The sequence below is a fragment of the Maylandia zebra genome, linkage group LG3, assembly GCF_041146795.1.
Source record: "Maylandia zebra isolate NMK-2024a linkage group LG3, Mzebra_GT3a, whole genome shotgun sequence".
NCBI classification, from domain to species: domain Eukaryota; kingdom Metazoa; phylum Chordata; class Actinopteri; order Cichliformes; family Cichlidae; genus Maylandia; species Maylandia zebra.
In genome coordinates, this window is record NC_135169.1 from 2,256,487 (window position 1) to 2,328,575 (window position 72,089).

At 42.3% G+C, this 72,089-nt stretch overlaps 2 protein-coding genes and 2 long non-coding RNA genes across 7 annotated transcripts; 3 read left to right on the forward strand and 1 right to left on the reverse strand.

Moving 5' to 3' along the window:
* The first annotated feature begins 4,792 nt into the window (after nucleotides 1-4,792).
* On the forward strand, nucleotides 4,793-7,328 carry LOC143414327 (uncharacterized). 2 transcript variants are annotated; one of them, XR_013094860.1, is made up of 3 exons: nucleotides 4,793-4,974; nucleotides 5,085-5,197; nucleotides 6,825-7,328. It is a non-coding gene; the product is annotated as an uncharacterized LOC143414327 (long non-coding RNA). The 2 variants fall into 2 exon arrangements; XR_013094861.1 differs by having other exon boundaries at nucleotides 5,140-5,197.
* A 3-nt stretch (nucleotides 7,329-7,331) lies between these two features.
* Nucleotides 7,332-9,395, reverse strand: LOC112432534 (uncharacterized). Of its 3 annotated transcripts, XR_013094856.1 has the most exons (4): nucleotides 9,219-9,348; nucleotides 8,999-9,056; nucleotides 7,807-7,927; nucleotides 7,332-7,641 (listed from the first exon to the last, which is right to left on the reverse strand). It is a non-coding gene; the product is annotated as an uncharacterized LOC112432534 (long non-coding RNA). The 3 variants fall into 3 exon arrangements; XR_003023085.2 differs by having other exon boundaries at nucleotides 7,332-7,927; nucleotides 8,999-9,111; nucleotides 9,219-9,395; XR_003023088.2 differs by having other exon boundaries at nucleotides 7,332-7,927; nucleotides 9,219-9,382.
* Nucleotides 9,396-9,929: 534 nt separating this feature from the next.
* Nucleotides 9,930-29,029, forward strand: LOC112431646 (uncharacterized). The gene is made up of 3 exons (XM_076878465.1): nucleotides 9,930-10,559; nucleotides 23,563-23,672; nucleotides 24,371-29,029. The coding sequence occupies exons 2-3, from the start codon at nucleotides 23,655-23,657 to the stop codon at nucleotides 26,711-26,713; spliced, it is 2,361 nt and encodes a 786-aa protein (XP_076734580.1). The 5' UTR covers nucleotides 9,930-10,559; nucleotides 23,563-23,654; the 3' UTR covers nucleotides 26,714-29,029.
* Nucleotides 29,030-54,746: 25,717 nt separating this feature from the next.
* On the forward strand, nucleotides 54,747-67,594 carry LOC112432531 (uncharacterized). Its single transcript, XM_076878544.1, has 3 exons — nucleotides 54,747-55,007; nucleotides 65,117-65,226; nucleotides 65,925-67,594. Exons 2-3 carry the CDS (start codon nucleotides 65,209-65,211, stop codon nucleotides 66,837-66,839), a joined length of 933 nt encoding a protein of 310 aa, XP_076734659.1. The 5' UTR covers nucleotides 54,747-55,007; nucleotides 65,117-65,208; the 3' UTR covers nucleotides 66,840-67,594.
* Nucleotides 67,595-72,089: the final 4,495 nt, after the last annotated feature.

Consider the following 72,089-nt stretch of genomic DNA (forward strand, 5'->3'; position numbering starts at 1 on the left):
TGATTTAAATGTAGACCTTTGTAAGCAAAGGCCTTGAATTCATTTAGCTTCTACCTGCAGTTGAGCTTGCCTAGTAAAAAGTGACAGAAGAAGAGTGAAGAAAGTGTAAAGTCCCCAGGGGCTATTCGGAGAATGAATTTAATTACCATGTATGGAAGAAAGTACTGGAAAGAGTAACATCTCTGTCTATTTTAGCTATTTTTAAGTGATGTGTGACACACGCTAGGCACAGATACACCCACACACAGGTCGTTATCATCAGATGCATGTTTATTGTGAGTGTCCACAGAATTACAGCAGAACACCGTTTGACAGTGGTCGGTTTCCCCAGCTTCCTTTCCCTCCGCTCCTCTCCGCCTCACTATATAAAGGGAAGGAAAACCACCATCAGTCCAAACCGCCATCAGCTGTTCTTACCAGCACCGCCCCGTTGAGCCCACTGCACCACTCCTCCCCTGCAGCCGCGCGCCGGACCACACCTCCGCCACATGATGATTTACTGTAACTTACCGTATTTTCACGACCATAAGACGCACTGTGCTAAAAGGCGCAGTCTCAGTTATGTGTGCCATTACTGTATTTAACACACACATAAGGCGCACTGGATCATAGGGCGCATACAAGTACCGTATGCGTATTTAAAAAATAAAGCGGGAGCAAACCTGAGTTCGGTACCTCACTCACATTTTTATTACCAGTAATCGTCATCATCAACAACACACAAGCATACAAGTGTGCGTATTTAAAAATAAAGCAGGAGCAAAACAAAGTTTGGTACTCACATTTTTATCATCAATCAAACCCATCGAAGTCCTCATCCTCTGTGTCTGAATTGAACAGCTGCGCTAAATCTCCATCAAACATGCCAGGTTCACTTTCTTCACTGTCAGAGTCACTTTCCGTGCCGTGCGGCTCCTCGGAAATGATGCCGGCTTTTGCGAAAGCTCGAACAACAGTGCCAGCAGCCATGTTAGCACAAGCATCTACAATCCATTGGCAAATTGTGGCGTAACTCGCCCGGCGCTGCCTTCCACTCTTGGTGAAACTGTGGTCTCCATCGGTCATCCATCGCTGGATGTGTTTGTCGCCGATGTGTTTGCTGCAGTAGGAGCGGAAGATGGCCAGCTTTTCCTTATAATCCGGTGGAAGTTGCTGCGCTACCGTAGTCCTGGTCCGGATGGAAAAATGGCACCGTTTCATAAAAAGTGAAAGTGAAACTGCTTTTAGCCAAATGGTGACCGTCGAAACGCTTCTCCCGCTCGTTCTTTGCTCGATGATCGCCTTATGTCAGCTGCGTCTTCTTGACCTGTCGGAGCTTGTTTTCCAGCTTCCTCCACTTGCGAACCATCGATTCATTATTCTTAAATTCTCTCGCCGCTGCTCGATTTCCATGTTCCTCCGCGTAGCTGATGGCCTTCAGTTTAAACTGTGCTTCGTAAGCGTGTCTCTTTGCCATTTTCAGGGTTGTTAAAACAACGATGTCCTGCATAACGCACATACCTGTTCTTTTATACAGGTATGTGCAATAAAGTCAACGCACACACTTCACCCTTTAGCATTCTCATGGTGTTCTCTACTACGTCCTCCTTACAAGACACAGGGCGCACTGCGCTATAGGGCGCGCCGTACTTTTTGAAGAAAATCTAAGACTTTTAAGTGCGCCTTATGGTTGTGAAAATACGGTAAGCATAATTATGTACATTGCAGATGCAGAAGGGGCTGAACCCTGAGATGAATAAAACTATTCTGAATTGAGTTGTTTGGAGAAGATCTATGCTGATGAGTTGCAGTGTACATCTTCCCACACGTGTATTCAATAAATCATCATTTGACTGAACTCTTCTGGGCCAGTGTTGGTTTGTTCCTTGCCTCAATATTTCGAATCGGGACACTACCAATACAGATCATTCACAGCTAGGCTAAAATAGAAGGATCTCAGTGATCGTGAAAACAGAGCTATTTAGGAGCAATAAGGCAGCGCAGCTAAAAGAGCCGAAGATCTCAAACACACTGAACACTCCTCACTCACTTAGAGAACCAACTTTCAGACTGATGACGCTGATGAGCTTCAAAGGTTTTCCAGCTCTCTTGATGACATGACACTCGTATGTTCCAGCATCATCTTGTCTCACATTCTTCAGAATCAAAGACACGTCTCCATCAGCTATCTGTCTGTCCTTCAGATCCACCTGGTTCTCAAAAGATGGATGCTGGTAATCTGGAACAAGTCATCCATGCTGATATAAAAGGACAAGTTCTTCATCTTCCAGTTCTGTTCTTCAGTTCTGCTCCACTCTACAACTATGACGATGTGAGCTTGAGCTTGACATGTCAGAGTGACGTCCTGTCCAGACTCAGCTGTGATGATTTTGTGATCTGAAAAAGAGGAAACAACACAGCGCAGCGAGGTTAAAGGTCAAAGTAACACTGTTCACTTCTACAGCAGTCAATCAGAGTGATGATCAGACAGCACTAAACTGTACTTACACACAGAGAATTTTCAATAATATCACTTATCACAAAATTAATGTGTGCAGGCTCATGTTGCCTGCGCAAAAGAAGACGTCACACACAATCAAGGCTGGACTGGGACAAAAAATTGGCCCGGGCATTTTGACTAGAGACCGGCCCACCAGGATAAAGATTGAAAATTTGACGTCATTCAGTGTTAAACCGCAAAGGATTCTGGGAACTTGTGGCAAGAGGTACTAGCGCACGCAGGCTTTCAATTGAACTCAGTTACACAGCAATAAAAAGAAACACAAAAAATGGCAAGAAGCTGTTGTATTATTAACTTCAATAGTCGGTCGCATGACAGCCACGGGAAGCCGACGGGTAGAGAGATCGTTTTTTTTATCGGATTACATCGTTGAAGAGACATTTTTAAGCCATGTTTCCGAAGTAAGAGCCGACGGATGGTCTGGATATACCAAATATAACGTCCCAGAACACTCCAGCTCACATGTTAGTCTGCTCCAAGCATTCCCACAAAGGTCAGAGTTTTGTTGTAGTTAATGCGTCATTTTTCTTAACATAATTGGTGATATAGGTTACAAGCAAGTCTGGCGCTGAACAGAAATTGTGGCGCTATGCTCCTTTGTTTATTGTGCATAAATAGTGAATTTTCCTGACACAATATTGCGTTTCGCTTCTGTTATTACCATGGTACATTGACAAAAACATATACTTTTATTCACAGGAGAAAACAGTTGTTTTGTATCACTAATTGTCCAGTGCGATTACAACATACAATATTATTGTCACTGCTACATTTCTGTAATGCTACCAGAAATTATTTCCACTACTAATTAATTACCGTTGAGCTCAAAGGTTATATTAATAAACGGTTAACGAATGTGTATTTATGACGACGATTTGTGAGACTGGTAAACTTACCTTTGTTCGTACGATGGTCTTTCGTTCTACACGGTGCATTTCAAGGTCCTGCACCCATCCGTCGGTAAACTGTACCTGGGCTTGTTGCAGTGACCTGAAGTTACTAAACTTCATGAGTGTATGCACTCACTCCAAGAACCGTGTAATTATAAATCTGAGCGTGGTGAAAGTTGGGCAGCACGCTAATGTCTTTTGTCCCTCTGTGTGCTCGTAAGGGTCTGACACTTTCACTCCTTTGATTTTTTCCTCGTATCTTTTCTTTGTCTTTTCGTCGAGTCTGTCTTTGTACGGACCGGCATTGTTCTCCTTTTGTTTTGTACATTCCTTTTTTGTGCGGCAAAGAAAAAACAAGAAGGTATTGGAACCGGAGAATGAACATTTTGCAGCGCTGCAAACGCTTGCATTTGATGCGGTACTTGGATTGTTTTGCCACGAGTTCCTGGCATGCAATGCGCGAAAATCACGTGATTGCTAAACAAGGGGGAGGGTGCATCCGGCCTCCTCGGCTGTAATTGGTCCAGCCAAGAGTCGATCATGACCAATTGACCAATCCAACACCTTTCATTATCTATACCCTTCCTAAAAAAAAATAAAAATCCATCGGCCCATAAAAACAAAATATCGCCAGCGGCCAGCAAATGCCCGGTATGCCCGATGGCCAATCCAGCTATGCACTCAATGCACTCTGTTTAGACCCAGACCAAACAATATTTCGTCTTGATGCATTCTCAATCATCCAGCAAAGTAAATCTCCAAAAGTTGAATCTGTTCATCTGGACGTAGCGTTTTGTGGGTTTTCTATAATGTTACATCATATTCTATAAGGATGTTATGTGTTTGTAGACTTTCTGCCCAGTTTGACCCATTTAGCAGAAGTCAGCATGTTTAAGGCTCTGATATCTATTCTGTATGACTTAAAGCAGTTATGACATGGTCTGATTTCCTCATCCAATAAAGGAATATTTAATATATCAGTCTACTCTTCATTCTATCAGAAACAGTTATCACAGCTCGTACATTTTCATTTTGCACATATATGTAAGCATTGAGCCAAATTTAGTAATGCCAACAAATTAAATGAACATTATTTGTCTCTTACATATAATACATCTATACATATTTATACACTGTAAAAGATTCTTGTCTTTGAGTGAAGATTTATGGTGATGGGAAATATAAATAACTGAAACTTGAATCTTTACTGAAGCTCAGTGTTTGACACAGAGTTCACTCACATGTGCTGTACTATGGAAGAAATATAGTATCATCAGAATTCAAGTATTTTTAGACATTGAATTTATGACACTGAATTTTTATCCTCCAAATTTCCCTGCAAAAATATTCACCTGCAAAAATTCACCTGCAAAAAATTCACCTGCAAAAATTCACCTGAAAAAAATTCACCTGCAAAAATTCGCCTGCAAAAATTCAACTGCAAAAGTGATGAACTTTAATGACCCAAGCCAGAGCAATCAGCACCAGATCGAGTCGAGTGGCTCTCAGCCAATTAAATTACGCTGTTTGATCACATGACACCGTTAGCCAGCAGTGTGTCTCCTAAAAGAGAGCTGTTTAAAGGTGAGTGATTAAGTTTTTCTCCTAAATAGAGATCATTACAGAATGCCTAGTCCTACTTAAAATCCCATTTATTTATTTTTTTTATTTTTTTATCATCTACTCGAACTAAGGAAAACGTTTGACTAACTCAAAGACAATTTCCACGCCTCCCCTGCCTGTCTGCAGAGGCAGTTTTGAATTTAGGAGCAGCAAGATGGAAGCGGCAAACCCTGGCGATTCTCCGGTAAGTATATTGTTATTTATCTTCAAGTTTGTCTTTTGAAACGTTAATGTTATTTAAATCCGTTGCTCACGTATAAAGTACACAGACGGGGTCTTTGCTCAACTCGTCTGAGGCGTGTCTCACTAAGCGCTACATGCTAGCATCCTGCTAACCGAGCTACCATTTACATGCTGTGCTTTAGAAAATAGGATACTCGTTAAAAAAATACTCCGCAGATATTGATAGATAGACGAACACTGCAAATATAATGTTGGAAACGAGAACGGCCTTTGGTGAAGGGGTAAAATACACCATGAATAAAGCCATATAGTGAATTGGCTGCCATGGTTGCAGAACAGCCTGATTTAATGACAAGAATGGGGAAGAGTGAGGTGAAGTGAACCAAAGCCACAAAACACAGTCAGAAGAGGCGGCAAAAGGGCAGTGATCTGTCCGTCAGTATGAAGTTGGTGTGTGCTTTGGTGAACAAAAACTCCAGACCGGTAGCAGGAAGATGGGAGACTCGTGTTTCACTGGAATAGTGGTGAATTAAAACATCCTTTGTTGGGGACATTTCGGTGTAAATGCATCCATACAGGTGAGACAGAGGCAGACCAGACAGTGAAGAAAACAAGGCAAACATTAGAAATATTAAAACGGAAATATAGGATTAATATAACATACAATTTGGGAAAATGTAAGGAACGCAATGTAAATGATATTGTAAAGTCATTAAAACAGCATACTCTGATTAAAAGAAACATGTAATTGGGTAGGATAATAATGTTAAAAAAACATGTACAAGATGGGTATGTATACTTGTAGCCAGAATTTAACAACTATAAAGTTGTAGCATGTCAGTACCTTACCCCATCCATTATATCCACACTTTCAGAAAAGGATATGGTCAATATCTTTACAAATACTATCTAAACTTAAACGGGATATTCCCTCTGCTTCTTCTGCTTCTCGTATACACCCTCAGGGTTTGTGATCAGCCAGCGGCTGATATGATCATTAATCCTGTAAAATAATATTCTTTCGGTTTATGAATCTGTTTGCATGGATTTCTTAATCCGTTTCCACTGTTAGCAGAAGTTGTGCATGCAGTTTTGGTGTGCTGCTCTCCAAGACTACAAGCTGTGTTAAAGTTGGAAGTAACTGGCCGATGTTCCACTGTTGAAGATCAGCTGTGCCCATTTGTTGCACATTGTGGGTATGGAGAAGTTGAGGCCCTTGCAGGCTACCCACAATTTCCCCAAACTGAGCGATTATACATCTTGCTTCCATATTTGTATCTTGTGTCACTAAAAATACATTTTATTTTAGTTTTATACATTGATTAATGACCTGCAGAATCTCCTTATCATATAAGGTGATTCATAATTGTCACTTTATGCTTTCTCCATTTTGAAAGTGATTACATCCTTGCATTACATACTTTAGGTTCATTTTCTGCAGGCAGGTTTCTGACAGAACAGGCAGATTTACACTATAACCTGCAGCAATGGACACATAAAGAAATGAAAAATTACATGTATGTGCTAACTTTCTAAACACTGTTACATTTATGATTAAGTAGATAAAACATTTATGTCAGCCTTGGCTCATAGTTCATTTAAAGACAAGAACTTTGTGTGTGTTTCAGGTCCTGCACTCTCAAAGACTGAATGAACCTGCATTGCAGCCATGGGTCACTGTGAGCATCACAGGGAAGGTTGAAGCCGCCCGCTGCAGCTGTAAGGCCGGAGTCACGGAGACCTGCACCCACGTCACTGCTCTTCTGTTTAATGTAGAAGCAACAGTGTTGATCCGTGGCACAAGGACTGTTACAGATGAACCTGCATACTGGGTTTTGCTGGGTAATATGACCAAGATACAGCCAGAGGTTGGCCATAAGATGGACTTCTCCTCTTCAGCTGCCCAAAAAAAGGCTCTCAATCAAAACATAAACAGACCATCTGTAGTGACAGGTAAAAGGAGCCGTCCTCAAAACAGAAAAATCCCACCTGCTACTGTGGAGGAGTTGTCACTGCTATAATGCCATCATGTTTTATCTAGGGGTCTAGATTTATGCCTATAGTGTACTGCCGTGTAAATAATTTGCATTTACTGAATGAGTATCGCTGTTCAAAAATTGAATAAAGAAACAAACTAATTTTTGCCTTTTTTTTATTAAAACCACTTTATAGAACATCACATCAGTTACAATGTAGAATCCATGTCACTGGAGCATTTTGATTCAATAAACAGTAAAAAGGTGAGCTGTGAAGACCAAGGACAAGTGCAGTTCACAGGTTTTCTATCCAAGGAATCCCAGAAGATTGCATGGTGTCATTGCCCAGCAGTTGTTCGCAGGACATATGGACTCAACCGCAACAATCCCTCACACTGAGCAGCATGAAGTGACAGTGCAGAGGAAAAACTCCAGCAGAACCAGAACCCGGTTCAGTACCAGCAGCCATCTGGGTTTGGAGGAGAGAGACAGAGACACAGAACTACCAAAAGTATAATTTTTTATGTGATTGACTGTTGTTGTAATTCAAGCCCTGAGTGTAGAGCAGGTAAGATATAAAGTTGCATCCTAAATTCCATGCTCATGCAGAGTGTTTAGTTTATGACTTTTTCACCTGGTCATTTCTTGATGAACAGATGGTCTTTTAACAGTGGAACATCGGCCAGTTACTTCCAACTTTAACGCAGCTTGTAGTCTTGGAGAGCAGCACACCAAAACTGCATGCACAACTTCTGCTAACAGTGGAAACGGATTAAGAAATCCATGCAAACAGATTCATAAACCGAAAGAATATTATTTTACAGGATTAATGATCATATCAGCCGCTGGCTGATCACAAACCCTGAGGGTGTATACGAGAAGCAGAAGAAGCAGAGGGAATATCCCGTTTAAGTTTAGATAGTATTTGTAAAGATATTGACCATATCCTTTTCTGAAAGTGTGGATATAATGGATGGGGTAAGGTACTGACATGCTACAACTTTATAGTTGTTAAATTCTGGCTACAAGTATACATACCCATCTTGTACATGTTTTTTTAACATTATTATCCTACCCAATTACATGTTTCTTTTAATCAGAGTATGCTGTTTTAATGACTTTACAATATCATTTACATTGCGTTCCTTACATTTTCCCAAATTGTATGTTATATTAATCCTATATTTCAGTTTTAATATTTCTAATGTTTGCCTTGTTTTCTTCACTGTCTGGTCTGCCTCTGTCTCACCTGTATGGATGCATTTACACCGAAATGTCCCCAACAAAGGATGTTTTAATTCACCACTATTCCAGTGAAACACGAGTCTCCCATCTTCCTGCTACCGGTCTGGAGTTTTTGTTTACCAAAGCACACACCAACTTCATACTGACGGACAGATCACTGCCCTTTTGCCGCCTCTTCTGACTGTGTTTTGTGGCTTTGGTTCACTTCACCTCACTCTTCCCCATTCTTGTCATTAAATCAGGCTGTTCTGCAACCATGGCAGCCAATTCACTATATGGCTTTATTCATGGTGTATTTTACCCCTTCACCAAAGGCCGTTCTCGTTTCCAACATTATATTTGCAGTGTTCGTCTATCTATCAATATCTGCGGAGTATTTTTTTAACGAGTATCCTATTTTCTAAAGCACAGCATGTAAATGGTAGCTCGGTTAGCAGGATGCTAGCATGTAGCGCTTAGTGAGACACGCCTCAGACGAGTTGAGCAAAGACCCCGTCTGTGTACTTTATACGTGAGCAACGGATTTAAATAACATTAACGTTTCAAAAGACAAACTTGAAGATAAATAACAATATACTTACCGGAGAATCGCCAGGGTTTGCCGCTTCCATCTTGCTGCTCCTAAATTCAAAACTGCCTCTGCAGACAGGCAGGGGAGGCGTGGAAATTGTCTTTGAGTTAGTCAAACGTTTTCCTTAGTTCGAGTAGATGATAAAAAAAATAATAAAAATAAATGGGATTTTAAGTAGGACTAGGCGTTCTGTAATGATCTCTATTTAGGAGAAAAACTTAATCACTCACCTTTAAACAGCTCTCTTTTAGGAGACACACTGCTGGCTAACGGTGTCATGTGATCAAACAGCGTAATTTAATTGGCTGAGAGCCACTCGACTCGATCTGGTGCTGATTGCTCTGGCTTGGGTCATTAAAGTTCATCACTTTTGCAGTTGAATTTTTGCAGGCGAATTTTTTCAGGTGAATTTTTTTCAGGTGAATTTTTGCAGATGAATTTTTTGCAGGTGAATTTTTTTCAGGTGAATTTTTGCAGGTGAATTTTTGCAGGTGAATATTTTTGCAGGGAAATTTGGAGGATAAAAAATCAGTGTCATAAATTCAATGTCTAAAAATACTTGAATTCTGATGATACTATATTTCTTCCATACTGTACCAGTGTACCTGCACATGTGATGTGACAATAAAAGTGAATTGTTTACGTGAATTGTTCAAGTTCACTGCTGTAATAACTAATAATGATTAATATAATAACTATAATATTGGCCATATTATATTTACACTGACTTTAGTCTCATGAACAACATAATTGTTATTTACTAGCTAATCTTAAAATGACTGTTCAGTACAGAAATGAAGCCCAACAATCATGTTTTACAGTCATGTGGTCTCAGCCTCAGATACTTATTAAATCACACAAAGTAGAAACAAACGAACAAATGAACAAAATATGTTCTCCTTCATTTCTCTCAAACAAAGCTGTATGAAACGTTTCCAGCGGTTAGTATCATGGTTGCTAGGCAACCTGGGCAGCGCGACGGAGATCGACCGGCATTTCACAAGCCTCGCACTTCCGGCCTTAGCGGTCTTTGAGTACGCGGCCCTTGTGGACCGTTAAGGCTGCGTACTTTAGGGCTGCAGAACCTGAATTGGGATACAGCCTAAGGCTGTTCCAATTCTCAGCACCGGTCCTCTCTTTCCCTGAGTCCTTAGCAAATCTCCTTCCCACGATGACGTTTCCAACGAGGGCAAGAAAAAGAGTTTAGGAAAAGGAGATAGGCGCTACTTTTGAAATAACACCCCACATGGTTACGTTGGTCTGCTTAGTCACGTGACCGCACAGCAACAAATCACAGCAGAGCCGGAAAAGGAGGCGGAGCAAAGTGTGTGTGCAGGAGAGGAGTCGAGCAGAGAGCTGCTTTTTCATGAAACGGGAGTAAAGTAGTAAACTTACAGGAACATATACCACTGCCAACGTTGGGATTAATTTCTGCATCGATCTGCACACCCTTGTGTCCTGGATCGTAGCCGAGATCAGCGTGAACCACGTGGGTCTCTGCTCCCTGATCTGTTTCTTAAGACTTTCAGCTTCATCACGGAGTTTCTCTCGGTTTGTGGGCTCATATAAAGGTAAGCACCGAGCCAACTTTAATGTGGGTTCAGTTTATGTTGTTGCTGTTAAGAATAATAGATTGCTTGGTATACACTGGAGTTAGACAGACTGTAGAGTTTGTGATTGTCTGCAACATTATAATCTGGCGGTTGCTATGGGGTAAGAATACATACAGAAAAATAGTCTTTGAATATGAACAAAGGGTGCAGGGCAGGAGAAGAGCCAACCCCCAGGACATGAAGCCACGGGTACAAGCGTGGGGGAGGGCTGTCACTACCGAGAAGGGTCTGGCTGCAGGCACTGTGGAGCTCCACAGTAACCGGAAACACGTGACCTCCACAGTAACCGGAAACACGTAACTTCGGTTAAATCGACTTTGACATCGAAAACTAAATTGCGTTTTTGTCCCTATTGATGCTGCTGAGAAATAAAAATGGTTTTAAGTGGGGGGTTTTAACACTCTGGGTTTGTTCAAAAAAATTCACCATCCCCTAAATTGTTCGTGGCCAAAAGTGACACTTGCTGTTTCGCTGATTTCTTTATTTTTTTTACAGTACATCGCGTTGTGCGTTCTGATTGCTGTAGACCATTGTCAATCAATCTAGTCCAGTGTCTCCTGTACAGGAGCGGTCCCTAATAGGCCCACGGACCGGTCCCGGTCCGTGAGTCTTTTGGTACCGTTCCGCGAGAGTTGATCCTCCGGTGTGAAATGTATGGTTGTAGTTGTGTGTCTTATTTTGAAAGAACTATTTACGCGTTACCATAGCGACCAGATAGCGTTAAGAAGCAGAGAGGAGGATGTCACTGTCATTGTTATTGGCACACAGCTCAAGTCACGTTTATTATTACATTTACAAAATACCACAGTTTCTTTTTTTTATTCTTTTGTTGTATTTATCCGCGACACCTTAAAGGTCGTTCCCTGAAAATATTGTCTGACATTAAAGTGGTCTGTGGCGCAAAAAGGTTGGGGACTCCTGCTGTACAGTACAGAATGCGTTTAGCTTGTCGAATTTACATAAATCTTCGATCGCTAGCAGTGTAACTCTGAAGTGCTGTACTGTATGTTTGGAAGTTTTCTCCCAAACAAACACAACAATGCCGACGAAACGTTTTGCACCCTCAAATGCACCTTTAGGTTTCATTCCATAATACTGGACTTATGTTTCTACGAAGGTTTGAACTCTAAGAGTGTTTAAACAAAAGAGAAAAGTGTGAAAATGTTCATGCCTGTCTGAGAAAAGTGTATAAAGCATGTAGTGAGGGGTTTTACAGTCTTAACATCTGTAATAATTGTAAAAAATAAAGTTGGCTACTTCATGGATTTCACCTAACGCGGGTTATTTTTAGAACGTAACACCAGCGATAAACGAGGGGCTGCTGTATTATTAATAGTAGAGTCTGGGACATCTAATTGATTAACATCAACATTGATTATTATGCACTATTATTTTTGTTCAAGGAGAGCCAAAAATATAAAACTCTCTCAGCTTGTTTGTTGCCAAAAATGGCCACTTTTTGTGTATGTTCACAAAATGCTATAAAATGTTTCTTAAAACATTTATCCACTTTTACCGACGTGACTCTTTAAAATAGCACCAGTCCTTTTCATCAAAATCAAAATTGTATCTAAATTTTTTACTCTTTATAGCCAATTAGGTTATATATTACCATTAACTTTTCAGATAAAACGGTGATAAAGTCCTAATGTTTTCATGAAACTTCCTTTTATTCCCCATCTGAGCATCGGGGAAAAGGCTGTCTTGCAATTGTTGAGGTCACTAGTGTGTGCCCCAGTTCTTCCAGGATCACTCTCTTTATAGGTTTTAGTGGACTCATAGTACTGCGAAGTGGTTTCATGGTACAAAGGGATTGTATTCCAAGATCTGGGAGACTGTAGAAATGAGCAGTGATGCCTTTCCTACCATCTTTCCAGAAAAATAAGTGATCTGTAAGCTGTTAGGCTTACTTACAGCAGCAGCACTTTCTGCACCTGCATAAACTCCAGGACACATTTACTAACGATGTTTGTTGCTGTATGTGCTGCAGCTTTGAATTTTTTAATAATATATATTTTGTTAATATTTTGGCTATGGTGTCTTGTTATGAAATGTAAAAGAGTAAAAGTGTTGTTAGCAGGTGCGTCAAAGCTAAGTTTGACTGGGAAACTTAAAGCTCAATAGGCTGCATCAACAGAAATTCACTGCAGCCTATGTAATATTTCATGCGTCATAATTTATTCTACTCTATCTTGCAAATACATATTTGTGTGGCAATGTCATGCACAACACACACAACTATTAGATCCTTAAGATCAAACCCGTGTCATTGTTTTGGTCCACTGCAGTGCAGGGCCCTGTTTCAGGAAGCCGGTTTAGTGGAAAAACTGAGTAAGTATACCCTGAGTTAACGAAAACTCTGGGTTTTCGGTTTCACAAAGCGAGTTCAGCTGAAGCCTGAGTGAGTCACTATGACGACACACGCCGTGAAGCTAACCTGCTCCCTAGCAGGTTTACTTCAACTAACCCTGACTGTCTCCGCCCCTTTGTCGGAAACCTGACAGTAGGAAGTGTCAGACATGGCGTGTCCCTTCCTTGAAGAGCCAGTAGATCGTGAAGCCCAAATCCTCTGCAGAGCTCTCCGCCGGGAGAGAGTGATTAGAGCGCGTTTGGACATTTTATCATTTCCTGATGATTTTCTGTGCAAACGTTACCGTTTCTCAGCACAATCTATAAGTTATTTGAATAACATCCTCAGGCCATATATTACGCATGTGACACATCGCGGACATTCTCTCAGTTCTGTACATATTATTTGTATTGCACTTCGGTTTTTTGCAAACGGGAGCTTTCTGTATAATATTGGTGACGCTGAGCACGTTTCCAAGGCTACCGTCTGTCGGGCAGTCAGGAATGTTACAGTTGCACTGAAACGTCTCCTGCACTCATCTGTGGTGTTCCCCGGTCACAGACCCACAAGATTCATCAAAGAGGGATTCCACAAAATTGCAGGTATCAGGATGACCAAAACTTAATTTATGATGTGGTGATATTTGAACTACTACTTAAATTTTACATTTATTTTCACGGTTCCCAGGCGTGATTGGCTGTACAGATGGCACTCACATTCCAATCATTGCTCCTTTAGTAAATGAAGGAGACTATGTGAACAGGAAGTCTTTCCACAGCATTAATGTACAGGTACATAGTTCCCTGTAGCATTTCAAACTAACAAATTATTTCATCATGGTGATGGATGCTAATTTGTGTTCTCTGCACTGTGAAGATCATATGTGATGCTGCCAACATTATCACAAATGTGGAAGCCAAGTGGCCAGGCTCTGTCCATGACTCACAAATATTCCGTGAATGTACACTGAGCACAAAATTTGGACATGGTGAGTTGAGAATACTTTAAAATATATAAAGACCAATTGCTTCAGGGACAGTTGAACTGAAGTGTATCCTTCTGTCTTAGGAGAGTTCACTGGCTACTTGCTTGATGATAGGGGGTATCCATGTTTACCCTATTAGCTTACCCCTTACCCTGACCCTGAACCGGGCCCACAGCAGCGATATAATCTGGCTAATTGCAGGACAAGAGCCAGAATTGAAATGACTATCGGAATGCTTAAGGCCCGGTTCCAGTGCCTGCAAAGACTCAGGGTCACCCCAGAAAGGGCATGTGACATTATTGTTGCATGTGTGATTCTTCACAACATTGCCACAATTAGAGGAGAACACTGTCCTTCTGAACCAAACATCAGCAGTGATCCAAACCATGAACATCCTGACCCTCCCACGAACATACAAGATGGAAGCACAGTCAGAGACACCATATGTCACAATCATTTCTTTTGACCCATCACCTCAACATGTTGAAAGACGGAAAAACAGATTTTTTGTTCAACTGGCTTTATTGGTCGCCTGTGTTTCCTGTACACAAAGTATTAAAAGATGTAAACCTCATAAAGTGTCTCTGTTGCTTCCTCCTCTGTAACAGCTGTCAATGTTTCTTCATTATTTTCCTGTAGTAAGGAAATTAACAACATTGCTGTTCTACTGTAAACTCATATAATCTGTGGAGTATTACTCACAACTGCATGTTGGTCTGGCTCAACAGGAGGCTGCACCAGATGCAGTACACCACCACCATCAACTGATAGAATATGAGGTTTATACAGGTCACTTATAACTTACAAGGGACCAAATGGCAATTAACAAACATACCAATCACCTTACACTTCATTGTCATTATGCTCTCAAAGACAACCAAGACTGAGGGAAGGCAAAATCAGTAGGAAAATAACTTCACTACAAAATAATTCATTATGGTAAAGAGTTTATCAAATGAATGAGCAGCACTGCAAAGGTGACTGTGAAGAAAGGATGTATGCACATCATGTATTATTTTGAATTTACCTCTTATGTAGGCACTTGTGTCTTGCGGGGTTATTGACTCAGAGGATGTCCCCGCAGAGATGCCTTCGGCCACAGGGCGCCCACTGTTTTGGCTGAGGGCCAACTGCTCAGCCTCTGTGAGTGGTGGTGGTGGAGGACCCCCACCTGTTTTTCGGGCCTCCGCTTTTTTTCTGTTGGCTATAACGGGCCACATTTGAGCATACAGAGTAAGCAAATGTGTACTTGTAATGTGCTCAGATAATTTCAAAAAGTGCTTACAGAAAGAAAATTAATGTAGCCTCTAACTGCAATTGATTTATGTGGGACAAACAGACCAAGCACTATGGCTCATAATACAATTACACCTTACCTGTTTGGACTATATTTTTATATTTCATTTTTACTTGCTGCCAGGCACGTTTGGGGCCTGTTGGGTTGCACCTGCGCTCACATCACATCACAAAATAAAATGTATAAAATAACAAATAAAATAACATATGATAAAATAACGTGTTAAATGGGTGGAAATCCCTAGATCAATGTTTATATTAACACTCACGCATTGACTCTGTCGGCTATGTTTTGCCATGCATGCTCCCTTTCTTTTGCAGCTGTGGCTGTGTTACTTTTTTCCGCGGAATTTGCATGTTATCGGCATATGCTGCCATCAGAATTTTGGCCTCAAGCGCTGTGAAATACATTGACCGCGCCTTCTTTCCCTCCGTCTCCATGGTGACTCGCTTAATCTGTGCTCCGCTTATCAGGGCTTTATGTATCCTCGTCCGCGCGCTTCACTTGGGGTTAAAGCAACTCCGCGTTGATTGAACTACTTGTTATCAGCCTTTCTGAAACCGAATATTCCGAGTTGGACAGTTCGGGGTTACTCAACCCTGCGTATCGTTTTTCACTCTGAGTTTTCTAAACCGGCTTCCTGAAATAGGGCCCAGTAGTCAAAAAAAAGAATAAGTGAAGTGTCCACAATTGGCCAGGATAGAGCCCAGTGTTAATGTTTAAAATGTATAAAAATATTATTGATTACAATTCTTTACTGTTAATATCAACAATAAGCTTTTTATTTTGAAATTACAACTTCAAAAAAAAATGCTGTTACATTTAATGCTGTTACACTGTAATCCTTTATTATAAGTATGGACACAGAATAAAGTGAACAACATTTTGAAATAAGTTTAATTTGAATTTTGTACTACGTAAAAAACAAAACAAAAAAACAACAACATATTAAACAAACAAACAAACACAGCCAGTGCCTTCATTTGTCCATTACATGTCATAGCACTGACCCTTAGCCCCTGCTCATCAGCACATGCTTTCAAAAAGAGCTCCATGTCCTCTGCAAACTGAAAAACAACGAGGAACAAGTCCCTTGCTCCAGTGTCTTCTTCCTCTGACATGTCTCTTAAGACCCTCTGCTGGTCCCCTTGATTTAAGGACAGATATTTTGGCATTGTTACATGTCCACGGAAAAGTGCCTTATTTTGGACAACCCACTGCACAGCAGGACACAGATCTTCAACAACTGCTGGCTCCTGTGTCAGGCAAATGGGGATGAAAACAGTTATTTCTCTGTTGCAGAACAGTTTTTTAACAGTTGTAGGAGCCATAATTGAATGTATTGAATTTTGATGATCACTGGGTTTTTATTTGTTTGGTTGTTATGGGAGTCACGTGGGTGCTAGCGGTGACATAAATGGGCGTTGTCAGTCTGTCATTCATGGGTTTTGATTTTGACAGAGAGGAGGGCTCGGTAGCCGTAGTTTTTGTTGACCGCTGCACTACATGTTTCGCTTCGTTTATTAGAGCCTGTGACGTTGTAAGAGTCTGAATCAGGAGCTGATGATATTACTCTGTAAACTCTCAAAGCACTTTAATAAACAAGCAAACAATTCCATCTCTCGCATTATTGCGTAAAGTTGACAGCGCGTCAGGCAAATAGGCAGGCTCCAGCCCCGGCCTGTAGCGACTGTGGAAGTCGCTACAACAGTTATTCAAATGTCACTAACCATGTAATTACACTACTGTTTAAAGTGAATACTGACCTGACTGACTTCCTGGAACTTGCGCTTTTTCAGTCTGAAAATTGGCACGTGTTGTCCTTCAAGCACAGCTTTGGCTTCCTCTCTCCAGTGTGCAAATAGCTTGCCAGAGCTACGAAGAGTAAGGCCACAGTGAGGGCATGTCATTTTCATGGACTTTCCATCAGCTGCAGTTTTATTGAACACAGAGGGTGGAGCATATGAATGTTCTAACAAAGACTCAGAAAATGGTTCAGATACCGAAGACAAAACCTTGGGGGGGGAGATGGGGCTCCTCGAAGAGTACTGCCGGAGGAATATGGGTCTCCTCGGAGAGTTCAGCGGGGAGCAGTCCTGATAATGGTGGCTGACTTGGCATTGAAGAATGCTGACAAGACAATATATGCCTTGCCATATCCCCACGCCGTATGATTGTAATCTTACAGACAGGGCGGTGAAAGTGTCCTGTTGTCCTGCAAGCCAGCCTGCACCGGCATATCATTTTATCTGTAAGAGAAAAAACAAACAAACAAACAAACAGATGTAATTTAAATGTAGTTGTATAGAATGCAATCAATTTGTCTAACAATCAGATTGTACATGTTAACAAAAACATCCAAGCCAACCTCAATAATGAAAGCAAAATGGTATGGATCACAAAAGTTATGTCAAGAAAAGTGGTGAAAAGTAAATAAAAATATATTTTATAAAAACACTATTTTTGTTGCAGATGAATGCACTGAACTGTACAATATCAACAGCAACTTTCATGTCAACAAAGATACTGCAGAAGTGCTTAAAAAAAGTGCATATTTATAACTATAAAGTATATTTAATACAAACATACCTTTGAAAGGCAAAGCATTTTTTTATATGCACACTTAGATGCTCCTCAATCTTTGCCCTGACAGTAGGGCTGAAAGTGGGGCACAGAGGGCAGTGAAAGAGTCCTCTGCAACACGTGTTGCATTCCTGCAATTCTGGCTTTAAGCCCGAATTCCGGATTGATATGTGCATCTAAAACAGAGAGAGAAACAGATAAACACCATATATACATTTAAGTTAAGGTTTTAGCAGAAATAAGAATTTACAGTTGGCATGTAATAGATTTGGGAAGAAAATTCTTGAAAAAAACCCACAAATATTTTACAAGACACTTTAATTTGTGAGACATGTTTCTATTGACATATAACAGTCAATTGAACAGGGGCTAACTAAAATCTGGGCAATAAAAAAGCTGTACAGAAAAGAATGACGAATAGAAGTATTGATAAATATATAAATCTGTTTGTGATGAAATTTACAGTGTTGACGCTAACAGTTTAGATACCTCTGTTTAAAAAGCACTGACTCGACTTTTTAGTCAAGTCGAAGTAAGAAGTACAGGGTCTAAAATATAATTTATGTACAAAATATTGAAGTAATCTTGCGTCCAAAGCACGCGTGCGGGGGGCTGATTTACAAATGTACGCATTACAAAGTACAGATACGCGTGCTAAAATGTGAGAAGTAGAAGTATAAAGAAGTATACAGTAGGCACAAAAAAGTACAGCAGTAAAGTAAAGATACCAGAAAATTCTACTTAAGTACAGTATTGAAGTATTCGTTATTTTGCATCTCTGACGCCAACAATAAATCATACTCTAATGCAAAATGTGTTTTTTGCTTCTTCTCGCCCACAGAAGCCGTTAATCCAGCTCTCTTACTTAAACCAGGCCCAGGAAAAAGCATATCTGTGTGTTTCTCTGCCATGGAGCACGATGAAAAAACATTAAAATAAGGAGGAATGTTTTTGTAACGCAAAAAAAGTAAAAGAAAGACTTAACCAACCTTTGCGATCAACTTGCATGACTTCCACGGTATCCATGCGTGTTTACGGCTAGTGTGGAGGTCACGTGTTTCCGGTTAGTGTGGAGGTCACGTGTATCCGGTTACTGTGGAGCTCCACAGTGGCTGCAGCCAGGTGCTCTTGTCACTACCCGATCCGTACCGGAAACCCGATCGGTACCCCGCATGTGCGAAAGGTGTCTACTTCCGGTCGAAGCATTTTACGATAGTTACAGGTCAGAGTATCTGTTAAGATGTTAAAAATAACAAGTATCTCTTAACATGTTTCCGATAATGAAACATTTACTATAATGTAGACAAAAATAAAAAAATTAAAAGATAGTGACAGATCGGGACTCCCGATCCTTACTGCGTATGTGCAAAGTCAGACCGTACAAATCGGGTCTACCCGATCCATACCGCGCATGTGCAGGGGTTTTCTTCTTCTTCTGTTCGTTTAATGGCAGTGTACTCCCCAGTGTACGAGGACACCGCCACCTGCTGACTGAGCGAATGAACCCTATTGTAAACTGAATTAGCGTCATTACAAACGTGTGTTAAATTTGATTTAGTGATAATCGAGTGTGTTTATGCTTGTCGGTGTGGAGAGGATTGTTGGAAAAGTGATGATAATGTCCGCTATCACTGTCAATTGCCAGTAAACACTTCATCTGGCTTCTGAATCTTCACGTGACATATTATAAAGTCTGTATTATTAACTCTGTCATTAGGCACCATTCTTCTTATTTTACGGCGCTGTTGTTCAATCGGGGAACGCTTTCTGTTGAGGAGAAAAGCAAAAATTTGTTGCGGATACGGATTATTCATTGTTTAAATGTCCTGGTAGTCGAAAAGGAGGCAGAGCTGCTGAGAAATGCTAGGAGCTAACTGGGCGCTAACCATATCATTCAAACATATTGAATGTCGCAATGTTGGCAAAGAGAGGAAGTGACGTAAGATTTGCGCATGCGGGGTACCGATCGGGTTTCCGGTACGGATCGGGTAGTGACAAGGGCAATCAGCCTGTAGAATAGGACTTCATAGGGCTTTGGAGTTGACGTCACGCCACAAAGCATTGTGGGAGCGCAGCGTCGTTTTCGGGGTCTACGAATCAAAACAAACACACTGTGTTGGAACGACGACTACAAGAAAGATGCTTAAAAGCAGCTCAAAAGAGAATGAACTGTATAGAGACCGATTGCGTCCAGAGGCGAAGCGGCGGTACTTGCAGAAAATAGCGTGCATTGGAAATGTGGACCCGTATGAAATACGGCCGTGGAGTAGAAACCCTGAAGACCAACCGCTACTGACGTAGCCTGACATATTTTCAGACCTTGTCTGTGGAATCAGCGCGTACAAGTCGTCATTCAAACACAGGTAAGTCAGCTCGAGTACTGCGAGTGAAACGCGTTTGATTTCCCTGCAAACATTCACATTAGTGCAGCATAAATTCATTCATGAGGGGAAATTACAGTGAGAACATGTGGAGGCTGTTAGATGGATAACATAGTGAGTTCAGTGCATTGATGTGACATTGTCCTGAAGGATTGTTATTCTTTATGGTTAAAGAAATTGCACTATTCATATTTATTATAAATAATCCTAATTATACATCTTGCTTCCATGTTTGTATCCTGTGTCACTAAAAATACATTTTATTTTAGTTTTATACATTGATCAATGACCTGCAGAATCTCCTTATCATATTAAGTGATTCATAATTGTCACTTTATGCTTTCTCCATCTCTAAAGTGATGACATCCTTGCATTACATACTTTAGGTTCATTTTCTGCAGGCAGGTTTCTGACAGAGAACAGGCAGATTTACACTATAACATGCAGCGTTCTATAGATGGACACATAAACAAATGAAAAATTACATGTATGTGCTAACTTTCTAAACACTTTGTTACATTTATGATAAAGTAGATAAAACACATTTGTGACGGCCTTGGCTCATAGTTCTTGTCTTTAAATGAACTTTGTCTGTGTGTGTTTCAGGTCCTGCACTCTCAAAGACTGAATGAACCAGCATCGCAGCCATGGGTCACTGTGAGCATCACAGGGAAGGTTGAAGTTGCCCACTGCAGCTGTATGGCCGGAGTCGCAGAGACCTGCACCCATGTCGCTGCTCTTTTGTTTAATGTAGAAGCAACAATGTTGATCTGTGGCATAAGGACTGTTACAGATGAACCTGCATCTTCAGCTGCCACAAAAAAAAGGCTCTTGTTCAAAACATAAACAGAACATCTGTATTGAAAGGTAAAAGGAGCCGTCCTCAAAAAAGAAAAATCCCACCTGCTACTTTGGAGGAGTTGTCACCGCTATTGGATACTGTGCTGGTACACAGTAAAGCTGTGGGTTGTGGGAATGACCCATAATGTTTTATCTAGGGGTCTAGATTTATGCCTGTAGTGCACTGCCATGTAAATAATTTGCATTTACTGAATATATACTGACTGAGTCCCACTGTTCAAAAGTTGAATAAAGAAACAAACTAATTTTTGCCTCTTTTTTTAATTTTATTGAAACCACCTTATAGAACATCACATCAGTTACAGTGTAGAATCCATGGCATTTATCAGAATCAGAATACTTTATTCATCCTGAGGGAAATTAGGGGTTACAGCAGGCAGCACGCCAATGGCGCATGCGCACTCACAAAGGAACCTTCTGACCAACTTTACACAAGCATCACATTGGGCAGACATGTCAGAAGGTAGGCTGATAGGAAAAAACAACGAAAATACACTATATGAGGTAAGAGGAGGAGAAAAAAAAACTCCACTCAGACTGAGCTCCTAGTGGGAGAACAGTTTGAGAACAGCTTATCAGTGTAAGTGTGTGTGTGTGCGTGTCCATAGTTTAGCTGAGACAGTGTCCTTCGGCCTATCAGGCTAAGTAAACAGTCCTCCAGCCAATCCAGGTGTCCTTGCATGGGACGGGAAGAATAGCCGTAACACAGTCGTTATCAGGGAGTGATTGTTCGGCTCCAGCCTTGGGCCTGCAGCTGGCGCCGTTATGGGGGTCCGCAATCTCAATGTTGATTTTGTAAATTTCCATGCGAGCAGCCCAGGAGAATTTTTGGCTGCCCTAACACTCCGACACTGGCCTCTCGATCTCCCGTTGGAGAGCCACGATCCTCCCCATGATGGTATCAAACTTCTTTTTTTTTTTTTTTGGTATCAAACTTCTGTTCCATGGTGTTGCCATTCTTTTGATTCTGAGACCTCAAAGCTGCAGCGATCCGTTCCGTGATGTCGTCCAGCTGTCGCTCAAGGGTCTCATTTTGAGCAGGCCTCTCTCTGATGTATTCCCCCATACGCTCAATGTTGTTGCTTTGAGCCTTCACAGCAGCTGTAAGCATCTCCAAGGTGTTGACCATATTACGTTCGTTGTGAGAGGTCGCGCCTCGTCTCATCTCTTCATTTCCAGCGGGCAGCCTTGGGGGGGGGGGGTTTGAACAGCCGGTTCCGCTCTCTTATTTCTCCGATAAACCAGGGCCAAGCCAACTCCGATCAGCACGAACCCTGCTATCATGGTTCCGAATAGATAGATATCTTCAGCGTCCTCGATCGACAGTCCCGCCAGACACATGACTCTCCAGTTCTGCCACCCGTCCATCGTGTATCCGGCAGGGAAAGTCCCTCCAGGGCACTCGGGCTCTCCCGAGCCCAGACTTCTCGTTGAGAAAAGGGTGTCAATAGCATTCAGAGACCAGTTAATCAAATCCATAATTCTCTTTTAGGTTTTAGAGAACGACCGTGTGAGTCTATTCCAGGGAAAGTAATGCACACGAAACAGACAAGGACATAGAGGCTAAGCAGGGAAGATAAGGGTGAGGAGGAGAGGAGAAAAGTGCGACCGCCTTAGCTGAGAGCCAAAGAAGAAAAATGATTTTATAGTTTACAAATGACAAAATGTTTACACAAAATCATGAGTGTTTACATGATATCATTCACTACAAACATTACTTTATTTACTGTATCTTTTGAAAAAATACAGCAATTTTAACAGCACAAGACTTAAGAATATTTAACAGGAGCAGGTTTCATTTTTCCCTGGTTTTATTATCACACTGTTCACCAAACGCAGCAAACCTTCACCATCTTATCCTGAAGGGTCACCTCTTCACCCTCACATGGAAGAAGTAATCTGATTGGCATGGTGGTATGTTTGAAGCAGGTCCCTTGTGTAGCACTGGAACCCAGTCACGATGTGATTCATCCATTTAATAGGCTGGTTTGCTGCAATAATGCCAAATAATTAGCAACTCTATAAATAGAAGGTAGTTCTGCAAAATCACTCAGTAGGATGTTTGTTCTAATTTGCTATGAGCTCAGAGCGCATCGAAAATAAAACTAATAGGCTATAAAGATTGATATGAACATATTTAGAACTTACCGGAATGAAAATGTCTGGAGCACCAACAGATATTTGGAGATGGAATAGAACTGCACGTCAGCTCGTCTCACAGCTGCTCTCCAGGCTGGACGCCTTTGTTTGGTAACATCGATACACGAGCTGCCTCGTGTTGCTTCCAGGTTGGGAAAGAATGGCGCTGGCCAGTTGCCGTGTTTTATAACATGATTGACATGGCAGCACTGAATGCACATGTGCCGTATCAAGCATGCACCAGGATAAAGGAAAGACTAAATACTTTTTTGCCCCACTGTATTTGTGTACATGACAGCATTGCTGTCCAGCATTGTGTTTATCAAAACTCTTTTTACAAATCCTGCTGTGTGTGTGTCCCCCAGGTGATTAACAGGAGGAGAAGAGTCTGGTGGTGCAACGGAGGAACAATTTCATCCATTTGGACTCAGCTCAGCCACTACAGAGGAAACAATCAATGACTTCAACACAAAAGGTGAGAAAAATATCACAGTTACAATTAGGGATGCACCGATACCGATACTGGTATCGGGTATCGGGGCCGATACTGTAAAATGTGTGTGTACTCATACTCGTAAAAGTTAAGCGATACCATGAACCGATAATAATGTAGCCCGGATGGGAATTTGGGAGTAGATACTCATAATTCCCATGGACTTAAACGCCACGGTAACATAAGGTGTTCACAGTTGATGTTTTGTGATGTAACTGTACCCAGAATGTAATTTGCCCTGTAATATGTCACAAGGTAAATACAGGTAATTAGAGCAATCAAACTGTTATGTTAATCATAAAGTATTATTTTATGGTATGTAACTCTGAATGGAGTTTAAATATTGTTCAGAGTTCTAATTTCTTGTAACAGAAGTTACAAGAAAATACAAAGATCATATTTTATAAGCACACATTGAAACAACAATATCATCAGTTGAACTTGAAATTTCTTATGCGTAAAAGATTTTCTCTGCTGATCAATATTTCTTCAATAATGTCATTTTCATTACAACTCTCATTGTAGCACATCATTGTAATGTGATACTGCCACCAGAAGGTGGTGGAAACACACCAACAATGTGTTTGTTGACATGTTTGATTCAACCAATGAAGGGAGTTTCGGTTTGTTCCACGACTGCATTTCACTCACTGCCTCTGTTTGTATCTCTGTCACTGCAGGACCAACATGGAGCGAGAAGTCAGCGCTCTCAGGAGGCCGACAAACCTCACAGAAGAAAAGGAAAGAAAACCTACAGCTGTGATGAGTGTGGAAAGTCTTTTATCCAGGCTGGACACCTAAAAACACACCAAGTCATCCACAGTGGAATTAAACCTTACAGCTGTGACTTGTGTGGAAAGTCTTTTACCCTGGCTGGAAGCCTAAAAACACACCAACTCATCCACAGTGGAGTTAAACCTTACAGCTGTGACTTGTGTGGAAAGTCTTTTACCCAGGCTGGAACCTTAAAAAAACACCAACTCATCCACAGTGGAGTTAAACCTTACAGCTGTGACTTGTGTGGAAAGTCTTTTACCCAGGCTGGACACTTGAAAAAACACCAACTCATCCACAGTGGATTTAAACCTTACAGCTGTGACTTGTGTGGAAAGTCTTTTACCCAGGCTGGACGCTTGAAAAAACACCAACTCATCCACAGTGGAGTTAAACCTTACAGCTGTGACTTGTGTGGAAAGTCTTTTACCCAGGCTGGACACCTAAAAACACACCAAGTCATCCACAGTGGAGTTAAACCTTACAGCTGTGACTTGTGTGGAAAGTCTTTTACCGTGGCTGGAAGCCTAAAAACACACCAACTCATCCACAGTGGAGTTAAACCTTACAGCTGTGACTTGTGTGGAAAGTCTTTTACCCAGGCTGGACACTTGAAAAAACACCAACTCATCCACAGTGGATTTAAACCTTACAGCTGTGACTTGTGTGGAAAGTCTTTTACCCAGGCTGGACACCTAAAAACACACCAAGTCATCCACAGTGGAGTTAAACCTTACAACTGTGACTTGTGTGGAAAGTCTTTTACTGTGGCTGGAAGCCTAAAAACACACCAACTCATCCACAGTGGAGTTAAACCTTACAGCTGTGACTTGTGTGGAAAGTCTTTTACCCTGGCTGGAGACTTGAAAAAACACCAACTCATCCACAGTGGAGTTAAACCTTACAGCTGTGACTTGTGTGGAAAGTCTTTTACCCAGGCTGGAGACTTGAAAAAACACCAACTCATCCACAGTGGATTTAAACCTTACAGCTGTGACTTGTGTGGAAAGTCTTTTACCCAGGCTGGAGACTTGAAAAAACACCAACTCATCCACAGTGGATTTAAACCTTACAGCTGTGACTTGTGTGGAAAGTCTTTTACCCAGGCTGGAGACTTGAAAAAACACCAACTCATCCACAGTGGATTTAAACCTTACAGCTGTGACTTGTGTGGAAAGTCTTTTACCGTGGCTGGACACTTGAAAAAACACCAACTCATCCACAGTGGAGTTCAACCTTACAGCTGTAACTTGTGTGGAAAGTCTTTTACCCAGGCTGGAACCTTAAAAAAACACCAACTCATCCACAGTGGATTTAAACCTTACAGCTGTGACTGGTGTGGAAAGTCTTTTACCCAGTCTGGAACCTTAAAAAAACACCAACTCATCCACAGTGGAGTTAAACCTTACAGCTGTAACTTGTGTGGAAAGTCTTTTACCGTGGCTGGACACTTGAAAAAACACCAACTCATCCACAGTGGAGTTCAACCTTACAGCTGTAACTTGTGTGGAAAGTCTTTTACCCAGGCTGGAACCTTAAAAAAACACCAACTCATCCACAGTGGATTTAAACCTTACAGCTGTGACTTGTGTGGAAAGTCTTTTACCCAGTCTGGAGACTTGAAAAAACACCAACTCATCCACAGTGGAGTTAAACCTTACAGCTGTGACTTGTGTGGAAAGTCTTTTACCCAGGCTGGACACTTGAAAAAACACCAACTCATCCACAGTGGAGTTAAACCTTACAGCTGTGACTTGTGTGGAAAGTCTTTTACCCTGGCTGGACACTTGAAAAAACACCAACTCATCCACAGTGGAGTTAAACCTTACAGCTGTGACTTGTGTGGAAAGTCTTTTACCCAGGCTGGAGACTTGAAAAAACACCAACTCATCCACAGTGGATTTAAACCTTACAGCTGTGACTTGTGTGGAAAGTCTTTTACCCAGGCTGGACACTTGAAAAAACACCAACTCATCCACAGTGGATTTAAACCTTACAGCTGTGACTTGTGTGGAAAGTCTTTTACCCAGGCTGGACACTTGAAAAAACACCAACTCATCCACAGTGGAGTTAAACCTTACAGCTGTGACTTGTGTGGAAAGTCTTTTACCCGGGCTGGAACCTTAAAAAAACACCAACTCATCCACAGTGGACTTAAAGCACACAACTGTGAGTTGTGTGGTAAGGCTTTTGCTCTAAATAGCGACTTACACAGGCATGTAGTTACCCACTCTGGAATTAAGGCGTAGAGCTGCGACTTTTGTGGAAAAAGTTTCAGTGACAAACGGTACCGAAATATTCACCTACGGATTCACACTGGAAATGATGTTTCCTGCTGTGATCAGTGTGGGAAACTGTTTGCAACAGATGCACAGTTACAACAACACACTGAGGAGAGACCTTATAAATGTGACCTGTGTGAGAAGACTTTTAAAGCTCCAAATCAGCTGAAAAAACACCAACAGATCCACTCCAGAAAGTAACTCTACAAGTGCAGTTACTGTGAGGATGTATTGATTTTTTATCTTGTAATTTTAACCTGATTGTTTGGAAAAAGTCTGATCAGTAAACTTATGGAGTTATACTGAATGAACTGTTTGGAAAAATGAAGAAGTAACCTGAGTTTTATAGTGTAAACAGTAAAATGTAATTGGACGTTGGCAGAGATGCTTTTTATTTCAGGCGACGTTCAGGATAAAAACGTTGAAGGAATTCCCTGACTTACAATGTCTTTGTTTAGGAGTGGAGCAAAGCACACTGATCCATTTCTCAACCCTGTCGTCACTGTGGTGGTGGGCAAGCGTTTCTCTTTAACCTTTGTGGAAAAACCTCCAATCACGAACGGGACCTAAAACCACATCAACGTAGCCACACTGGAGACAAAATGAACTACTGCAACGAATGTGGGAGAGGGTTCCACACACCAAGTACATTAAAAAACATGAACTCTTCCACATTGTGGTCAAAAAGCACATCTGTGACCAGTGTGGGTCATCCTTCACCACTGCAGGAGGGACACCATACAAGTGCAGACACTGTGACAAAAGCTTCTCACAATCAGGTCATCGTAACAAACATGAACGTACACACATGGAAGTGAACTTCAGCTGTGACCAGTGTGACAAGAGCTTCAGGAATCTCAGTTCATACTCCGAACACAAACGATCCCACGCTGTAAATAAACTGTTTCACTGTTACCAATGTGCAAAAACCTTCACTTCATTATCTGCTCTGTGCAAACATCAGCCTGATCATGCAGGACTGAAATCACTGGATCACAATGAATCTGAAGAGAGAGAAAGATCCTCTTCTGGTTTCAGGGTCAGACTTAAAAACCTTGAGATATATATGTATATATGTATGTATATATCTTTCTACGTAGCACTCATAATTCTTACTCTCATGTATATATGTTTGGCACTGATCACCACCTGCACTCATGTATATATCTTTCTACGTAGCACTCATAATTCTTATTCTCATGTATATATCTCATGTATATCTCATGCACATATCTTTCTTTCTACATAGCACTTTAATTCTTATTGTCTGCACTGAAGCACCGCAGCAATTTCCTAATGTTGTAAACCTCAACATCTGGCAATAAACCCATTCTGATTCTGATTCTTGAGATCAGGCTCCACAGAGTTCAGATGGAATCTCCTGTAAAGAGTGTCAGCTGATGCCACACTTGGATCTGATGAGGTAGCTCTGATTTCTGGACCTGCAGTGAATAATCCTGAATGTTACATTTAGGAAGCTGCATGTCTAGATATGCATATCAAGTTTATTTTTTTCCTTTGAGGGATTTTAATTCTCTAAAATGTTATCCCTGTTACATTTTAATCTTTGTTCCCTTAGGACACAGTAGTGTTTAGTAGTTGTACTTGTTACTGTATTATTAAAGTTATAGGAATGTCTTTTTTACCAAACTAATAATGTATCAGAATTGCAGATATGGATATATATTTCAATTTCTTTCATTTGAACTTTCTTAGTGTTTCCAAAATTAACTTTTTTTTAATGTATTCATTTAATGTGTTACCTCTGTTAAATTTCAATCCTTCATTCATATTTAACCTTTTGCTGTTGTAAAATCTTCTCTTAAATCCTTTTCTCCCAAAACTACAAATATTTTCACAGCAGTTGCTCTTAAAACCTCCAAAATGAACTAAATCTGTCCACCAGCTTTGAAACAACACCTGCTGTGACTTTATGTCCAGAAAAAAAGAAACTCAAGCTGAACTGGTTTTGGGCTGTACTTCCATGTAATGCCTGTTTGTACCAGAAGATGGAGCAGTGAGTCAGTGTAACCTTTATTCAATTAGGCAAAGAACACAATCTTATTCACAGTGGCAGCAAAGAAATGTTGAAAGTTAAAGTGTTAGTTATATTTGAAACTCAAGCTGAACTGGTTTCCACATGTTCTGCAGCTGTTTTCTTGTTGATTTTAAGTTTGTATTATGAAATCCTGATAATGTTAAAGTGTTAGTTATATTTGATGAAGTCTGTGTAGAGTTTATCTTATTAAACAGTTTGGTGTGAAAAATAAAGAAATGGTCTCAGAACAAGTAGTTTGTCCCATTATTTCCGATTCAAACTAATTTAACTGTTTTCAGTGGTACATGTGGAGGTTTATCACAGGAGGCGACTTGACTGTTCTCCACTCACACTGAAGAAGGATCCTGCAGCTCATTAAAAACTCTAAAATGATCTTGAAAGAAAATATGTTTGATTTTTCTTAAAAACATGCTGTTGGCATGAAGCTTTGAGACAGTGTTTTTAAGAGTCATTGTGGTTAACATCTCACACATTCCAATAAAGCAGATGTTCCTGCATTGCAACAGCGGTTTGCAGTTGCAATGCAGGATTGTGCTGCTGCTCGTCTACAGGACTCTCATGGAGCACCACTTTGAAACTTTGTAACTCTCTCTGCAAAATACAATATATAAAGACCAATGCTGGGCAATTAATTATATAGTTACTTCTTCAAAAAAGTTACTGAGTATTGCAAACAACAAAGATTTTTGCAGCTGTTTACCTAAAAATGCTGCTAAGGGATTTTTTTTAAACAAACATTTCAAACTATTTACAGAACAATCAGGTGTTCTGCATCAAATCTGATGCCACACAAATTATTTGTGCCTCTCCAAAAAATAATTTCTGTCCACTATGAGATAAAGGAGAACATCAAAAGCCTGATACCTGCAGGCCTGACAACAGGAGATGTATCACTCCTGTAACATTTAGCAGCCGCCTCATTGTTCTGACACACACAACAAAACTATTGACTACACTACACACTAACTATACAAGATTTGCGCTAAACGTTGCAAATCTCACATCTCAAAACACTGCCGTCACTCCTAAATTTTCCTCTTCTTAACAACTTCCGTTTCTTAACAACCAAATGCCATGTTTTGATTGGTCAGCATGGTACATTTTTTGACCAATGGGAAAGGGTGGGGTGTTTTGGTTTTGTCTTTGCTCACAGGCGGAGAGTGCTTTATAACGTTTTCTTTATAAAATGACGTTTTTACCATTTCTTCCCCCAGTAAATGTAAACAACAATATTCTGGAAGAAAACCAAACACTGGATTTTTTTTTAATCACAACTCTGTTTTTTATGTGGCCTATCAACACAATTTGAAACCTGGTATAAAGTCCACTCTTTTTACGTCACTTGTTCCATCTGTCCTGCTCACATCTCCAATGGTTGTACACGTTGTCATTAACGTGGCTTCACTCCACATTAGCCACGCCACTTTGCTAGCTAAAACACCGGTTTCGGCACATAAGGACGCTGTCATAGCCTGTCAACGACGTTGATTAGCTGCGCATATACGAATTTGAATCACGTGATTGGCTGGACTATGGGATGAGGTGCCATTGTTCTAATCCCATACTGGAGCAGCCAGTCACTTACTGACTAACACTGCAAAACAGAATTGTTAACGTATTCACTTTAATTTCAATTCCGGTTAGAATTTTATTTTATGTGCAACACGGATTTTTTCTGCACAGAGACCGTGCCAGCAGTGCGCAATTGAGCACACGCGCAGTTTAGAGGGAACATTGGTGATGATTATCAGAAAGTGAACAAGGTCTCATGGTTTGATGCTTGTCCAATGCCTGAGTTGACCTGGACTGGTTAAGCACTGCTTGTCTTATTTTATGATGCTGGATTTAACCAACGCTTACTGGCAGATTCCCTTATCTGCGGAGTCCAAAGACAAAAACGGCCTTCTCCACTCTGTATGGTTCGTACCAATTCGTCACACTTCCGTTTGGCTTATTTGAAGCCTCGGCCATTTTTCAGCACCTCATGGAGCGGTACCTGCTTCCTCAAATTGCATATGCTGTTTTCTACCTGGATGATGTTGTTGTGGTACCCCTGTGAGGTACCACACAGTTAAACGGTTAAAGGAAACCTCAGAAGAACGGCAGCTAATTCCCTTTTTGCAGCATGCAGCCAACGAGGTATTTATTGATTTATCGTTGATGAGAGATTTTTTAGTTTTGTGATGATGCTTAGTTGTAGCTTCATTTAAAGGAAGGAGAGCTTGTGAATTGGAACCAACACAGGAAGAGAGATTGAAGCCATAGGTGTAGAGGAATGCGGTGACATACGATACCATACCTCCTGTTTTAACAGACAAGCTGGCTCTCTCTCTCTCTCTCTCTCTCCTTTTATGGGAATGTCTGAATTTCTATACATACAAAGGTACCTCCTTTTTCAGCAGATAAGCGAAAGGTTTTCTCCTTCTAAGGAAAAATTATCAGTTCCATACATGCCACTCCTACTGCTGTGGAAACTTGCTTTAAGTATAAATAAAGGATGTTCTGAATGCCCTGGGCGGTTTTTCTGTGTCACATCGGTTGAGCAGTGACCGCCCATGCGCATGTAAAAAAATAGATATCTAAGTTGTAAGTTTCTTTGCCTTCTAACAATTTTCTCCTCACAATCGTGTTTGTTGTACAGTGTTATTTTTAGTGCTGTGTCTTACGCCGAGTTTTATTTTGTTAATGCTGTATAGTTTTCACGGTAGCTTTGGAGAGAAGTCTTCAAATAAACCAGTGACAGAAAACCACTTGCGTCTGCCTGTGCTTCGAGGGAATTATACTCATGTAGCTATGATGATGTTTGCTAGTTCACCTTACATGCATTAATGTAATAAGATGGTTAGCGTACTCAACGTGAATTACACACGAACAACATTAAGCTACTCACGCAGAGAAGAACGGCTGCTGCTGCCATCTTCGTCCGTCATCATTTCTGCTACACTGGCAGGGCTAGGGGCCAGGACTCTACTCTTCGTGTTTTTGGGGGATGTTGCTAATTCCAGGTCCGATAACAGGCACCACACCTTCAGTAGATGTACACGGTGTGAGGTCTCAGCAAGCTATCAAATACGGCGCATTTCTCGGCTTTTAAAAAAACGCTATGCGTCACCAGGCGTTTCATCAGATTTGAGGTGTTACCTCCTTTGACAGTATTGCAGTATCTGATTAAAGCACTTGTAGCAGGCTGCTGAGTTTGCATCTTTTGCTGTGAAGTATAGCCAGACTTTTGACCGCTTCGCCTTGGGCATTTTTAATCTGTAGCTCTGATCCAAAAGAACGTACGTACCTGGACCCGCCTACTATCCTCGGAAACGTATAATGATTGGTTAGAATCTAAAGTGTATCACAGCTCAGGAAAAAAAAGCACCGAAATAAAGCACCGAAATAAAGCACCGAAATGTGCGCTGCTTTTCTGTCTGGTTACTACCGTTTATGTAGGAACCGGTGCCATCATGGCACCGGATACCGGTATCCATCCCTAGTCATATATTTACTGTTTTGCTGATTTTAATGGAGACCAGGGATATTATTGGACAGAACCTATGATCGCCGGCCAAAACTGACACTGTTATTGAACTGTTTAGCCAGTAAGACACTGTAGAAGACAATGTGATGTGTTTATTGATATGAGTAAGGAAAGTAACTGTTATGAAAGAAGATGTTAATTAGAGAAAATGAACCAGTAAAGAGAGTATATTTCACTGAGGATATAAGTAAATGTAATTGATGTGAATGATGAACCTGCTGAATTATATATTGAAAGCTCATGGTAGTGTTTATATAGCATTTGTTTGTGTGAAATAAATCAGACTCAGACACAATCTGGAGGAATACAGAGACACATGGTGTCTTCCTTACTCCGCTCTTCACCTGCTTTTAAAGGTAACATATTTGTCATCATGGTCTTCATCCTTGGGACCCATAACAAATCCTGGGGGCTCGTCCAGGATTGTCGACGCCTTGCAGTTGATACTGATCCAAAAATGACATCTGGGACCAGGACGGGAGCTGATGCGAGCTGAAAGTTGGAGCCGAGACTGATCCATGGTTGCTAAGACGGTGGGTCCAGCGGGCCTGGGTCAGCAAGAGGTCGACGCAGAGAAGGCTTCCCTGATGCAGAGATAGTTCATGGAGCGCTCAGGATATTAAGGCCTGGAACTTTTAAAGATATGTTAATCAATAAAGACGATTTGACTGTACTTGAACTGAAGGGGTTTCTCCATGCCCACCTGAGAGAGAAAAATAGTACAGAACTCTTTCAAGAATTAATGTGTGCCAGAAAAGATGAAAGTGAGACACCACAGCAGTTTCTCTACCGGGTGACAGGGTTGAAGCAGTGGGTCCTCTTCATATGGGACCCAACCTAACCTTAACAGTAGCAAACCAAGTCTCCCCTCGCCAGTCACATCAGAAGTAGTTAACCAGCAGCAGGGTGAGGCACTCGCTACGTCTGGTGTTATGGCACCCCACACTAAACGTGGGGCAGTTGCTAAGCTAATCAGTAATAAAGCTCTCATACATTGCAATTTGAATGGCTTAGCAGTGAAAGCAGTACTTGACACATGTGCTCAAGTTTGCATCATAAGTAAACATTGGAAAGACTGATACTTGCCTGACTTAGTCATGCAACCTCTGTCTGAAATCATCAAGGAAATTGATGAGTTGAAAGTTTGCGCAGTCAACGAGGAAACCATATCATTTGATGGCTGGGTACCCATCATGATCTACTTATCGGGGGGTGAAGACCCCAGCCTCTCCGTCAGTATTCCGGTCCTCGTCAGTACCTTGCCTGTGGACAAACCATTGATCGGTTTCAATGTCTTGGAACAGATCGTTGAGGAGCAACTAGAGCAGTTGATACCTGCTCTTGTTACCTTGCTGTGTAATGCCATCTGTCTTCCCCTGAGAATGGTGAGGTGGTCAGAAGCTTCATTCAGACAGTAGAGCCAAACATTACACAAGGGTACTTGAGAACAGTTGAAAGGGATGTGATTATCCCTCCTGAACAGGTCACCTGGTTAATGTGCCCCGTTCCATCAACCATGAATCCACTTGATTGTTCAGTGCTGTTTGAGGCTGATGAGGGCAACCAGGCCCTAAAGCGGTTTGATGTCTTGACGGGGTTAGTTGAAATACAGAATCCAGCTAACCCATACATCACCATTGCTCTAAGTAATGACACCAAACATGATATCACCTTGACAAGCAAGATGGCCCTGGGCACCTTACAGCCAGTTGAACGTATTGTGGAGGTTGAGGCCTCAAACGAGTGCCCACCTGCAATAACAGTTCGCAAGATAATGGTGGAGTCAGCCGGACCTGTCCCAATGTCGTGGTATCCGCCAGTGAATCTTGATCATTTGGAAGAGGAACAAAAAGAGATTGTCCAGAGAATGTTGTTTGATGAGTGCAGCGTCTTTGAGTGGGATGGGAACAATATTGATTGTAATCCTGATCTGAAAATGGTGATAAACCTAAAGGTTGACATACCAGTGCAGAGAGCATATACCTCCTTTGCGCTGTCTTGTAGACGGGGATACAACTTCCTCCCACGGATTCCTATCCTATTCCTGTCTAAACGGCCCATCTGTGTCTCCTAAAGGATGACATACCAGTGCAGAGAGCATATACCTCCTTTGCGTGGTCTTGTAGATGGGGATACAACTTCCTCCCACGGATTCCTATTCCTGTCTAAACGGCCCATCTGTGTCTCTGTTCCTGTCCGTGATGTGGCCTCCCATGATTTACGCACTGTCTGTGTGGGCCTTGTGTCATCAATTCACAGAGAGTTGGGGAATGTCTTTCAACTCTCTGTGAATGTTACTCATGGCCATTGATCAGTGTGCTTTGGTCAGTGGTTGTTCTCAATGGTCATGAGAATTTGTATATTAATGATCAATGAACTGACCTCCCAGATCATTGTTACTTCAGTGGGCTGGTTTCAGTCATTATGCAAATGTACTGTTTATAAGATTGGGGAAACCTGCAGTCAACTGAGACTGAAGAATTCACATGGATGAGTGACAAAACGTTTCTCCCACTGAAAACGTTACGTCCAGATGAACAGAATCAGCTTTTGGAGATTTACTTAACTGCTTGATTGAGCATGTATTAAGACACTTTAAAATTTAGTTTTTACTATTGCTATTACTAGGATATTACCAGAAGAAGCTCACAAAGCTTTCTGCTATACTTCAGTTTCTGTTGATGAGGAGGATTTTTTTTTGTCTAGGCTTTAAACCACATGTCTGTTCTTCTGAGCACTAATATACACACAAGAAATAGGCTTTTATGAAAACACTAAATCAAACACTGCTAACAGTGGGAATAAAGGAATTATTTTACTGCATTAATAATATAACTTTATCAATAAATTGCATTAAACTGTTTATCACAGCTACTGGCATCAGATTAACATTTTTATTGCATGTGCAGCCATAATCATTGTATACACACATTTGCATGTTGTGCTTAGTGATCGGCAGATGAAGCTTCATGAAGCACTGAAGCGTTTCATCCAATTGGTTCATCCCAGCGCAAAGCTTCTTAAAGCTTCATTTGCTCTAGTAAGACATCTACTGGACATAAAAATATTAGTTGGCATGAATTTGAAGAGTGTGGCCTTTTGCACACAGCCTGTAAATGTCAACAACAAAAGGAGTGTGTAAAACATCTATATTGTAGTGATGGCTGTATACTGTGTATATTTATACTGGCAGTATGGAAAATGATTATTTGGAAATGCTTAAAATGGAAATGATCATTTACTGTGAGGTGAGGTGTGGTTGGGGTGTGGACAGCGGTTGTGCTTTTGTAACGTTGAGGTATGGACAGCTACACACTGAGGCTTTGAGCCTCAGTCCTGCCTGTTCACATTTTATTCTGTAAAAACTAAATTTTCACTGCTTTTATAACCTTTAGTGGGGAGAACGTAGCTAGGATTTAATGATTTAACAAATCTTTTGAATCCTTTGTCCTCCACAATGCTAAATGGCTGGGAGTCCTCAATCACCATGCTAACCAGGTCTTCATCTATTTGAGATTGTTCTCCTGAGGAAAGACAATAAAGATAAAGCACAAATATAAATATCAAACACGTAAATTATAACAGCTGTATAATATTGTTATATCATTTAGTAACATTACTGCATGCTATATTATCATGGCATTTGATGGCTCACCTGGTCTTGCTCCACAATCGGTGTTCCCCTTATTCTCATGCAAAGCTCTGTAGTGCCTAAGCATGGATGAGGTGTTGTTGTTATATCCCAGCTCCCTGGCACATAGCAAACACTTCACTTTGTACAAAAGTACAGACAGCTTAACATAAATTGTATTGCACCATCAGTATTATGAAAATACATCTTCTGTAGAAATTTACATACCTTGTTGGGAGGAATAAGATCAAAATGTTCCCACACAGGGGAGGACATCCTCCTCTTCTTAGCTGGCTCCATTCTCTCCAGACTTTCTCTCCTCACTCTCATAAACCTCCAAACTGTCTCCAAACTCTCACTAACTGCAACTCTCCATCAAACACCTACATTTTGAATGAAGTCTGAGGGGTTTATATCGCTGTCATATCTCACGGCAAAGTTCGAACCACTTCATGAACCAGTCACGTGGTACAGCCGGGCAGCGAGGCTTCGGACGTCATCATTTTCAGCTCCTCCCATAAATGAAGCAAGCCTCGATACGCGCATCGCGGAAACGCCCCCTCCATTACTCGACACAAGCTTCGAAGCCTCGATACAGAAGATAAGATAAGATAAGATAGAACTTTATTAATCCCTCGGGTGGGTTCCTCTGGGAAATTCGACTTCCAAAAAGCACAGCAACGACCGAAGTTACAGTTACAGTTATATATATATATATACACACACACACACACACACACACACACACACACACACACACACACACATATAAATACAGAGACAAATATAAATAAAATATACAAAGGGGATAAATAGAATAAATAGGAATAAAAAATAAAAATACAAGTGGATTGCACATTTCAAGTATTGAGTCTATTGCACTGTTGACTATTTACAAAAAGTATTGCACAAGGTATTGTACAGTGAGGTGAAGAGGCACTACAGCTTAGTTGTTCCCCCCTCCTTTGTCCTCCTGTTTCCCCTCCCTCTCCCCTCCAGAGAGGAGTTAAACAGTTTGATGGCGTGTGGGACAAAGGAGTTTTTAAGTCTGTTAGTTCTTGTCTTGGGGAGAAGCAACCTGTCACTGAACAGACTCTTCTGATTGTTTATGGCCGTGTGCAGAGGATTCCCAGCATTGTCCATAATGTCCAGCAGTTTCTTTAATGTCCTTTTCTCTGCCACTGTCACCAGAGTGTCCAGCTTCATGCCGACCACAGAGCTAGCCCTCCTGATCAGTTTCTCCAGCCTGGATGAGTCCTTCTTTGCTGTGCTGCTCCCCCAGCACACCACAGCATAGAAAAGTACTCCAGCAACCACCGACTGGTAAAACATCCTCAGGAGCTTCCTGCAGATGTTAAAAGACCTCAGCCTCCTGAGGACGTACAGTCGGCTTTGGGCTTTTTTATACAGGTGCTCTGTGTTGCATGACCAGTCCAGTTTATTGTCCACCCACAGAACGTCACATCAGTAGTTGTGCTCATAAGAGTTGATTCTCAGTCTATTGAAGGTTTCAAGCTTTGTGAAGCGCGATGTCTTCACAATCTATTGTGTAAGGTGATTTGGAGCAATGGAAGGTTAAAACAGCATTCACGCTTACAGACAAATATGATTTAAATGTAGACCTTTGTAAGCAAAGGCCTTGAATTCATTTAGCTTCTACCTGCAGTTGAGCTTGCCTAGTAAAAAGTGACAGAAGAAGAGTGAAGAAAGTGTAAAGTCCCCAGGGGCTATTCGGAGAATGAATTTAATTACCATGTATGGAAGAAAGTACTGGAAAGAGTAACATCTCTGTCTATTTTAGCTATTTTTAAGTGATGTGTGACACACGCTAGGCACAGATACACCCACACACAGGTCGTTATCATCATGATCGTTGAGCCCACTGCACCACTCCTCCCCTGCAGCCACGCGCCGGACCACACCTCCGCCACATGATGATTTACTGTAACTTAAGCATAATTATGTACATTTGTGACGCAGAAGGGGCTGAACCCTGAGATGAATAAAACTATTCTGAATTGAGTTGTTTGGAGAAGATCTATGCTGATGAGTTGCAGTGTACATCTTCCCACACATGTACTCATTAAATCATCATTTGACTGAACTCTTCTGGGCCAGTGTTGGTTTGTTCCTTGCCTCAATATTTCGAATCGGGACACTACCAATACAGATCATTCACAGCTAGGCTAAAATAGAAGGATCTCAGTGATTGTGAAAACAGAGCTATTTAGGAGCAATAAGGCAGCGCAGCTAAAAGAGCCGAAGATCTCAAACACACTGAACACTCCTCACTCACTTGGAGAACCAACTTTCAGATTGATGACGCTGATGAGCTTCAAAGGTTTTCCAGCTCTCTTGATGACATGACACTCGTATGTTCCAGCATCATCTTGTCTCACATTCTTCACTTCAGAATCAAAGACACGTCTCCATCAGCTATCTGTCTGTCCTTCAGATCCACCTGGTTCTCAAAAGATGGATGCTGGTAATCTGGAACAAGTCATCCATGCTGATATAAAAGGACAAGTTTTTCATCTTCCAGGTCAGTTCTGCTCCACTCTACAACTATGACGATGTGAACTTGAGCTTGACATGTCAGAGTGACGTCCTGTCCAGACTCAGCTGTGATGATTTTGTGATCTGAAAAACAGGAAACAACACAGCGCAGCGAGATTAAAGGTCAAAGTAACACTGTTCACTTCTACAGCAGTCAATCAGAGTGATAATCAGACAGCACTAAACTGTACTTACACACAGAGAATTTTCAATAAACTTATCACAAAATTAATGTGTGCAGGCTCATGTTGCCTGCACACACACAGACAAACAGAATGAATATGAAATAATCCTACTCAATTTCTTTGTCTTTATCTATCATTGAAATGGCATTTATCTCCAGGGCCCTGTTTCAGGAAGCCGGTTTAGTGGAAAAACTGAGTAAGTATACCCTGAGTTAACGAAAACTCTGGGTTTTCGGTTTCACAAAGCGAGTTCAGATGAAGCCTCAGTGAGTCACTATGACGACACACTCCGTGAAGCTAACCTGCCCCCTAGCAGGTTTACTACAACTAACCCTGACTGTCTCCGCCCCTTTGTCAGAAACCTGACAGTAGGAAGAGTCGGACATGGCGTGCCTCTTCCTTGAAGAGCCAGTAGATCGTGAAGCCCAAATTCTCCGCAGAGCTCTCCGCCGGGAGAGAGTGATCAGAGCGCGTTTGGACATTTTATCATTTCCTGATGATTTCCTGTGCGAACATTACCGTATCTCAGCACAATCTATAAGTTATTTGGATAACATCCTCAGGCCATATATTACGCATGTGACACATCGCGGACATTCTCTCAGTTCATTACATATTATATGTATTGCACTTCGGTTTTTTGCAAACGGGAGCTTTCTGTATAATATTGGTGACGCTGAGCACGTTTCCAAGGCTACCGTCTGTCGGGCAGTCAGGAATGTTACAGTTGCACTGAAACGTCTCCTGCACTCGTCTGTGGTGTTCCCCGGTCATAGACCCACAAGATTCATCAAAGAGGGATTCCACAAAATTGCAGGTATCAGGATGACCAAAACTTAATTTATGATGTGGTGATACTTGGACTACTACTTAAATTTTACATTTATTTTCAGGGTTCCCAGGCATGATTGGCTGTACAGATGGCACTCACATCCCAATCATTGCTCCTTCAGTAAATGAAGGAGACTATGTGAACAGGAAGTCTTTCCACAGCATTAATGTACAGGTACATAGTTCCCTGTAGCATTTCAAACTAACAAATTATTTCATTATAGTAATGGATGCTAATTTGTGTTCTCTGCACTGTGAAGATCATATATGATGCTGCCAACATTATCACAAATGTGGAAGCCAAGTGGCCAGGCTCTGTCCATGACTCACAAATATTCCGTGAATGTACACTGAGCACAAAATTTGGACATGGTGAGTTGAGAATACTTTAAAATATATAAAGACCAATTGCTTCAGGGACATTTGAACTGAAGTGTATCCTTCTGTCTTAGGAGAGTTCACTGGCTACTTGCTTGGTGATAGGGGGTATCCATGTTTACCCTATTTGCTTACCCCTTACCCTGACCCTGAACCGGGCCCACAGCAGCGATATAATCTGGCTAATTGCAGGACAAGAGCCAGAATTGAAATGATTATCGGAATGCTTAAGGCCCGGTTCCAGTGCCTGCAAAGACTCAGGGTCACCCCAGAAAGGGCATGTGACATTATTGTGGCATGTGTGATTCTTCACAACATTGCCACAATTAGAGGAGAACACTGTCCTTCTGAACCAAACATCAGCAGTGATCCAAACCATGAACATCCTGACCCTCCCACGGACATACAAGATGGAAGCACAGTCAGAGACACCATATGTCACAATCATTTCTTTTGACCCATCACCTCAACATGTTGAAAGAAGAATAAACAGATTTTTTGTTCAACTGGCTTTATTGGTCGCCTGTATTTCCTGTACACAAAGTATTAAAAGATGTAAACCTCATAAAGTGTCTCTGTTGCTTCCTCCTCTGTAACAGCTGTCAATGTTTCAAATTCAAAAATTCAAATTCAAATTTTATTTGTCACGTACACAGTCATACACAGTACGATATGTAGTGAAATGCTTGGACAACTGCTCGTGACCTAAAGAGAACAAAAAAGGAAAAGGCTATGAATAAGATAGGAAATAAATATGAAAAATTAAAAAGGGTAAATTTAACTAGGAAGGAATAAAATATAAATTAAGGTTAAAAATGAAATAACTGTACAACACAAATTAGAATGAAGGGTAAATTTAACTGGGAAAGAATAAGATAAGTCTGTTGTTGGGATGGCTGAGGTCCTTCACGATCTTCCTGGCCTTGGTCCAGCACCGCCTGCTGTAGATTGAGTGCAGGTCAGGGAGCTCGGAGCGGATGGTGCGCTCAGCTGACCGCACAACCCTCTGTAGAGCTCGTCTGTCCTGCATGGTGCTGTTCCCGAACCAGGTTAAGATGTTTCCCGCCAGGATGCTCTCTATGGTGCACGAGTAAAAGTTCCTGAGCACCTTGGAGGGCAGTTGGAAGTCTCTCAAGCGTCTGAGGTGGTAGAGACGCTGTCGGGCCTTTTTCACCACGGTGTTGATGTGACAGGACCATGACAGGTCCTGCGTGATGTGAACTCCGAGGTATTTGAAGCTGTCCACTCTCTCCACTGGGCACTCGTTGATGACGGGGGTCTGGTAGTTCCTCTCCTGCTTAGTGCTGAAGTCCACTATCAGCTCCTTTGTCTTACTGACGTTTAGAAGGAGGTTGTTCCTCTGGCACCAGTTCTCCAGATTCCTAATCTCCTTCAGGTAGGCCGTCTCGTTGTTATCAGAGATCAGGCCCACCACGACGGTGTCGTCAGCAAACTTGATGATGGTGGTGGAGCTGGTAGTGGCCACACAGTCATATGTGTACAGAGAGTACAGCAGGGGGCTCAGAACACACCCCTGGGGGGCTCCAGTGCTGAGAGTGGTGGAGGCTGAGACATGTCCGCCCATCCTTACTGCCTGTGGTCTGCCAGTTAGGAAGTTGGAAATCCACTGACACATAGATGAGCTGAGTCCCAGATGCTCCAGCTTGGTGGTGAGTGTGGAGGGAATTATGGTGTTAAATGCAGAGCTGTAGTCTATGAAGAGCATTTTAACATAATTCCCCCTTCTAGTGTCCAAGTGAGTGAGTGATGTGTGGAGGAGATGAGAGATGGCATCGTCTGTGGAACGATTTGGACGGTAAGCGAACTGTAGTGGGTCCAGTGTGTCTGGTAGTGAAGAAATGATGAAGTCTCTGACCAGGCGTTCAAAGCACTTCATCACTACTGAGGTGAGGGCTACAGGGCGATAGTCATTGAGAGAAGCAGGGTGGGGTTTCTTCGGGACAGGAACAATGATGGACTATTTGAAGCATGTGGGGATCACCGACTGAGATAAAGAGATGTTGAATATCTCAGTGAACACAGGAGCTAGCTGGTATGCGCAGTCTCTTAGGATACGACCTGGGATGCCGTCTGGTCCTGCTGCTTTCCTGGTGTTCACTCTCTTGAAGGCTCTCCTTACTTCATGCTCGGAGATGACGAGCACGTTTCCGGTGCTGGCAGTATCTTCCTGTCTGCAGCCGTTAGCGCCGCTAACACTAGCATTGTTGGAGACCTTAGCTGCAGCCTCGAAGCGAGCATAGAAAGTGTTCAGCTCGTCTGCCAGAGTCACGGCCGCGTTCGTCATACCGGTTGTTGGTGCTTTATAGTCCGTTATTGTCCTTAGTCCCCGCCACAGGCTCCTAGAGTCACTCTGTTGGAGTTGTGACTCTAGTTTCCTCCCGTAGCGCTGCTTCGCCTCTTTCACCGCCCTCCGCACGTTATATGACGCGGCTTTGTACGGGTCCATGTCCCCCGTCATGAGTCCCGTGTTGTAGGCAGCGGTGCGGGATCTCAGAGCGTCGCGGATGGTTTTATCCACCCACGGCTTCTGGTTGGGAAACGTTGTGATAGTCTTTGTCTCCACGGTATCATCCGCTAGTTTCCCGATGAATCCCACAACCGCTTCCGTAAACACGTTGACGTCATCGTCGGAGCTGTTTCTGAACATGCCCCAGTCTGCGTCATCGAGTGCGTCCTGTAACGCGGCCACCGATTGATCCGTCCAGCGCGCGACCTTCCTCTGAACCGGAACTTCCTGTTTCAGCCTTTGTTTGTATTTTGGCATGAGGAAGATGGCGGCGTGATCAGATTTGCCAAACGGGGGGCGGGATTGTGCCTTGTAGCCGTCCTTGACCGTAGTGTAGCAGTGGTCCAGTGTCCTTTCACCCCTGGTGGGGCAGGTGATGTGTTGATAAAAGTTCGGCGCTGCGCGTTTGAGGTTGGCGCTATTAAAGTCCCCCGTCACAATAAGCGCAGCGTCCCGGTGTTGTGTCTGGTGCTGTGTGAGTGCCTCATGCAGCTCGCATAAGGCGGTGACCGTGTCCGCTTGTGGTGGAATATAAACGGCACTTACAATGACCGATGTAAATTCCCGAGGTAGATAAAAAGGACGACACATGATGGACAGTAGTTCCAGATTTGGTGTGCAGGAGCGTGTGAGAGGAACAACGTTCGCACTGTTGCACCAGTTGTTGTTCACCATTAAACACACGCCGCCTCCCCTTGACTTCCCCGAGTCCCGTGTCCTGTCCATGCGGTGAACCGAGAAGAACTCGGCCGGCTGGATGGCGTGGTCCGGCACCGCTGGGTTCAGCCATGTCTCGGTGAAGCAGAGGAGATTGCAGTCCCGAATGTCTCTCTGGAACTTTATCCTGGCCCTGAGGTCGTCAAGCTTGTTCTCCAGTGACTGGACGTTGGCGAGCAGGATGCTAGGCAGAGGTGTGCGGTGTGCACGAGCTCTCAGCCTGTTCCTGACGCCGGCTCGCTTCCCTCTAGGCCGCCGCCGCTTCCCTTTGTTCTCCCTCGAGATCTCACTCGGCCAGCTCGGATCCGGAGTTAAAAACTTCGAATTGTGAGTACATTGTATACCAATAGAAACAAGAGTGTCACTGTCATACCTAATGTACCCAATGGTGATGATTTTGCCGATTTAGAAACGCTGAAAACTAACTTAAAAAACAAAGACAAAGAAAAAGTGGTTGGAGCAGTCGTGACGGCAGCCGACCTCACCGGCGCCATCATTATTTTCCTGTAGTAAAGAAATAAACAACATTGCTGTTCTACTGTACACTCATATAATCTGTGGAGTATTAGGGGCAGGGATAGCTCAGTAGGTAAAGTGGTCGCCCCATGATCGGAAGGTCGGCGGTTCGAATCCACTTAACGGCTACCCTGAGGTACCCCTGAGCAAGGTACCGTCCCTACACACTGCTCCCCGGGCGCCTGCTTAGTGGGCTGCCCACTGCTTCACTGAGTGAATGGGTCAAATGCAGAGAAAAACAAGTAATTTCCCCATGGGGATCAATAAAGTATCCATTATTATTATTATTATTATTAACTGCATGTTGGTCTGGCTCAACAGGAGGCTGCACCAGATGCAGTACACCACCACCATCAACTGATAGAATATGAGGTTTATACAGGTCACTTATAACTTACAAGGGACCAAATGGCAATTAACAAACATACCAATCACCTTACACTTCATTGTCATTATGCTCTCAAAGACAACCAAGACTGAGGGAAGGCAAAATCAGTAGGAAAATAACTTCACTATAAAATAATCCATTATGGTAAAGAGTTTATCAAATGAATGAGTAGCACTGCAAAGGTGACTGTGCAATTGATTTACATGGGACAAACAGACCAAGCACTATGGCTCATAATACAATTACACCTTACCTGTTTGGACTATATTTTTATATTTCATTTTTACTTGCTGCCAGGCACGTTTGGGGCCTGTTGGGTTGCACCTGCGCTCACATCACATCACAAAATAAAATGTATAAAATAACAAATAAAATAACATATGATAAAATAACGTGTTAAATGGGTGGAAATCCCTAGATCAATGTTTATATTAACACTCACGCATTGACTCTGTTGGCTATGTTTTGCCATGCATGCTCCCTTTCTTTTGCAGCTGTGGCTGTGTTACTTTTTTCCGCGTAATTTGCATGTTATCGGCATATGCTGTCATCAGAATTTCGGCCTCAAGCGCTGTGAAATACATTGACCGCGCCTTCTTTCCCTCCGTCTCCATGGTGACTCGCTTAATCTGTGCTCCGCTTATCAGGGCTTTATGTATCCTGTCCGCGCGCTTCACTTGGGGTTAAAGCAACTCCGCGTTGACTGAACTAATTGCTATCAGCCTTTCTGAAACCAAATATTCCGGGTTGGACAGTTCGGGGTTACTCAACCCTGCGTATCGTTTTTCACTCTGAGTTTTCCAAACCGGCTTCCTGAAACAGGGCCCTGACAGGTAAAACTCACCTGCAGAGGTAAACATGCAGAGGCTGAATAACAACAAAGCTGAGCAGAGTGATGCAGTCACAGCAGACATTTCCTCTACCACAGATGGTCTTAGTTTGTTCTAAATGTCTGTATTTTCAGTGAATAACAGAACGTGAGTTTAAACCTGATTGCATCAGATTAAATTTAACGTTTACATAAAATTCAGTTTCCATAGAAATGATTCCAGGTTCAGATACTAATGCTGGATAATAATCACTAAGGCTTTTGAAATCTGTGAGCGAACTGGGTCCTCAGCAGTTCTGTGTGATTAGTAAGTATGTGTCTCTCAGCTTTCTACTCCAACTGGTCCTGTAATGATTTTTGCTGCGTGCGCATGTGTGTGTGTGTTTGTCTGAAACCATTTTTTTTCCCTCTCTCTGTTCTTGTTTTTGCATGATCTGTTTGGTTGATAAGTGATTTCAAAGTTTCATGTGAGAGATAAAATAGCTGCGGTTAAATTAAGCTGTCTAAAACTGTCAAGGTTCAGCCCAGAGAGAAGAGCAGTTTTATTTTAAACAAGTTCCTCACACCAAGGGGTTTCAGAGGGGAATATTTCTGAAGCTGACACTGGACTCAGCACCCACAGAGAGAGGGGAGAAAATAATTAGGCTACGTTCACACTGCAGGTCTTAATGCTTAATTCCGATTTTTTGATCAAATCTGATTTTTTTGTCTGCTTGTTCACACTATAAATAAAATGCGACAGCAAACGCGCTCTAGTGTGAACCCTCAAAGCGGCCCGCATGCGCAAAAGAAGACGTCACACACAACACACTCTGTTTAGACCCAGAGCAAACAATATTTCGTCTTGATGCATTCTCAATCATCCAGCAAAGTAAATCTCCAAAAGTTGAATCTGTTCATCTGGACGTAGCGTTTTGTGGGAGAAACGTTTCGTCACTCATCCAGGTGACTTCTTCAGTCTCAGCTGACTGCAGGTTTCCCCAAATCTTATAAACAGTACATTTGCATAATGACTGAAACCAGCCCACTGAATCAACAATGGGCTGGGAAGTCAGTTCCTTGATCATAATTATGCAAAGCTCTCATGACCATTGATCAACAACCACTAACCAAAACCCACTGATTGAAGACCACCATCATTTCCATCAGTAATGCGGAACATCTAAAAGCTGGCGTGTACCGTAAACCTACGCATATGGATCAGTATCTAAGGTTTGACTCTCATCATCCACTGGAGCACAAACTGGATGTCATCAGGATCAGGACGCTACAATACAGAGCGAAAACCATCCCCACATCAAGAAGGCCTTGAGCCTTCTTGATGTGCTGTTGGCTATCCGATTGGCCTCCCTGCTGCTGTGGAGCCTGGGACGGTCTGCTTGCCTCCACCCCGGGGGGAAGGGTAACATCTCTTGGGTCTGGGTTCTGTTTCCCCCTCTGGGGGCGAGGGTACCTGGACCCGGGGTGTAGAGTATGTTTGGGGAGTGTGATTGTGTGTACATGTCCATTTATGTCAGTCCTTACGTTGGGTGAGTGCTGAGTGTTTGTATATGTGTGCATGAGGGTGGGAACGCATGTTTGTGTCTGTGTGTGCCTGTTTGTCTGTGTCTATATGTCAGGTCGGGTCTTAGACTCCACCTCTCTGGGAACTCCCAGGCCCTCCAAGGCCTATCTCCCCTCACCACACTCCCTGCCGGTGACTGATGCTCTCAGGGGTCGGTGCATTGCTGGCGCCTGTTGCTCGGTCAGGCCTCCTCCGGGGTGTGGGGGGCCCTCTGGGCCTCCGGCCTCTGGGCCTGCGGCTCAGTTCACTCTGGCGCAGCTGGCTGCCGGCAGAGCCGGCGGGCACGCCGGTGCAGCCCCCTCTAGCTTCTGCTCGGTGGCTACTGGGTGACGCCTCGTCTGGGGATCCTACGCCCTTCCCATGAGGGTGGCACGGATGCTCCTCCGGTGGTCCTCCTTGGGCTCTCGTGCTCTGGGGCCTCTGGATGTCTGGGGCCTGGATCTCCTCCATGCCTGCTTCATGCCCTGGGGGACGGGGCTATGGCTCGCTACATGCTCTTGCAGACCATTACATGTGGAAACCATTTGAATACAAACGCGCTGATCCACACAGGTGTGCACACGGATGTTCACTGCTCGTAGACTTAAATTACACCTTTCTTGGCTGCTACTTCAAAGCACATTGTGCGCTGTCTGTCCTGCGTGCTGCACAACAACATTGAATATTTAGTATTTACTGCTGTTTACACTTAGCTAGATTAATGCGATGGTGTTGTGTTTAGTATGTTGCTTTGGGTTTTTTTTGCTTGTTTTCTATTCTTTCTCTCTCAACAGGTGATCCAGGAGATTTTATTTTATTTATTTATTTTTCCCCTTTCTCACTGTCCCTCTCCCCTTCTGTTTTTCTTTTCCTTCCTCTTTCTTTCTCCCCTTTCCTATCCCTCACTCATGTCTGTCCCATCTGTAACAACTGAAAATAAAATAAAATAAATAATTAAAAACAAAGGTCGATCAAATGGACCAATATGGCAATGCCACGATGATCCATTTGGCAAAGTAAATCCATTGGGTATCCTTGTTGGTCTTCAGACAACAATTCTGATGGCTAAAGAACCAAATGGGACAGGCAAAAAAAAGAAGAAAAAAAAAAAGAATTTTCCCTTTCCAGTTCACAATCAATCCCACCCCTAGGTCAAAAAATATGTATAGGACAATTGGCCTAATCTAATATTTTGTATGAACCTGTCCAGCTGTCCATTTAGTTGAATGTAGGATTAACTCATAAGTCTTGCTAAAGTACCTTGTATTCTGATTCATCGCAGCAGCAACAGCAGCAGTTTGGTTGGATGATGTTAGCAACTGTCAGCAACTGCTGACCGAATAATTTCATCCTGCATAATCTGAAACAAACACATAAAGACAGAAACAATTTATAAATTAACGTTCGATAAAATCTAAGAATGTATCATTTATTAGATAACAATATGAATATGTCTAACAAAAAACTTGTGTGGAGCAAAGTTACATTCAATCAAGATGGTCTGGCATGCTACAACTTTATAGTTGTTAAATTCTGGGTATACATACCCAACTTGTACACGTTTATTATTATTATTATTATTATTATTATTATTATCCTACCCAATTACATGTTTCTTTTAATCAGAGTATGCTGTTTGAATGACTTTACAATATCATTTACATTGCGTTCCTTACATTTTCCCAAATTGTATGTTATATTAATCCTATATTTCCGTTTTAATATTTCTAATGTTTGCCTTGTTTTCTTCACTGTCTGGTCTGCCTCTGTCTCACCTGTCCATACATGTCCCCAACAAAGGATGTTTTAATTCACCACTATTCCAGTGAAACACGAGTCTCCCATCTTCCTGCTACCGGTCTGGAGTTTTTGTTCACCAAAGCACACACCAACTTCATACTGATGGACAGATCACTGCCCTTTTGCCGCCTTGTCTGATTGTGTTTTCTGGCTTTGGTTCACTTCACCTCACTCTTCCCCATTCTTGTCATTAAATCCGGCCGTTCTGCAACCATGGCAGCCATTAACTCTATGGCTTTATTCATGGTGTATTTTACCCCTTCACCAAAGGCCGTTCTCGTTTCCAACATTATATTTGCAGTGTTCGTCTATCTATCAATATCTGCGGAGTATTTTTTTAACGAGTATCCTATTTTCTAAAGCACAGCATGTAAAGGGTAGCTCGGTTAGCAGGATGCTAGCATGTAGCGCTTAGTGAGACACGCCTCAGACGAGTTGAGCAAAGACCCCGTCTGTGTACTTTATACGTGAGCAACGGATTTAAATAAAGTTAAGGTTTCAAAAGACAAACTTGAAGATGAAAAACAATATACTTACCGGAGAGCCGCCAGGGTTTGCCGCTGCCATCTTGGCGCTCCTAAATTCAAAACTGCCTCTGCAGTCAGGCATGGGAGGCATGGAAATTGTCATTGAGTTAGTCAAACGTTTTCCTTAGTTCGAGTAGATGATAAAATAAAATAAAAATAACTGGGATTTTAAATAGGACTAGGCGTTCTGTAATGATCTCTATTTAGGAGAAAAACTTAATCACTCGCCTTTAAACAGCTCTCTTTTAGGAAACACACTGCTGGCTAACGGTGTCATGTGATCAAACAGCGTAATTTAATTGGCTGAGAGCCACTCGACTCGATCTGGTGCTGATTGCTCTGGCTTGGGTCATTAAAGTTCATCATTTTTGCAGTTGAATTTTTGCAGATGAATTTTTTTCAGGTGAATTTTTGCAGGTGAATTTTTTTCAGGTGAATTTTTTGCAGGTGAATATTTTTGCAGGGAAATTTGGAGGATAAAAATTCAGTGTCTGATTCTGATGATACTATATTTCTTCCATACATTTGCAGTTTGGACGCACAGGTGTGAACATCTCCCACAGCAGGGGGAGGACTATCCTCCGCCCGTAATGCTGCAAATAATGGTCGGCAAAGTCATGTGACATTAGTGATGTTTGTACTAACTTGATTTAAAAGTCTTTACTTTAAAATATATGCTGTTCAGTAGTCGACCTTAATCTTACAGAGAATGTGATCATTTTATTGATAATTAAAGTCAGTCATATATCCACAAACACAACAAGATGAAAGTCAGTGATGCTGCTCGGTTTTCAGTCCTGAATATCACGGCACAAGCAGGATTCACTGCACTGTTAATGTTAGCTGTGTTATATTGCTGTCTCTGTTCGGTGGTGTCGAGCCAAATGGACTTTAACGTGTGTTTGAACGAGCTGACGGTTCACTCGTTAAGCTGAAAGAAAGATGCTTTAATCACAGCAGTCACACATGTGTCCACTGTATCATCTGGAAACTCTTCTTGTTTTGTAATAACACAAACTAAATCCTCCTTCTTTTGTGCTGTTTTGCAGCAGTGTGTACACCTGAGACTGTCACCTGTCTGTCCTGCACTCTCTCTCTGTTTCTTTCTCTCTGATTGTGGAATAAAAGTATGAACATGTGTTTATAAGTTACACTTGTGTTTGAATCCTGCAGCTTATCACACATTTGATTTCCATGTGTGACGACTGCAAGTGTCCAGAGTGAGGACAGACTGAGGGACCCACTGCTGCACATCATCTGTGAGGCTTTGCACCCCTGATGATCCACCAGGACAAACTCAACAGTGTGAGGAAGAGGAGGAGGAAGAGCCAGCAGCAGCTGACAGATGGAGAGAATAGACAGACTGTTTCCTGTTTGTGAAGGACTGCTAGATAAGTTTAAAATAATTAATTGTCTGTCCTGAATCAGTCTTATTAGGTAATGTTCAAATAATTTGATCATTCCAGTGTTTTCAGTGTGGGAGAAAGTACTTAGGGCCTTCAGGTTACACACTATGAAAGGCAGCAACAAGTTTAATGTTCAGAAACCTAAAGTATATATCAGCAGCAGAATGGAGCTAAAAATAAATGTTTGTTTCAGTTATATGAAGCTTTGAGTATTTTGGATCAGTAGCACTGCTGTGTTTGTTGTATCATATTGCTGTGATTGTTTATATGCTTTATATATTCTGAGGTAAGTTGATCTATAATGTTACATCATATTCTATAAGGATGTTATGTGTTTGTAGACTTTCTGCCCAGTTTGACCCATTTAGTAGAAGTCAGCCTGTTTAAGGCTCTGATATCTATTCTGTATGACTTGTAACTGTCCCTGAGACAGTTAAAATAAAGTTGGTTATTTCATGTTTCTGTGATAAATTCATGCTTAATTTAGTTCATTTATTTATAAGATAAGATGATAAAAGTTTAACATTAATTAAAAAACATGTCTAAAATATGTGATTACAAAATATGGGTTTGTTAAATATGTAAAGTGCTGTAAAGTTTGTTTGAGGTGAAGTTTGTAATTGTCACATGACCAGAGTTTGGTTGAGAGCACAACCATGGCATTGTGGAGCTAGCATGGATACATGGCTACCGATGCATCTACAGCCTCAGCGTTAATGTTATTCTGCATGTGGTCCAAGAGGCGCAAACGGTATGGTTTCGTGTATATTGTTTGTATAATGTTGCATACGTGTTCTACAGTGGTAATGAGAGGACATTTTTGTGATATCCATTATTGTGCATTTTCTCTGTTCTGCTTGCACAAGACTGTTTATGGACACTGATATGAGAGACTGATAAGCTCAAAACATTTATGTTGTAAACTTTGTGTTTCTTCAGTTTTCACGGTGTCTGAAGACAATAAGAGTGAGAGAGAGAGAGAAATAAATTTCCGAAGACATCAGTATGATGCGTGGCCATTCTTTGTTGGGCCCCTGTAGTTACATGACTTAAAGCAGTTATGACATGGTCTGATTTTCTCACCCAATAAAGGAATATTTAATATATCAGTCTACTCTTCATTCTATCAGAAACAGTTATCACAGCTCGTACATTTTCATTTTGCACATATATGTAAGCATTGAGCCAAATTTAGTAATGCCAACAAATTAAATGAACAATATTTGTCTCTTACATATGATACATCTATACGTATTTATACACTGTAAAAGATTCTTGTCTTTGAGTGAAGATTTATGGTGATGGGAAATATAAATAACTGAAACTTGAATCTTTACTGAAGCTCAGTGTTTGACACAGAGTTCACTCACATGTGCTGTACCAGTGTAGCTCAGGTGGCAGAGCAGGTCAGCCAGTAATCAGAAGGTCGGTGGTTCGATCCCAGGCTGCACCCTGGCTGCATGCCAAATATGGGCAAGATACTAACCCCTACTGGTGGTGGTCAGAGGGCCCGGTGGCGCCTGTGTCCGGCAGCCTCGCTTCTGTCAGTGCGCCCCAGGGCAGCTGTGGCTACAATGTAGCTTGCTATCGCCAGTGTGTGAATGGGTGAATGACTGAATGTAGTGTAAAGCGCTTTGGGGTCCTATGGACTAGAAAAGCGCTATACAAATGCAGGCCATTTACCTGCACATGTGACAATAAAAGTGAATTGTTCAAGTTCACTGCTGTAATAACTAATAATGATTAATATAATAACTATAATATTGGCCATATTATATTTACACTGACTTTAGTCTCATGAACAACATAATTGTTATTTACTAGCTAATCTTAAAATGACTGTTCAGTACAGAAATGAAGCCCAACAATCATGTTTTACAGTCATGTGGTCTCAGCCTCAGATACTTATTAAATCACACAAAGCTCGTGTAGAAACAAACGAACAAATGAACAAAATATGTTCTCCTTCATTTCTCTCAAACAAAGCTGTATGAAACGTTTCCAGCGGTTAGTATCATGGTTGCTAGGCAACCTGGGCAGCGCGACGGAGATCGACCGGTATTTCACAAGCCTCGCACTTCCGGCCTTAGCGGTCTTTGAGTACGCGGCCCTTGTGGACCGTTAAGGCTGCGTACTTTAGGGCTGCCGAACCTGAATAGCTAGGTTTCATTTGACGTAGACGTAAAGCGCGAAATTTGACTGGCGGTCGGAAGTGAAAAAGATAAGCGCAAAATCACAGACAGACAGTACGCAAAATGCCTATGTCCTGTTGTGTTTACGGATGCTCCAGTAGGTCGACCAGAGAAACTGATAAACGGTATTTTAGGGTACCAAAAATAGCCCAACGAAGAGGAGAAAAATGGAAAATTCTAACCGAAAAACGTAGGAAAAAATGGATTTTAAATTTACGTTTACAGTCGGGAGGAGCAGAGTCTGCCAATGCCCGTGTCTGCAGTAGTGATGTGTCCTGTGTGTCGAAGCTTCGAATCGCGCGTCGGGTAATCGCGGGGGCGTTTTTCTGAAGCGCGTATCGAGGCTTGCGTTGATTACGTATGCAGTGACGTTCGAGGCCTCGCGGGCAGTCCGTATCACGTGACTGATTCGGGAACTGGTTCACCGGTTCGCGCCAGATTCGAAATAAAATGGGCAGCAAAACACAGCTGATTCCCTCATCACATCGTGTTGTGGAATTGGATTACGTACATAGCTACTGGAGTACTGGACACAAATTTCTTTATCCAAACTTGTATAAACTTGCTGTGGTTTTTCTTGCAACCCCTGCTTCATCTGTGCCCTGTGAGAGGATATTTTCAAAAGCAGGAGAAATCCTCTCAAAAAAGAGGAACCGTCTTAAGCCCAGCACTGTGGGAAAGCTGCTATTTTTGAATAAAAACAAATGAAAACTTTTCCCTAGTGTCATGAGCACTGTTATACAAGCACATTCACATCACAACTCCCTCCCTTTTTGTTTCCATGTACATTCCTGTGTTAAGCTGCCAATTTATTATACACAAATATTAATTAAATTAATATAATATAAAATTAGTATAATATTAAATATAACTAATATTTAGAGTTCAGTTATTGGTGTCATGAACAATAGTAATTCCTTTATTCATTCAACTTGAAGTGCCACACACTAGTTTGTGTCATTATTGAGATGTACATAAGAATGATTACGCAGTTACACAATCATCCCAAAAACTGTGTACTGATAGTTTCCACTTTCTCTTTTGTATCAGACATACTGAGACAATATTCGGGATAAATAACCATGAAAAACAATTTATTTATTCGGTTTAGCGGTTTACACATCACATCATTATAATCATTGAGCCCGTTTCACTTGAATTGTCCACTTGATGGCGCAGTAGAGCAAATGAATCATCACAATGCTTCGAACCATGAGTCGACCAGTTGGATGGGAAGCTTCAGTTCATCATGAGGCTTCATCTCACCATCACTAGTCTGCAGCGACCACTTCGTCAGAGGTAATGTTATGTTTGCAAACGAACTTATTAGCATTAGGTTGTCGTTAAATTCTCGTTTACTTAGTGCTTTTAAGTTAGTAGTCTAATATTGACTTGATTGGGACTATAGGCTGCCCAAGTGCTTTGGATGACGAAGAGTCGGAGGACTGGGCTCCGACGGTCAATCTCGGCTACGAACGAAAACCCAGATCGGAATCAGTTCTCAAACGAGAGAAAAGAATGAAGCTTAAGGCAGAACAGCATCGATGTGCAGAGGCGATTTTGGATATGCAACAGACGGCTGAGAGCCCGAGACACCCTTCAGAGGTGTCTCGTTAGACCGCTGAGAATGGTTTACCTTGAAACAAACAACTGTCACTCTAACGAAGTCCTAAGGATGTGGCATGTTTGTTGACGTTAAAGCCGCTACCGCTAACTGTTAGCGTGTTTAAGATAAAGCAATATAAGAACAAACACTCACCCTTGCAAACACCAAACTGTATCCATCACGGAGACGTTTTGTTCCAAGGTTGTGGACCCACCCGCTGACAAAAAAAATTGTACGCCTCCAGACTCTTGAAAGCTTTCATTTGCTGCCTAGTGTAGTAAGAAGTCTGGAGGACCAAGTAGTTGGTGATATCCACAGCCTCGATAGTAGGCAAATCCTTTACTTCTGTGGTGTATTCGGACATTTTCAAAGAATACGGATCACGTCCGATATATTTTTTTAACTATCTGTTTATATCTCTCCCGAGAAACGGGGTCTAAAGTTGCACAATAGCTGCTCTCCTGACTCTCCACAGTGTCCTCCATGTTTACTTCCGCCCTCCACTCAAAAATCGCGCTGCCTCCGCACGTCATCAGAACCACGTGACCGCAACCCAACTATTGGGATACAGCCTAAAGCTGTTCCAATTCTCAGCACCGGTCCTCTCTTTCCCTGAGTCCTTAGCAAATCTCCTTCCCACGATGACGTTTCCAACGAGGGCAAGAAAAAGAGTTTAGGAAAAGGAGATAGGCGCTACTTTTGAAATAACACCCCACATGGTTACGTTGGTCTGCTTAGTCACGTGACCGCACAGCAACAAATCACAGCAGAGCCGGAAAAGGAGGCGGAGCAAAGTGTGTGTGCAGGAGAGGAGTCAAGCAGAGAGCTGCTTTTTCATGAAACGGGAGTAAAGTAGTAAACTTACAGGAACATATACCACTGCCAACGTTGGGATTAATTTCTGCATCGATCTGCACACCCTTGTGTCCTGGATCGTAGCCGAGATCAGCGTGAACCACGTGGGTCTCTGCTCCCTGATCTGTTTCTTAAGACTTCCAGCTTCATCACGGAGTTTCTCTCGGTTTGTGGGCTCATATAAAGGTAAGCACCGAGCCAACTTTAATGTGGGTTCAGTTTATGTTGTTGCTGTTAAGAATAATAGATTGCTTGGTATACACTGGAGTTAGACAGTCTGTAGAGCAGAGGCGGAGCCGGACATTTGAAACACCCGGGGCTTAGCCCTAAAGGGTAGTATGCATGTGGGATTTTTTTTATTTATTTATTTATTTATTTTGGGGGGGGGGGGGGGGGGGGTTAGAAATGACTGAAAGATTAATAGGCTCTGTTTTGAGTTTTGTTCAGAAAAGAATGACTTCATATAGCGAAAAATATATATCTCATATGCAGAACACCTTAAACTAGTTTTTTAATTGAGCAGCAAGGCAGAACAAAGTCGGAGTTGTATCAAGACACGAGGACTAAACCCCAATTCAACCAGACCCAGAACTGATCCGGAATTAAAACTGGACTACAACAGTTCAAAATCAGGACTATGTAGGATTTAACCAAGACAGAACAAGAATCAGAACTAGATGATAGTAGCACTAAAAAATCATCATAGACCTGCACTACACTTGTTTTTTTAATTCTACCAAAGTCCACTATTTAGATTGAGAAAAGTTTATATAATTATTTAGCCTTGTTGTGCAAACAAGCCTGCATAACTTAATAAATGTAGAATTTGAAAAATAGCAAACCTAAAAAGAAACACTAGGTACGAGATACATGAGTACCTATACGGTGATACTTTTGGTAAACAACCATTTGACTAACATGTGTGTCTCACCTGCTCTTGTTCATCTCTGTTCTGTCCTCATTCTCCTCTCTGTTCCTCTCTCTCTCTCTTTGTGCTGACAATCATCAAATATACAGTTGAAACCAGATATTTACAAACTCTTCAGATCAAAACAAACACTTTTTTAATTGTAACATCAAATCAGACTAAATGTTTATTTTTTTAGATTGATAAATAAAAAAACATATTTGTTAACTTTAAGAGGAAAGAGAGAAATTGTCTGTATTTCTTAATTGCAAATGGCACCAAATTGTATTCAAAATTGAGCCACACTTATGGAGCTCCACAGTTCTTTTTCTGGTTTGGTTGACATCTGTTGATTTTACCCATTTCCACCAATTTGCTCACATGGACTCTACTAACCTATCAGAAGCTTCTTCAGCTCAGAATGGAATCGTCTGGAGTTTTCTTATTAATTAACAATAAACTTAGTGTACATGTACTCCTAAATTTGATCAAAGTGATAAAAAATAGACAGCTGTCTCTCTTTATTCTGACATTTAACTAATTCAAAATATATTTCAATATTTATCTAAAACAAAAGTTTAATCTAAATTGATGTTGTACAGTAAAAATGTTTTATGTTTTCTCCCTAAAGTGTATGTAAATATCTGGTTACAAATGTGAATATCCTGCTGTGTACTGAAATCCCTCTTGTTTTGCATAGAAATATACTGAACAACATACAAAACATAACATATAAAATAACATTTACCTGAGTTTTTTCTTTGAAAGATCCCTCTATTTTCCATTCTTATATTTCAGTACATAACTGAAACTGATTTAGTCGGGGAGGGTAAGAACTGAAAATATGAAATAAACACACATAAGCTAAGACTCTCTAAAAAAAATAGCATTTGTTCGGCTTTTCATTTCGCCATTTGTTGATTCACTTGAACAGCAAGTAACGTAATATTGGTCAAGTGATCAGTTTGATATCAATCTTTCGTGATGCACCGTCATATTTACATTATTTGTACGGTACGAATGATTTGCTTTGGTACCTGGTCAAACTTGAGCTCTCCTTAGTATGGCTGGCTCCGTCTCTCCAACAGAGCACTCACAGGCAGCAGCTGCCCCGCCCCCTCGCTCAGTCGCTTAGTGCCTGAGCTCGGATCATACCAATATCACGGGGGGTTCACGCACAGTCGTAAATTCCCACAGTGTGCACTATGTGCTTCGAATATTGTGTGTACTTTTTGTTTTATGCAGTTGTCAGCCAGGCATCTAACTATGAAAAAATTACACTCCAAAAGACCCCGGGCTTCTGACAAAACAACCCGGGCTTAAGCCCAGTAAGCCACCCCCACGCTCCGCCCCTGCTGTAGAGTTTGTGATTGTCTGCAACATTATAATCTGGCGGTTGCTATGGGGTAAGAATACATACAGAAAAATAGTCTTTGAATATGAACAAAGGGTGCAGGGCAGGAGAAGAGCCAACCCCCAGGACAGGAAGCCACATGTACAAGCATTGGGGGAGGGCAATCAGCCTTTAGAATAGGACTTCATAGGGCTTTGGAGTTGACGTCACGCCGCAAAGCATTGTGGGAGCGCAGCGCCATTTTCGGGGTCTACGAATCAAAACAAACACACAGTGTTGGAACGACGACTACAAGAAAGATGCTTAAAAGCAGCTCAAAAGAGAATGGACTGTATAGAGACCGATTGCGTCCAGAGGCGAAGTGGCGGTACTTGCAGAAAATAGCGTGCATTGGAAATGTGGACCCGTATGAAATACGGCCGTGGAGTGGAAACCCTGAAGACCAACCGCTACTGACGTAGCCTGACATATTTTCGTGCCTTATCTGTGGAGTCAGCACGTACAAGTCGTCATTCAAACAAAGGTAAGTCAGCTCGAGTACTGCGAGTGAAACGCGTTTGATTTCCCTGCAAATAGGGCTGCTCGATTATGGCAAAAATGATAATCACGATTATTTTCATTGAAATTGAGATCGCGATTATTTGACGATATTTATTTAACCCTTTAAGACCTACTATAGAACCAAGTCCGCCAGAGCTTATATTATTTTTTTACATGTTGTAGTGCCATTTGTGGGAGCATTTCAAGTTGCTATACAACTGTTATAGCCCATATTTTAATAATATGTATGCATTAAGTCCATAGTAACTACATTAATTGCAAAAAAGTGCAATAAACTACAAAAAAATTGAAAATTGTTTTTGTTTTTTAACATATATTTCTACTTGGAGAAATTTAAGAGGTTTATCCCTCAAAACTTTAAATACAACAAAGTTTATTTTGAGTGTCTTCATAGTTTTATTTTGGAGATACAGCAATTTTTATATACTGCAGGAAAAACAAAAACAATCCTATGATGCAAATTTGCAAAGAAAACAGCAGGTGCATCAAAATAAACTATTTCCAGCAGTGCAATTCGAGTTCTAAGCATCCCAGAAACTATTCAGAAAAGTCAAACATGACCAGTATAGGCTTTTAAGGCCTACAAGTAAAAAAAAACTACATTTTCCGCGAAAATGACATCACTTCCGGTTTCGGGCAGGAAATGGCGGACATGTGATAGTTAGCGGTGACGTCTGTTTCAATGTGCCAAGTGTTACGAACAGCTGATCGGATCGGCAAAGCGTGTTTCTGGAATATTATGTTTTTGTTCCTGCAAGCGCTTTTTATGCAATTTATGTGGAAGGAAACCGTGACCGAGGACAAGCTGATGGCATAAGATGTAAGTTTCATATGCAAAACAAATTATTGCGCTAGCTTACACGGTTCAGGTTCTACAGGGATTTAAAAATAGTTACACAAAACAGAGCGTGCTGCTCTGACCGGCTTTAAAGGGTTAACAATAACAATGTATTGAATAATGACTTTAAAAAATAATATAAAATAGTGTGCAACACCACTGAAGTTTTTTTTACCTCTCTTTTCAACCAACGGCAGTCACTCTCCTCTCCAAATAACTTCTGCTTAGCTTTCCGAGCTTCCCTCGGGACCTCTTAATCAGCGGTCTCCAACCTTTTTGCGCCACGGACCGGTTTATGCCCGACAATATTTTCACGGACCGGCCTTTAAGGTGTCGCGGATAAATGAGGGAGGGGCTAATAATCGGCTCAGTCATTTTTAATGATCGTTGAAAGCCCAGATCGTAATGTTAGGTGAGGCTGTGTGCAGGACGAGCAGGCCATGCGGGACGTGCAGGAACAGACAGATTGGAGACCTCAGGGGCAGACAAAGCTGAACCCTCGGAGACTGGACCAGGCGGAGCTGCAGAGGCTGGGGCCGGACCAGGCAGAGCTGCAGAGGCTGGGGCCGGACCAGGCGGAGCTGCAGAAGCTGAGGCCGAAGCTGGACCAGGCATAGCCGAGGCAGAGGCTAATGGCGGCTGGACGGGCTCCTCGGGCCCTCCAGCTGACGTGGCAGAAGGCTGAACGGGCTCCTCGGGCCCTCCAGCTGACGAGGCGTGAGGCTGAACGGGCTCCTCGGGCCCTCCAGCAGGAAGAGACGGCTGAAGCGGCTCCTCGGGCCCTCCAGCAGGAAGAGACGGCTGAAGCGATTCCTCGGACCCTCCAGCGGAGACAGGTGGCTGAAGCGGTTCCTCGGACCCTCCAGCGGAGACAGGTGGCTGAAGCGGTTCCTCAGACCCCCCAGCGGAGACAGGTGGCTGAAGCGGTTCCTCGGACCCTCCAGTAGAGACAGGTGGCTGAACGGACCCCTCGGACCCTCCAGCGGAGACAGGAAGCTGAACGGATGACCGAGGAGAGGAGCGACGGTGGCGTCGCTTCCTTTTAGACGAGGGAACAGGAACCGGTGGAGAAACGGAGACCTCCTCCTCATCCTCCGACCACACAGCCGCCAGGAAAAAGGCAGGCGAACGGACAGGCGAACAAGGTCCCAGCTGGCGTGAGGAAGGGGAGGAAACCTGCAGTGGCGATGAAGTAGAGTGTGCGTTGTCCTGCGGCAGCGGTGGGGAAGACGTAGTGAGGGAGAGAGCAAGCTCACTAGCCCTGACCTGCTCTCTCCAGGCAGTTATGGTGTTCCCCAACTCAGTGTCCTTAGCGAACTGGCTAAGCTGGGGATTATGCCGAATGATGGCCTCCACCGCGCTCAGCCCCACTGCCATGGTCCTTAAATCCGGGGACTGGGCGATGCGGTCGAGCAGGCTCACCATCCGCTCCATCTCACCGTAGAACTCAGAAGAAAAAGAGTCTGCAGGGTCCATGTTCTGGTCGCGATCTTCTGTTAGGTGAGGCTGTGTGCAGGCAGGAATAGGACCCAAGGTGCAGACTCCGGAGACAGAACTTAAACCAAAACAGCTTTAATGCTGAACGCAAACATAACATAACTGGAAAAACTCAAAAATAAACTAACACCGGCAGATTGACAAAACACACAGCAAAGTAAACGGTAGATCGCGACACAGACACAGAGAAACACTTGGCTAAAATACACAGAGGGAGCAATCAGGGAATGGGTAACAGGAGGGAAACACAGCTGGGACAAATCAGAACTGACGAGACCAAAGAAGCGTAAACTGAACACACTGAGAAAAGACAGAGACCTTCAAAGTAAAACAGGAAACACATAACACAGACACAGGCTCATAAGCAGGCACTACAAAGGGAACAGAGACGTGGGAACAGGGCACACACAAACACTGACTGAACACGGGGATATAGGAACTTAAGATACACATAGACGCGAACTAGACAAGGGGATGCAGGTGATAGGGGAGACAGAGCAACTAAAGAAGACAGAGACATAAGCCATAAGACAGAACTCAAAGAAACCAAAAACTAGAAAGTATAAATAATATCATAAACTCCAAAAACCCTGGGTCGACGACCCAGGCATCCTAACAGTACCCCCCCCCCCCCCCCTTAAGGGCTGGCTTCCAGACAGCCCAAACCAAAACATCAAAAACAAAAAAAAAAACAAAAACAACCCAACCAGGGTGGGCGGCGGGGGAAACAGGACGGAGGGCTCGAAACAAACCAAACAAGGAGCCAGAAACAACAAAACAAAACAAAAAAGTGCAAACAGAACAAAACACAGAAGCAAAGTCCAAAACAACAGTATAAATAATATCATAAACTCCAAAAACCCTGGGTCAACGACCCAGGCATCCTAACAAGTAAAGCTGTGGGTTGTGGGAATGAACCATAATGTTTTATCTAGGGGTCTAGATTTATGCCTGTAGTGCACTGCCATGTAAATAATTTGCATTTACTGAATATATACTGACTGAGTCCCACTGTTCAAAAGTTGAATAAAGAAACAAACTAATTTTTGCCTCTTTTTTTAAATTTTATTGAAACCACCTTATAGAACATCACATCAGTTACAATGTAGAATCCATGTCATTTATCAGAATCAGAATCAGAATACTTTATTCATCCCGAGGGAAATTAGGGGTTACAGCAGGCAGCACGCTAATGGCGCATGCGCACTCACAAAGGAACCTTCTGACCAACTTTACACAAACATCACATTGGGCAGACATGTCAGAAGGTAGGCTGAAAGGAAAAAACAACGAAAATACACTACATGAGGTAAGAGGAGGAGAAAAAAAACTCCACTCAGACTGAGCTCCTAGTGGGAGAACAGTTTGATAACAGAAAAAACACCTCAGCACAAAAGCACATGACTATCAATACACCATAGAAACACGAGACAAGCAACAGGGGCGGGTAAAGGGTAAGAGAGAGCCGGTGTAGACAGCGCATCCGGTCCTGCAGCATCTGTGCTGGTCCAGTTGACTGCTATCTTCCCCGGTAGGGCACAAGCATCGAAGGCGTTGGAAAGGGAGGGGGGATGAGTGAGTGCTTATCAGTGTAAGTGTGTGTGTGTGCGTGTCCATAGTTTAGCTGAGACAGTGTCCTTCGGCCTATCAGGCTAAGTAAATAGTCTTCCAGCCAATCCAGGTGTCCTTGCATGGGATGGGAAGAATAGCCGTAACACAGTCGTTATCAGGGAGTGATTGTTCGGCTCCAGCCTCTGGCCTGCAGCTGGTGCCGTTATGGGGGTCCGCAATCTCAATGTTGATTTTGTAAATTTCCATGCGAGCAGCCCAGGAGAATTTTTGGCTGCCCTAACACTCCGACACTGGCCTCTCGATCTCCCGTTGGAGAGCCACGATCCTCCCCATGATGATATCAAACTTCTGTTCCATGGTGTTGCCATTCTTTTGATTCTGAGACCTCACAGCTGCAGTGATCTGTTCCGTGATGTCGTCCAACTGTCGCTCAAGGGTCTCATTTTGAGCAGGCCTCTCTCTGATGTTTCCCCCCATACGCTTGAGCCTTCACAGCAGCTGTAAGCATCTCCAAGGTGTTGACCATATTACGTTCGTTGTGAGAGGTCGCGCCTCATCTCATCTCTTCAATTCCAGCGGGCAGCCTTAGGGGGGTTTGAACAGCCGGTTCCGCTCTCTTATTTCTCCAATAAACCAGGGCCAAGCCAACTCCGATCAGCACGAACCCTGTTATCATGGTTCCGAATAGATAGATATCTTCAGCGTCCTCGATCGACAGTCCCGCCAGACACATGACTCTCCAGTTCTGCCACCCGTCCATCGTGTATCCGGCAGGGAAAGTCCCTCCAGGGCACTCGGGCTCTCCCGAGCCCAGACTTCTCGTTGAGAAAAGGGTGTCAATAGCATTCAGAGACCAGTTAATCAAATCCATAATTCTCTTTTAGGTTTTAGAGAATGACCGTGTGAGTCTATTCCAGGGAAAGTAATGCACACGAAACAGACAAGGACATAGAGGCTAAGCAGGGAAGATAAGGGTGAGGAGGAGAGGAGAAAAGTGCGACCGCCTTCGCTGAGAGCCAAAGAAGAAAAATGATTTTATAGTTTACAAATGACAAAATGTTTACACAAAATCACGAGTGTTTACATGATATCACTCACTACTAACATTACTTTATTTACTGTATCTTTTGAAAAAATACAGCAATTTTAACAGCACAAGACTTAAGAGTATTTAACAGGAGCAGGTTTCATTTTTCCCTGGTTTTATTATCACACTGTTCACCAAATCGCAGCAAACCTTCACCATCTTATCCAGAAGGGTCACCTCTTCACCCTCACAAGGAAGAAGTAATCTGATTGGCATGGTGGTATGTTTGAAGCAGGTCCCTTGTGTAGCACTGGAACCCAGTCACGATGTGATTCATCCATTTAATAGGCTGGTTTGCTGCAATAATGCCAAATAATTAGCAACTCTATAAATAGAAGGTAGTTCTGCAAAATCACTCAGTAGAATGTTTGTTGTCATTTGCTATGAGCTCAGAGCGCATAGAAAATAAAACTAATAGGCTATAAAGATTGATATGAACATATTTAGAACTTACCGGAATGAAAATGTCTGGAGCACCAACAGATATTTGGAGATGGAATAGAACTGCACGTCAGCTCGTCTCACAGCTGCTCTCCAGGCTAGACGCCTTTGTTTGGTAACATCGATACACGAGCTGCCTCGTGTTGCTTCCAGGTTGGGAAAGAATGAAAAGATAAACCATTTTCAAGCTTATTTTCTTGCTGGTCGTGCGATCGAACATTGCAGCCGACCACACAGCAAATACGAACCATGGCTGTTGTCTGTGCCTTCGCTCCCTTTTCACTTGCGCTAGACCCCCAAAATGGCGGATCGGGCCAAAATCCTTTCCACGCCCACCCCCGTGACATCACGCTCCAAAGCCCTATTCCATTACAGAATACATGCCCCAAAATGTATTCTGTAACGTATTCCGTTACGTTACTCAATGACATTAACGTATTCTGAATACTTTGGATTACTTAATATATTATCATGCTTTTTACAACAACGTGAATGTACTATTGCTGGGTGATTCATTACTATTACTGAAGGTCCGCGACTCCGAACTGTAGTAAAGGGACCTCTGACTAATACGGCAGGGTCCCTGTCGGCTCGTAGCCGAAAAATAGCTTTACTTTGTTGTGTGGGTCAACTTTTCTTGCGAGAGACAGAGAGAGGCGTTGAAAGACTGCTCCAACAGAACTTATTGTTTTCGGAGGAAAACACGAACAAGGTGTACAGTCGAGTCTTAATAGCTTACTTACAACTGGGCTCGTCAGGCACTCTTCTTGGCTGAAGTGGTTATTATTATATTTACATGCTTCCAGCTCCCATTTTTCCTCGATGACAGCTCGTACTTTTCCACTCCCCCTTTTCTCCCTCCTCGCGCTCACAGACCCATAATGTGTATGGCAGTCCATTCTCCCTGCAACACGGACTACACTGCCCATGATGCTACATTCTTTAGAGCTATGCTTGTAGCATTCTGCCTGTTAGCTTAGCACAACAACAACGAAAAGGCGCTCTCTCACCCAGGAAACACACAGTCGCAGAGAGCAAGAGAGCGTCGCCCTGTAACCATGGCAACCGTAACGCTGCCGCCTGGAACAACAGAACGTAGCTGTCAAACAAAACCCAAACAGTCCTGACCCGCGACAAAATGAAACAGGAAAGTACCGCAGTGTAATCCATTTATTTCAACAAAGTAACTGTATTCTGAATACCACCTTTATAAACGGTAACTGTAACGGAATACAGTTACTCATATTTTGTATTTTAAATACGTAACGGCGGTACATGTATTCCGTTACTCCCCAACACTAAAGGAAGAGGAGCTCGTGAACTGGAACCACCACAGCAAAAGAGAGTGAAGCCATATGTGCAGAAGAATGCAGTGACATATGATGTTCCTTCTTCCTGATATTGCTGTCATTCGGAACCGCTACGTTGATCACTACGGCCGTCTTCTTCTGTTTGTCTACCAAATGGTGGTTAGCCACCACCATTTTGTCCGTCTGTATCTGGAAGTCCCACAGGATCTTAGCTCGGTCATTCTCCACCACCCTTGGGGGTATCTCCCATTTTGACCTCGGGACTTCCAGGTTATACTCGGCACAGATGTTCCTGTACACTATGCCGGCCACCTGGTTATGGCGTTCTATGTATGCCTTGCCTGCTAGCATCTTGCACCCTGCTGTTATGTGCTGGATTGTCTCTGGGGCATCTTTACACAGCCTGCACCTGGGGTCTTGCCTGGTGTGATAGACCCCAGCCTCTATGGATCTGCACATATATATATATATATATATATATATATATATATATATATATATATATATATATATATATGCTCCCAGGCCTCTGGTAGAGGACCCAAGCTTGAAGGATAAACCGCCCGCAGGGGCGTGCTGGGTGTTATTATTTATATATGTATATATATATATAGACATGTATATGTATATAGACATGTATATATGTATATGTACATGACAGCATTGCTGTCCAGCATTGTGTTTATCAAAACTCTTTTTACAAATCCTGCTGCGTGTGTGTCCCCCAGGTGATTAACAGGAGGAGAAGAGTCTGGTGGTGCAACGGAGGAACAATTTCATCCATTTGGACTCAGCTCAGCCACTACAGAGGAAACAATCAATGACTTCAACACAAAAGGTGAGAAAAATATCACAGTTACAATTAGGGATGCACCGATACCGTTGCTGGTATCGGGTATTGGGGCCGATACTGTAAAATGTGTGTGTACTCATATTCGTAAAAGTTAAGCGATACCATGAACCGATAATAATGTAGCCCGGATGGGAATTTGGGAGTAGATACTCATAATTCCCATGGACTTAAACGCCACGGTAACATAAGGTGTTCACAGTTGATGTTTTGTGATGTAACTGTACCCAGAATGTAATTTGCCCTGTAATATGTCACAAGGTAAATACAGGTAATTAGAGCAATCAAACTGTTATGTTAATCATAAAGTATTATTTTATGGTATGTAACTCTGAATGGAGTTTAAATATTGTTCAGAGTTCTAATTTCTTGTAACAGAAGTTACAAGAAAATACAAAGATCATATTTTATAAGCACACATTGAAACAACAATATCATCAGTTGAACTTGAAATTTCTTATGCGTAAAAGATTTTCTCTGCTGATCAATATTTCTTCAATAATGTCATTTTCATTACAACTCTCATTGTAGCACATCATTGTAATGTGACACTGCCACCAGAAGGTGGTGGAAACACACCAACAATGTGTTTGTTGACATGTTTGATTCCACCAATGAAGGGAGTTTCAGTTTGTTCCACGACTGCATTTCACTCACTGCCTCTGTTTGTATCTCTGTCACTGCAGGACCAACATGGAGCGAGAAGTCAGCGCTCTCAGGAGGCCGACAAACCTCACAGAAGAAAGGGAGAGAAAACCTACAGCTGTGATGAGTGTGGAAAGTCTTTTACCCTGGCTGGGAACTTGAAAAAACACCAACTCATCCACAGTGGAGTTAAACCTTACAGCTGTGACTTGTGTGGAAAGTCTTTTACCCAGGCTGGACACTTGAAAAAACACCAACTCATCCACAGTGGAGTTAAACCTTACAGCTGTGACTTGTGTGGAAAGTCTTTTACCGAGGCTGGAAGCTTGAAAAAACACCAACTCATCCACAGTGGATTTAAACCTTACAGCTGTGACTTGTGTGGAAAGTCTTTTACCCAGGCTGGACACTTGAAAAAACACCAACTCATCCACAGTGGATTTAAACCTTACAGTTGTGACTTGTGTGGAAAGTCTTTTACCGAGGCTGGACACTTGAAAAAACACCAACTCATCCACAGTGGAGTTAAACCTTACAGCTGTGACTTGTGTGGAAAGTCTTTTACCCAGGCTGGACACTTGAAAAAACACCAACTCATCCACAGTGGATTTAAACCTTACAGTTGTGACTTGTGTGGAAAGTCTTTTACCGACGCTGGACACTTGAAAAAACACCAACTCATCCACAGTGGAGTTAAACCTTACAGCTGTGACTTGTGTGGAAAGTCTTTTACCCAGGCTGGACACTTGAAAAAACACCAACTCATCCACAGTGGAGTTAAACCTTACAGCTGTGACTTGTGTGGAAAGTCTTTTACCCAGGCTGGAACCTTAAAAAAACACCAACTCATCCACAGTGGACTTAAAGCACACAACTGTGAGTTGTGTGGTAAGGCTTTTGCTCTAAATAGCGACTTACACAGGCATCTAGTTACCCACTCTGGAATTAAGGCGTAGAGCTGCGACTTTTGTGGAAAAAGTTTCAGTGACAAACGGTACCGAAATATTCACCTACGGATTCAGACTGGAATTGATGTTTCCTGCTGTGATCAGTGTGGGAAACTGTTTACAACAGATGCACAGTTACAACAACACACTGAGGAGAGACCTTATAAATGTTACCTGTGTGAGAAGACTTTTAAAGCTCCAAATCAGCTGAAAAAACACCAACAGATCCACTCCAGAAAGTAACTCTAGAAGTGCAGTTACTGTGAGGATGTATTGATTTTTTATCTTGTAATTTTAACCTGATTGTTTGGAAAAAGTCTGATCAGTAAACTTATGGAGTTATACTGAATGAACTGTTTGGAAAAATGAAGAAGTAACCTGAGTTTTATAGTGTAAACAGTAAAATGTAATTGGACGTTGGCAGAGATGCTTTTTATTTCAGGCGACGTTCAGGATAAAAACGTTGAAGGAATTCTCTGATTTACAATGTCTTTGTTTAGGAGTGGAGCGAAGCACACTGATCCATTTCTCAACCCTGTCGTCACTGTGGTGGTGGGAAAGCGTTTCTCTTTGAGCTTTGTGGAAAAACCTCCAATCACGAACGGGACCTAAAACCACATCAACGTAGACACACTGGAGACAAAATGAACTACTGCAACGAATGTGGGAGAGGCTTCCACACACCAAGTACATTAAAAAAATGTCTGTGAAGGTTCTCAGTCATCCAGGTCATCGTAGTCAAAGGAGCTTGCAAAGAAAAGCGTCTGGACTTCTTTAAGTTGCTTGAAGACGTTTCACCTCTTATCCGAGAAGCTTCTTCAGTTCTAAGGTCAAATGGTGGAGAGTCCCAGATAAAAACCTAGTGGGAGTAACCCCCCACAGAGGGACAAAAGGACCCCCTGATGATCCTCTAATCGCCTGAGCCAAGGTGTGAAATTGGGTGTGGGACCCAATCAGCCAGAGTTTCGGGTGTGTTCATTGTGAAACCTGGCCCCACCTTGTCATGCGAATTCCTGAGGTCAGATGGCCCAGGATGTGAGTGGGCGTTAAGGCGTCTGGGAAGGGATCTCAAAACTGGATTATAGATGGCAGAGAGTTGGTGTCGTAAACCCCTGACTCTATTCAAAGATGGTCGCTCACAGTGGACATAGATGGCTTCTTTCACTCCTCTTTCAAACCATCTGTCCTCTCTGTCCAAAATGTGAACATTGGCATCCTCGAAAGAGTGTCCTTTATCCTTAAGATGCAGATGGACTGCTGAGTCTTGTCCTGTGTAGCAGGACAAGACTAACAAGACCACAACACTAACAATGAACACACCCGAAACTCTGGCTGATTGGGTCCCACACCCAATTTCACACCTTGGCTCAGGTGATTAGAGGATCATCAGGGGGTCCGTTTGTCCCTCTGTGGGGGTCACTCCCACTAGGTTTTTATCTGGGACTCTCCACCATTTGACCTTAGAACTGAAGAAGCTTCTCGGATGAGAGGTGAAACGTCTTCAAGCAACTTAAAGAAGTCCTGACGCTTTTCTTTGCAAGCTCCTTTGACTACATTAAAAATACATGACCTCTTCAAAAAGCACATCTGTGACCAGTGTGGGTAATCCTTCACCACTGCAGGAGGGACACCATACAAGTGCAGACACTGTGACAAAAGCTTCTCACAATCAGGTCATCGTAACAAACATGAACGTACACACATGGAAGTGAACTTCAGCTGTGACCAGTGTGACAAGAGTTTCAGGAATCTCAGTTCATACTCCGAACACAAACGATCCCACGCTGTAAATAAACTGTTTCACTGTTACCAATGTGCAAAAACCTTCACTTCATTATCTGCTCTGTGCAAACATCAGCCTGATCATGCAGGACTGAAATCACTGGATCACAATGAATCTGAAGAGAGAGAAAGATCCTCTTCTGGTTTCAGGGTCAGACTTAAAAACCTTGAGATCAGGCTCCACAGAGTTCAGATGGAATCTCCTGTAAAGAGTGTCAGCTGATGCCACACTTGGATCTGATGAGGTAGCTCTGATTTCTGGAGCTGCAGTGAATAATCCTGAATGTTACATTTAGGAAGCTGCATGTATAGATATGCATATCTATGCATATCAAGTTTTTTTTTCCTTTGGGGTATTTTAATTCTCTAAAATTATCTCTGTTACATTTTAATCTTTGTTCCCTTAGGACACAGTAGTGTTTAGTAGTTGTACTTGTTACTGTATTATTAAAGTTATAGGAATGTCTTTTTTACCAAACCAATAATGTATCAGAATTGCAGATATGGATATATATTTCAATTTCTTTTATTTGAACTTTCTTAGTGTTTCCAAAATTAACTTAATGTGGGGTAATGTATTCATTTAATGTGTTACCTCTGTTAAATTTCAATCCTTCATTCATATTTAACCTTTTGCTGTTGTAAAATCTTCTCTTAAATCCTTTTCTCCCAAAACTACAAATATTTTCACAGCAGTTGCTCTTAAAACCTCCAAAATGAACTAAATCTGTTCACCAGCTTTGAAACAACACCTGCTGTGACTTTATGTCCAGAAAAAAAGAAACTCAAGCTGAACTGGTTTTGGGCTGTACTTCCATGTAATGCCAGTTTGTACCAGAAGATGGAGCAGTGAGTCAGTGTAACCTTTATTCAATTAGGCAAAGAGCACAATCTTATTCACAGTGGCAGCAAAGAAATGTTGAAAGTTAAAAACAGCAGCACACATCAGAACCATTTTAAAGATCACAGGTGACTACTTTTACGTAATTCAAATTCTGTTAAACCTCTATTTTTTTGCTCCTCCTTTCACTTTAGTGTATTTAGTCCTTGAAGTCCACATGTTGTTTTTTAATGAATTTTGATCCACATGTTCTGCAGCTGTTTTCTTGTTGATTTGAAGTTTGTATTATGAAATCCTGATAATGTTAAAGTGTTAGTTATATTTGAGGAAGTCTGTGTAGAGTTTATCTTATTATCTTATTAAACAGTTTGGAGTGAAAAATAAAGAAATGGTCTCAGAACAAGTAGTTTGACCCATTATTTCTGATTCAAACTAATTTAACTGTTTTCAGTGGTACATGTGGAGGTTTATCACAGGAGGCGACTTGGCTGTTCTCCACTCACACTGAAGAAGGATCCTGCAGCTCATTAAAAACTCTAAAATGATCTTGAAAGAACATATGTTTGATTTTTCTTAAAAACATGCTGTTGGCATGAAGCTTTGAGACAGTGTTTTTAAGAGTCATTGTGGTTAACATCTCACACATTCCAATAAATTTAATCACAACTCTGTTTTTTATGTGGCCTATCAACACAATTTGAAACCTGGTATAAAGTCCACTCTTTTTACGTCACTTGTTCCATCTGTCCTGCTCACATCTCCAATGGTTGTACACGTTGTCATTAACGTGGCTTCACTCCACATTAGCCACGCCACTTTGCTAGCTAAAACACCGGTTTCGGCACATAAGGACGCTGTCATAGCCTGTCAACGACGTTGATTAGCTGCGCATATACGAATTTGAATCACGTGATTGGCTGGACTATGGGATGAGGTGCCATTGTTCTAATCCCATACTGGAGCAGCCAGTCACTTACTGACTAACACTGCAAAACAGAATTGTTAACGTATTCACTTTAATTTCAATTCCGGTTAGAATTTTACTTTATGTGCAACACGGATTTTTTCTGCACAGAGACCGTGCCAGCAGTGCGCAATTGAGCACACGCGCAGTTTAGAGGGAACATTGGTGATGATTATCAGAAAGTGAACAAGGTCTCATGGTTTGATGCTTGTCCAATGCCTGAGTTGACCTGGACTGGTTAAGCACTGCTTGTCTTATTTTATGATGCTGGATTTAACCAACGCTTACTGGCAGATTCCCTTATCTGCAGAGTCCAAAGACAAAAACGGCCTTCTCCACTCTGTATGGTTCGTACCAATTCGTCACACTTCCGTTTGGCTTATTTGAAGCCTCGGCCATTTTTCAGCACCTCATGGAGCGGTACCTGCTTCCTCAAATTGCATATGCTGTTTTCTACCTGGATGATGTTGTTGTGGTACCCCTGTGAGGTACCACACAGTTAAACGGTTAAAGGAAACCTCAGAAGAACGGCAGCTAATTCCCTTTTTGCAGCATGCAGCCAACGAGGTATTTATTGATTTATCGTTGATGAGAGATTTTTTAGTTTTGTGATTATGCTTAGTTGTAGCTTCATTTAAAGGAAGAAGAGCTTGTGAATTGGAACCAACACAGGAAGAGAGATTGAAGCCATATGTGTAGAGGAATGCGGTGACATACGATACCATACCTCCTGTTTTAACAGACAAGCTGGCTCTCTCTCTCTCTCTCTCTCTCTCTCCTTTTATGGGAATGTCTGAATTTCTATACATACAAAGGTACCTCCTTTTTCAGCAGATAAGCGAAAGGTTTTCTCCTTCTAAGGAAAAATTATCAGTTCCATACATGCCACTCCTACTGCTGTGGAAACTTGATTTAAGTATACATGTAAATAAAGGATGTTCTGAATGCCCTGGGCGGTTTTTCTGTGTCACATCGGTTGAGCAGTGACCGCCCATGCGCATGTAAAAAATAGATATCTGAGTTGTAAGTTTCTTTGCCTTCCAACAACTTTCTCCTCACAATCGTGTTTGTTGTACAGTGTTATCTTTAGTGCTGTGTCTTACGCCGAGTTTTATTTTGTTAATGCTGTATAGTTTTCACGGTAGCTTTGGAGAGAAGTCTTCAAATAAACCAGTGACAGAAAACCACTTGCGTCTGCCTGTGCTTCGAGGGAATTATACTCATGTAGCTATGATGATGTTTGCTAGTTCACCTTACATGCATTAATGTAATAACATGGATAGCGTACTCAACGTGAATTACACATGAACAACATTAAGCTACTCACGCAGAGAAGAACGGCTGCTGCTGCCATCTTCGTCCGTCATCATTTCTGCTACACTGGCAGGGCTAGGGGCCAGGACTCTACTCTTCGTGTTTTGGGGGGATGTTGCTAATTCCGGGTCCGATAACAGGCACCACACCTGCAGTAGATGTACACGGTGTGAGGTCTCAGCAAGCTATGAAATACGGCGCATTTCTCGGCTTTTAAAAAAACGCTATGCGTCACCAGGCGTTTCATCAGATTTGAGGTGTTACCTCCTTTGACAGTATTGCAGTATCTGATTAAAGCACTTGTAGCAGGCTGCTGAGTTTGCATCTTTTGCTGTGAAGTACAGCCAGACTTTTGACC